The sequence below is a fragment of the Macrobrachium rosenbergii genome, chromosome 27 (genome assembly GCF_040412425.1).
Source record: "Macrobrachium rosenbergii isolate ZJJX-2024 chromosome 27, ASM4041242v1, whole genome shotgun sequence".
Lineage (NCBI taxonomy): Eukaryota > Metazoa > Arthropoda > Malacostraca > Decapoda > Palaemonidae > Macrobrachium > Macrobrachium rosenbergii.
Window position 1 is genome coordinate 16,811,985 of NC_089767.1, and position 72,089 is coordinate 16,884,073.

A 72,089-nucleotide genomic window follows, 5' to 3' on the forward strand; every position below is an offset into this window, starting at 1 on the left:
GTGCCGATCTTTTACCTGTTTCAACAATTACAAACAGTCACCAAAATATTACTGATTGAAATCCACAAAACATTCTCCAAAAATCTCTGTAACAGGTAAGCACTAACAAAATGCTAAGAAATCACCAGCAAAACACAGCAACAATAAAATCACAATAATATGATAGCAAAGACATATAAAAATGCGGTACACAAAAATGAAAACACCACAGTCACCAATAATGTGTTTAAAACCTACATCAATCTTTTATATAACTTTTCTTATAAAAGAAAAGTCAGACTCACGTCGTTCTAAGACGTATTCAAACACAACAATTCTCTTTTACCAAGAATATTAACAAAACTCAATATTCACCACATTACCTTTAGTAAACATTACACCAATATATATCTCCTCTTCAATACTTGTACAAAATATTCCTGAATATCTTTTAAAAATTAACACACTCCTGGGGTGAGTTTAACAGAGCTTTTCAATGAATATTTTCTTGTTATTCCAGTTATATATAACGAGAGAGAGAGAGAGAGAGAGAGAGAGAGAGAGAGAGAGAGAGAGAGAGAGAGAGAGAGAGAGAGAGAGAGAGAGGCAGATGTTCCTCTCAGAACCCTTTATACCAGACTGCCCTGCCTTTTACAAGACACTGGATTTTAAGTTTCGTAGGCTGAGAATACACATAGGGTGTTCACACAGAATACACATATATGAATACACATACACACATGTATACAGGGTATACACGATCGCTTCGAAGCGAACTGGCGTTATCGCTATGATTGACACTTCCTGGCCAGGGTTACAAAAATCTTTTGTCAACCTGGGCAGCTAGGCAAATATTAGACACAAAATGACAACACTTATTCGCTATTCTCTTTCATTCTTTCTTAAAATTACGAATAGAATAGGCATAGACAGAGGTAATAATGACGTAATAAGCACACAGTGATAAAAACATAACAGTTTAACTCTCCGACTGGGTGACAGTTTGTCAGATAACCAAAAGTGGATGTTTTTCCCCAAAGCACCTGAATCAAATACAAAAGCTAACCTCTTCTCTCGGCAAACAGGATGTAGGGACGATCTGATAAGCTTTCAAAATACAATTTCAAAAGATTAAACAAAAGGGGAAAATATCCCGCAGAATCATAAGTTTATATAACACACAACATATCTGTAAGAAAAGACATTTTAAAATCACGTCTTCACAACAAATGACGAATCTTGCAAGCAAAAAATCAAAATTTTTTACAGAGACATTACAAACAATTACAAAATGGTTATAAACATTATATCACATTACAATAATATATATATATATATATATATATATATATATATATATATATATATATATATATATATATATATACACATAATATATAAAGGAAATATATTATATATATATGATGACATTACAAGCAAAGGGATATGCTTCGGATGACCTAAAGGGATATACATCACTTATACCTCACTCACAAATATATTGGAGGGACATTCTCACAAACTAAATCAATACCTAAACAATGATTTAAGCAATTTATAACATTGATAACTGAAAAAAATTGCCAAGAAATTAGACTAATTCAACAAATTATATACATAATTAATCCGCAGTGATGAAACTCGATAGGGAAATAATGGCACGAAACTCGTTTTTACTGATAAAGTAAAATACAAAACAAAAGAGAGTTTAAAGGGAAATTTTATAAAATACTAACATTATCGATTGTTTTAAGCATAATAGTTTTCAAGAATTAGTACATTTCACTGAGAAACACTGTGCACATGAGCGTTTAAAATTCCTCTGACAATGCGACGTCTTGGGTTAGGAAGTTTATCAACAGTTTTTAGTTTCCTGTAAAAGAAAACTATTGTGAGGGTTATATGTCTGACCGTCTGCACTTTTTCTGTCCACCCTCAGATCTTAAAAACTACTGAGACTAGATGGCTGCAAATTGGTTTGTTGATCATCCACCCTCCAATCATCAAACATACCAAATTGCAACCCTCTAGCCTCAGTAGTTTTCATTTTATTTGATGTTAAAGTTAGCCATGATCGTGCATCTGGCACCGCAATAGGTGCTAACAACACAGGCCACCACCGGGCCGTAGTTGAGAGTTTCATACAGCATTATACGCTGTACAGAAAACTCGATTGCGCCGAAGGAACTTCGGCGCAGGGTTTACTTGTTTCTGTCTGTCATCATTCGTCCGTTCATGCAGCCTATTATCACTTTCCTTAAAATCTCAGTGAACAGAGCCATAAGCCCGGTACTTGTTCCCATGACGAGGATCATAAATATTCCCTGGAAATTAAATTGCTCAAGTAATATCGTACTAACTTCGGAAGAAATATTGCGTCTCATGTTTCCAAGCAAGAGCATACCTCTTATAGAATAGTATACTCCTGGAACTTTATGCCAGACTCAGATATTTTATGACTGTATTGTAAAGGTTATGCCAAGGAGATTATTTGGTTTGTTGCTACTCAACGTTCTTCATTCTCAATACCACAAAAAATGAGAACAGGTCTATTTTAAGTTACATTCATGTATGAAAACGTTTTACGTTGTCTTGAACAATTATGACGTATGTTTAAGTTGTAATAAATAGAGTGCAAGTACGATCTTTTGTCTATGCAGACTTTTACCAACAAATTCAAAGTTCAGTACTGACGTGTTGCAGATAATTTACCTGAATTTTGACAAGATATTAAAGCCTACAGAAATATAGGTCTACAATTTCTTTCAAATAAATGAACGCAGCATTATTATCAGCTTCCCTTACCCACAGGTTAGACATAGACAATGAGCTCCGGACAGTCACTGTCGTGGGAGCGTGAAGGCATCTGGTAGAATTGGGGATCGCCGATTTTATCAGTTGCATGTAGATTCCGCCCTCCACTACTGATCTTATTCTGGAGAGTAGAACTTTTTGTTGTAACGCATTCTGAGATACTGTTTTGTTTGTATATATTTAAAAAACTAAATCTACCAACGTTAGGAATAATCGAGTAAAAGATTACCTTTTGCCTATTTTATCAAATAATTTTAGAGATACTTTAGATTAAGGGAAGATTTGGACATATTGGCGCATTTTTGATGAATTATTTCTCACGCCCATTATCAAACTGAGCGTTAATTTGCATTGCGAATTTTAATCAACCAAGAAAATATGTTCTTTGTTGGGATTGAAATTCATATAAATCATGACCACTAAGTTCCAGCAGTAATGAGGGGAAAGAGTTTTAGAACCTGTTAAATTAATCTCCGAATCCCATTTTAAAATGGTGTGACTGCACCTAGGGACAGAACTATAAGAGAAAGGTATTTATTTTAAGACAGATACACTAAAAACAGCGAAATTGTCTTCAAGCAAATCGTGGTAATTACTGTCTGAGTTTCAATTTACTTTAGACCAGCTTTTATACTAAAATATTACTAAGCTTACTCTCATATCAAGCTCGTACTCGACTCAGCTCATTTATATTTAAAACGAGTGGTTCTCTGATATTTTAAAAGTCAGTTTCGATCAAAACCAGTGTTCCAGTAATCATCATCAAAGAAAATATTCTGTCTGACCTCAGATGAAAAACGACAACTACGTCACAACCCACAGATGATAAATCACCAGAGGCGAATTGTTTAAATGAACCGGAGTGAAAGACAACCGATTCGTTTCGAAAAATGATCGAGCATGATGTACCTTCGATTCAGATCGTCTTTGAGGGGACTGTTCTTCTGAGCTCCTATGGCAAACATGAATGGCATCAGACGTTCTTTTGCGATGTAGAAATAACAGTTACCTGCAAAGTGTTAATAAAGCAGTTGATAAAATCATAAATGAACAAAGCTTTTAATTGATGCGATGACTGAGTAAAGAGTAAGAAATATAGAAAGATAATCTATTCATATATTGTGCCAAAGTTTTTCTTTAGATTACACTAAGAATTAGTTGATTTTTACGAGAAGAATGAAACATTGTTAGGAGCAAGTTATCTTGATAAAGAAAATAATACTTATGAATTCAAGAAAAAGGTTCTAAGAAGGTCTAAAACAACAGTGAGAGTCCATCTGAATAAGATAAGGATGACCTTAGAAAAATAGGTTAAACAGTAACTTTACAACATGTAACATTAAAGCGATCCATTACTCCCACCCACCTGTCTTAGAAAAATGCTCTGCCAACATAATAGTGCAAGTAAGCACCTCGATATTCATTACGTAATCGCCTTTAAACACAGAGGTCGCAAGTTTCTCTGGAAGCATTTGAGCGTTGACATGCTGGATGCGTCCAGCTCTGTCAGCTGCTCCCAGTGCGGCCAGTTTGCCCGTTGTTGCGCTCTGGCGGAAAGTCAAGTCTTAGTATATAAAAGGGCACAGCAAAGAACTTAAAGTAGGGTCTGTGAAGAGTTGAAACAGTTAGGACTTATTATTATAGTCTGTTTACTAGGCTTAGTTTCTAACTTACTATTTAATTTACAGCATGGTCTGTAAAGGGCTAAAATAGTTAGACATCCGCAACTAGGTAACTGCAGGTTTTCGTTGGGTAGGCTCTCAGTACACTTAGCGTGGCGTGCCCCCACTTTTTAGTATTTTATTTTAACTCCATTTCTACTTCCTTTCTTCACTCTCACTGTCCAGCACCTCTAACTATTACCTCTAATTGCAAGTGAAGGGTTTCTCCCACCTCCACCTTTAGATCCTTCAAGTTTATTCGAATTTTCTAGAACTCTATATCTTGCTCCTGAAACACTCCAGCTCCCTCTTTTCAGTGCCTTAGGCGCTGAATGCCTCAGTGCTTGGGTTGACCGCTTAAATTCCAAAATCAACCGGCGTTCATAGTATAGTATATAATAACACACACATTCATATGAAAATGTACCAAGCTGATTGTACTATTTTGTCTTTAAACATAAGATGTGCTTGAGAAATAAGATTTGACCCGTATAAAATTACAACATAGTAGTTCTCTGTCAAAACCTCAGCAATTACTAAAATGGGCTTTTACTAACAAGAGTAGTGCGTAACTACTATTCCATGACCATACACCACCTCAGTGACGTTGAGCTATCAAATAAATCTGTCAGTGGTTAATACTCACCATGTAGGTCTGTATATAGGCAGTGTTGCTCTCCCAAATCATACCAATCTTGCGGTCTCTCAGAACATCTTCGATGACCTGGTAAGGCTGCGGTATGTACCGAACAGCAAGAAGCGACATGAGGTTCCCGCTATAAACTTGGGTGAGCACCCATATGATAATAATCCAGCTAAGTATTATATATTGTTCCCACCGTCGGTCAGCAGGTATGTTCATGTCTGTGAAAATGGGCAGGCGTTAAAATGGATGTTTTCTGTTTTAAGTGACTTTTAAGATTAATACTACAAGTTATACAAATTTAGATCTAATTCTCAGGGATTCACGAGAGCTCTAACCTATTTATTTATTTTTGTACAAGTCCCAAAATCATCTAACCTTCTTGCTTCAGTATGTTTCTTTAGTTCCTTTCTCATTCTGTCACGTGGTGTTTCTAACCAAAAGGTAATGTTTTTTCCTCAGTACTAAGATAATTAATGAGGAACAGAGGTTGACTGTGAGGTTTTATCCTTATTGTTAAGCGGGTGTTAAAAACTGTGAAAAATAGTTCTTGGTATCTTCAGCCGACTTAGAAAGATAGAGCAGCCGAAATAAAGATAATGAATGAATGAATTTAACAGACACCAATTACTGGATGTAGCTAAAGCTGTCATTGTAAATAAATTGTACTTCACAGCAGTGCCAGCAATTCGTTTAACTAAAAACTTTACCCTGTTATATTCTAATGATTCTTCTAAATATAGAAGCGATTAAAGCATATATATCGTAACTGACTTCCAGTCATTTACAGGCCGCCTTGATCTCTCAGTTGGTCCTCAAGTGGCAGGCAGCCTAGACATGAATCGAACCCAATTACGACTTCAAAGTGACCAAAAACTAATCAATAAGTCAGGTTCATAGTGGTTATATCAAATACTTTCAGCTGACTTTTTTTCTCCTCTTTGCAACTGAATATTTATATTAGTGATGAGTAAAATTACTACATGAGAATGGCAGCAAATATTTTCAAAAGGAGTTTTTTCATTTCCACGAGATATCTAGCATTCAAAATTCATCAACTCCAGTTCCGAAAACCCTACCGTAAAGCGCATCTTACCTTGCTGCAGCAATATCTTCAGATAACCGAAGTACTTGGTGTTTCTCTGGTCTCCGATGACAAGAGAGAGAGCCGTGACAACGAACAGGATCCCAAAGAATGTAATGACGATGGACACCCACACAGACGAATCCCATGGCATGACAAACCCCCACACGTCCACTTCGATATTCCCTAATCTTGCAATAATCGTTACATAGTCTACCAGCAAGATGATCGTATAGTCCATGACCGGAATTCTGTTTTCGGTGATTCCAAATGGACCGAGGGCAATGTCCACCTCCTGGAAAGAAGGAATCAGTCGACTGAGTCTGTATAACCCTTAAATAACTTGACCTTACTTAGATAATATTGATGATGTGTCAGTAAAATAGTTTCTCTTAAAAAGCTATGGACTGACGTCCATGCAGTCTTTTTTTATAAATATGTGAAATTTTGCCAAAGACTGAACATTAGTGCAGAGGTTTACGTGTAGATTTCCAGTATTTATTTTCTTAGTTAACAGTGTTCAACGTTGGGTTTCAGATTCTGCAGATTCAAAGACTGAATTAAATCAAAGTTACTCAACATATATTAAGCGTTAATGCAAATATAAAATGCACCGCAGTTTCTTCGGCGCAATCGAGTTTTCTGTGCAGCTTATAATGCTGTATGAAACACTCAGCCACGGCCCATGAAACTCTCAGCCGCGGCCCATGAAACTTTCAGCCACGGCCAGGTGTTGGCCTGTGTTGTTGGTACCTATAGCAGTGCCAGACGCACGATCACGGCTAACTTTAACATTAAATAAAATAAAAACTACTGAGGCTAGAGGGCTGCAATATGATATGTTTGATGATTGGAGGGTGGATGATCAACATACCAATTTGCAGCCCTCTAGCCTCAGTAGTTTTTAAGATCTGAGGGCGGACAGAAAAAGTGCAGATGGACAGGCAAATAGCCATCTCAATAGTTCTCTTTTAATGAAAACTGAAAATGAAAATTCTGTGGAAATTAATTCCCTAAAAAGGTATTTTTAATGTCTCTAGATTGCATGTAACTGAAGATAGGAAACGTTCAAAATGGTCTATGAGGAAGGTGGTATATTAAGTAAATAATGATTTATGTGCGGTAGTAGAGGTGAACATGAAGATATGAGAGGAAATAGAAAAATGTCTGCTTTTCCACATTTTTCTACTTCCTCTCATATCTTCGTGTTCACCTCTACTACTGTGCATAAATCACCATTTATTTATCATACCACCTTCCTCATAAACCATTTTGAATATTCCCTACCTTCAATTATATGCAATCTAGAGAAATTAAAAATACCTTTTTAGGGAAGTATTGGCCATTGCATTTCCTCCCCAAAAGATCCTTTATCCTCATTTAAGTTTTTTATTTTCATAGAATTTTCATTTTTAGATATTTTTCCTTATATGTACATTAACAATTATTATGTTGTTCTTGTCAATTTTTATCAAGGCGGAGAGAGAGAGAGGAATCGATTGGTTGATTAGCGTAGAGAGAAGTGATTGTTTAAGGAGAAAGTCTTTTCCAACTGGATGCGGGGAATGAAAGCTTAGAATTACAGGGAAATTAATTTGCTCAGAATAGGTAGAAACTTTTATAGAATAGTGTTGCCTGAGAAAAGTACTGCCCGAGTATTGTTTAAAAGAGAAGCGCTGTCGTAAGAGAAGAATATATCATAGTGCGGACGATATGCTATCAACATTTATTTATTAGTGTTATAACGAAAGTGGCCATGCGTGAGAAAATAGATACAGATTTGTGCAAGGCGTATATCGCAGAGCCTGACTAACGTGTTTATGGACTGAATGATGAAGAGAATTGTCTGAATAATGAAAAAGATGTGTGCGCATGCGTGAAACGGATGTTATGGTGAAAGGTTACATTGCTTAGTGTTTCCTGATGAAGCAGCATCAACTAAGGATAGTGGGTTATTCCAGAAGTAGATGGGAAAGTTTTAGAAGATATTTGAGAGCAAAGCTGAAAACAAATATACCAAAATAACGATTATCATTAGATTTAATCAGAGTTATAGAGTTGATGTGAACGAAGTTAGTAGACGTTATGGAAAGGAAGTGATTGACTTCCACAGGTAACTGGTGTTACACAATACAGACGAGCCAAAGATACGAGGCCGGAAAGCCAGGAAGACCTTGCAATAACTGTGGATTAAGAGAGTGGCTGGAGAAGTAAAAGCAAGAATAAACTGATGGATTATTGAACTGATTCTCTTTCATGGGAGTGACCTATGGTTGTTTCAAGTACGTGAAAGATAGCCGTTACAGAGGAATGACTGACAAGAGTGACAAGTATACGTGGCCTGTGTAGAGCCACAACTTGATGAATGAAAGCAAAACAATTAGCATTATCGAAAACTTGCATTAGATTAATTTGACTTTGTTGTGTCCCATGGAAAGAACTAGAAGAAATACTTTGATATTTAGTGAAAGAACTGGAAGAAATACTTTGATATATAGTGTTTATGTTTTGTTTGCTTGAAAGTAAAGACAGGACAGAGGAAAAGAAACACACTGAAGATGGTTTGAGTGTCAAGACCTTCTGCCAGTGTCCCAAAGCTGTAAAGACGTGAAAATAAGTAAAACTGGAAATTTTGGAAACGACCATTTGCTCTTGGTGAGACTACTTGGTAGCTTTATGAAGCGGTTTAAAGTTATGGTAATAACTTCAATTTGCAATAATACAGTAAATGGGCCACTAACTTCTTACTTTTCACCTGACACCATCCCTTTTCAGAGTAAAGAAGAATTTTTTGTTCAAGTTTATGTGTGACTATACTATTTTCCGTGAAGTTTAGAATGGGAGGAGGGGAAGTTCTTTGTTATAATTATTTAGCGTTCAGCTCCGACTGACTGTCCAAAAATGAACCAGTCAGGCTTCTCTCATACATACCTTTCTGGCGAGTTGACCAACCATTCCAGTTGCTGTCATATTAGGAAGAACATAACCCCAAGAGCCACCTGGTGGCCTCCTGATGGTATAACTGGAAAGATAATGGACATCATCAGAATAAATCACATTTACAGTGTTTCCTTTTTATTAGTAAGTGAGGATGACAGTACTTGCAAATGTAAAAAATGAACACCATTTTGTTATCGATAGGTATAACCTTTTTGTTTTTCAGTAGTACTAGACCTAGTACATGCTCTGAAATGTTTCTAGCAACCTACACAAAACTGAAGCCCAGGTTTAGCTCTCTCAAGAGTGAAATTCTTACCACTATCCATTTCAGGGACCGAGAGTCATTGTTTTTCTCAAATATCTTTCAAACTAATTATTTGATCGAAATGGTACTTTGACACAGTGTACAAGACAGCTCCCGCTAATTTTTGGTAATCTAGTGCATTGTCAGATGGTGTTAGTTAAGGCGTTTACTCTTGACTTACATGGTGTTGCCAAGCATCGCCAAACTATGCATTCGATCGTCCTTTATTCCTATTCCGTCCCTCCCTCTCCCTTCCCCGCCTCATCCCTCCCTCAACCAACTTTCCTGGTCTCCCCATCTCAGGCCCCCCCTTTCCTGTCTATGAGGGATATCGGACGTTCGATTGCGTGGTTTAAGCCTGCTGATTCATGCGACTTTGCCTTTAAAAGTCATGAGTAAACGCCTTAACGAACACCATTTGACAATGCACTATATTACCAAAAATTAGCAGGAGCTGTCTTGTAACTGCGTCAAAGTACCATTTTAATCAAATAATTAGTTTGAAAGATATTTGAGAAAAACGATGACTCGCCGTCCCAGAAATGGATAGTAGTGTACAACAATACAAGTCACACCCCCTTTGTTAAGGACAGCTGCCTCTTAAAACACTTGAATCACAGAAGAAAATGAGAAGCCAGATGTTTCCACACAAATTCATACCTTCCAGGGTATAAAGTTTCCTCATTTTGCAGAACAGGGACAAACCTACCGGTAAGTTAAGTTACTTTTTGACCTAAGGAAAAACTCAATGTGTCTAATAAGTACTGTTCATCTTCAGAATTATGATTTATGATTGATGGAACTGGTCTGATAAGGTTAAAGAACGGAATGAGGAATCCGGCTGTAAAGAAATTAACCTAAGTAGACACTACCAGACTATAACAAGACTTTAGTCAGATGAGCTTAAAGGCGATGATAATTATACAGTTTAAGCAGTTCCCGAGACTGAAATGAGGGAAACGGTCAGTAGCACTGGATTTTTTAAAAATAGAAGTTTAATGTCTAATGATCTTCCCAGTCACTGAAATTAAAATGAAACTAGGAGGTTTCAAGGTACAGGATAAATCCCGGAAGAGCTGAACAATGCACAATGCACATTGAAATCCCACGATAAAGGATCACTACGCACAGAGATAGAGACTGCGCGACCTCATGGCAGCAAGGAAAGTATTAAAAAAGGAGGTATCTCATTATGTTATTAGATAGCTAAATAAGCAATGAAATAGTTTTAAATAAATAAGGGGTACCAACAAACATAGGGCAATGATAAAAGGAAATTATATAAGAAAAATATTAAGGTACCTTTCGTAACTATGTAGAAAACATCATTGGCAATGAGAGTGAGTGCAAGTAGTGAAAAGAGTGAAAAGTTATTTACAAAATTGAAGATCTGTCTTTTCTACTGAATGTTATGGTAAAGTACTTTTGAAGTTGAAAATAAAACACTGGCAAATTAATAATTTCGCAACGAATGCAGTGAGATCTTCCGTGAAACATTATCAAAACACGCAAAACTCAGTGAGACAAAGGCACGCCCTTACCATCGGACGAAGAAAATAATCGACACTATTAAAGAGGAAAATGTTAGAACAAAAGACAAAACTATCAAATTTATAAGAATTCTCCGCCTTACTTGAAGTTCATGGTCGAAGCGAAATACTCCAGGAGAGTTATCATGGGCCCTGAAATCGTGAATACCTCATCTTCTTCTTTTGCTGATTCTTGCAGAATTTCGATATTGACATGAGGCAAGTAATGTCCACTCGCCACTCTTAGTTCGGCTCTGTCTACTAATCTGCCAGTAACAGAACTTTAATACTGTTTATTCTTGTGTTTTTTTTCTTTTAGATCCATTGCTATGATAACTGGGATATGTTTCATTAGTAATAAAACCAGGAATTCCTTCATCTTTTGTATTCTTCCGGTGGCTTGGGAAGATTTGCATATCAAACAGTGCTATTATGTACTATTGATTAAATATTTTGTAAATTAACATTATTATCAAATAAATCAGATTTTTATTTCATGAACATCTGAGGACTATTTGTCATAAGACGCAACAACTATAATTTCCGTGCGGAATCAAATCAAGTTACGCAAGTCATTCAACATAATCAATCAATAACAAGCAAGTTACGCAGATAAAAACTGCGATATCCTTTTTTCATTATCACGGGAAATAAAGTTATATCTGTATTTGCCAGGTTTTTCAGGAACGGATCTATAAAGTCTATTTATTTCTCCTAAACCTCTTACCAGAAAAGGGATCCACATATCCATGCATGAATAACGTAAAACGTTTTCAGTTTTGGACGAATGACGTCCTCCCGTGACAACGCCTTACCTGTCAAATTTATTCGGGAAGAGACGACGATAATCATCGTAGAAAGCGAAGCCGGCGTTTGGTTTCCAAGACGCGACTTTCAACACGCGGTGGCTATATGGCACCAGTACATATAAGAGGCATCTGCGGAGGTGAATTCCATAAGAATATAATCATTTCCTCGAGTTCTTTGCAAAATCAAACCCATCCTGCCCTCCCTCCCTCTCTCTCTCTCTCTCTCTCTCTCTCTCTCTCTCTCTCTCTCTCTCTCTCTCTCTCTCTCACACACACATACACAGCTCTTCCGTCTGATTTCCTTTGGGTCTGCTAGATGAGTAAATGAAATTGCCAATCCCGTAGGCCTTCGCATAAAATATCGTCAATATAATGAAAAGAACCGATAAATTAATGGACATGGTGCAGAAACCACTATCAAGCAACCTTGCTGCTTAGAGATAATTAATTCTGGGACTAGTCTTTAAAGAACTCAAATGTAGCTAGGGAGTATTAACATCTTGCTGAATTGTGGAACATTTTGATAACAATATTCGACCACGTTTGTGAAGATTCGGAGCCAGCAGAATTTAGCAGAGAAGAAAATCACTATGTTCATTATTTACTGTACCGAATGGGAAAGAAGTATCAATTTTAATGCTGGAACAATAATCACTGTTCGATTATTTAATAAGGATCATGAATTAGTGTTCCACAAAATATCTCGACATAAATAAAGGCAGTTCAATTTAATGGATCATGAAGACAACTAAAACTAGTTAAAAAATGCGAAAAAGTTTCTTCGGCGCAATCGAGTTTTCTGTACAGCAGCTACTACGTATAATCAAGGCCACCGAAAATAGATCTATCTTTTCGGTGGTCTCGGTATAATGCTGTATGAGCAGTGGCCCACGAATCTTTAACCACGGCCCAGTGGTGGCCTGGCCTATATCGTTGCCAAAAGCATGATTATGGCTAAATTGAACCTCAAATAAAATAAAAAAAACTACTAAGGCTAGAGGGCTGCAATTTGGTATGTTTGATGACTGGAGGGTGGATGATCAACCATACCAATTTGCAGCCCTCTAGCCTCAGTAGTTTTTAAGATCTGAGGGCGGACAGAAAAAGTGCGGACGGACAGACAAAGCCGGCACAATAGTTTTCTTTTCAGAAAATTAAAACACCAGTGCTTCAAGATATAAGAGGATATAAGTAATAGCACAGGAAATTCTCTGAAGATCAAAAACAGTCACGCAAAAAAAATTTTTTTCTTCAAGACTAAAGTACCTAAGAAACCTCTCCTCATACCTTCCAGCGCCTCCAGTCCCGCTAGGAGATACGATCACAGAATTCGAATTGGACAGCGGCTCCTTTACAAAAGCGAGACCAGTCACGGGGATACCCGTCACGACGAGGAGTTTCCTAGGCCACGCAATCCTCCCTTTCCTGAAGAGCTCCTGCAGGATGAGGCCCAAGAGCTCTTTGTCGTCAGTCGATATCAGGATTGTTGTACACCCGGTAAGTTCTTGTAGCTGCACTCACAGAGATTTAGAGGAGATTAATGCATTTTCCAAACAGCTTGTGAACGGTAGATTTGATTATTATATAAATCTATTTGCTGGTAACAAATGATATCAGTATGAGATTCATATATACCCTTGGTGTTAAACGTGGTACTAATGATATAACTATGAATATAACTATGATATAACTATGATCGAGTGTGCTCAGCGTTTTCACGATTTATTTCTGATATGTAACGGTTTAAGAAATCGCTGTGTGGTTTAAAGGAGTTGTGCTTAACATGATGTTCTTTTATTAATAATGATTTGATTAGGGACACACACACACACACAAACAACGACGGCCAGTATATCTCCTTGTTGATATTTAACATCATGCTTGTGCTTCTGTCATGGGAAAATATCGCTAGTTACTTTAACTAACCTTCTTGCGATTGTGTGTGTGTGTGTGTGTGTGTGTGTGTGTGAGAGAGAGAGAGAGAGAGAGAGAGAGAGAGAGAGAGAGAGAGAGAGAGAGAAGGGGAAGATGATTAATTGCATATTGCATTACCAAGGTTTTGGAAAGAAATTCCGTGAATTAAAACGTGAATTATTACCTTCTTGAGGTGCTCGATCAAGCGCTCGAACTGAGCAGAAATAGTTTTCTCCTCATTATTTCTTGATACTTCCAACACGCCAATGGCGACGGAACCTCCGAAGTTCTTCGAGAACTGAATAAAAGAAAAGAAAATGCAAACCTAATTGCAATGAATTCCAAGATCATGTCTGCACGTTAACTGGAAGATAAGGAAACACAGTTGGCTGGCATTTGTATTAATAATTAAATGACCTACGATACCTGCATTAGGAAGACATTCACTAAATAATTAGTCACCTTGCGCTAGTCCTTATGCTGCCAGCATATTCATAATCTAGGTGGTTGATAAAACATAGCTATATTCCGGTGAATTTACACATGGAACTTGAATTTCAGGTCCTAGATTATAATATGCTTGCATAGTCAGATACACTCATATACACATTATATATATATATATATATATATATATATATATATATATATATATATATATATATACATATACATGTATATATTTGTGTATACATATAATATATATATATAAATATAAATATATATATATATATATATATATATATATATATATATATATATATATATATATATATATATATATATATCATATATATAATATGCTAGTCAGGCACACTTATAATATATATATATATAGGCACATATATATATATATATATATATATAGAAACACACACATAGCATATAATACCTTTACCAATGAAATTATAATGATTAGCATTCCCCTGTTCATCACAACGTGAAAGCACTGAAAAACAGTTCTAGGTTGTTACAATAAAATTTGATCATCTTTACTTAGTGACTGATTAATTTAATGTTAAAAGCGGGCACAGCAACTACTGAGTTACTAGACACTTATCCCTGCCTTTTTAATAATGCTTTCATGAGTTGCCTAACTTATCGTAATCTTATCATTACTAATCCATTATTTCATATAAATAAATAAATTAATATTAGTTATTAAATCAGAAGATGAACAATGACGCTTAATAAACGTGATTTCAAAGGTAGTTTTCTGAATTTATCATAAAGAATGTAAAACTGCTACCGTTGAATTTACAGCAATATGTAGCGGATTGCTGCAGAAATTTTTCTACTTGTAACTATCATAAGTATTTGTTCATAAAAAACTTGATTGTAATAATATTTAAACTCTACCACTGCTCAGTTGGGTACCAAGCAATGTATTTTGGTTACTAACAAATCAATTCTTGATGAGGCAATTCCGCTTAGACTTTTTGTTAGCATGTTTTCCTCCACATCACCGCACAAGGAAGACCAAATTACCCCTACGCATATATAACATTCACGGTCACGTAATTATCTGGCGTTTGTTTGGACAGAAATCACATGGAATGCGGGTTGGCTTTCTATGGCGCGTTCTAAGTGTTGAGAAAAGTGATTGTGAATATCACGATATTTGTTTTATCGATATCAACCTTTATTCATCCTCGGAACCTTATTACACGACTTGGAAAAGAGAGAGCCAACGAATAGGTTAATTGTTATTGTCGTTTTATCGCGTTTAGTATATATTTTCCTGTGACTCTTTATGCTTAATGTCTTATGGAAATGATTACTATCACATGATCATTTGAGTCCTCTAAAACTATGTGCCTTTGAGGGACTGATATCAGGTCACAAAACGAAAAACATTATATTTCTCTCGATAATACTGTATTTCAGACAAACAAAAGACAGTCGGAAAAGCCATGATTCATAGTACCATTTCATTAATTGTTTTCATTTTTGGTTTTTCTAATCCACATCAATAAATTAAGCCAAAAAATTGCGGCCGTGAAATTGCCGACCATTCCACGAATGTATCAAACCTCTCAGCCGCGGTGTTCACTTTGGCTGATATATATATATATATATATATATATATATATATATATATATATATATATATATATATATATATATATTATATATACATATATACATACATATATATATATATGTATATATATATATGTCTCACATTACCATAGGTGAAAAATAAGAGACAGGGTGTAGGTCTGACCGGTTTCGACTTTATTTCCTTCGTCAATGGCTTGGAAATAAAGTCGAAACCGGCCAGGACCTACACCCTGTCTCTTATTTTTCACTTGTGGTAAAGTGTGATAAATGAATCACGTACAAAAAGTGACTATAATCATATATATATATATATATATATATATATATATATATATATATATATATATATATATATATATATTTATATATTACATATATATATAATACATACATATATATATAAATATATATATATATATATATATATATATATATATATATATATATATATATATATATATATAACATATATGTAATTTTTACAAACAAAAATTTGGCTGTAGCATGGGAAGTCCCCTATCACCCCTTCTAGCAAACTTGTACATGGAATATTTCGAAACAGAACTTTTGTCGTCTATCAAACCCCATAATATGATCTGGCTTAGATACGTAGATGATATCTTTACTTTCTGGGACAATAGCTGGGGGGACTTTAAAGAATTTTTTAATAGGCTAAATTCGCTAGTTCCGACCATAAAATTTAAAACAGAATGGGAAAAGGACGGAAAACTGCCGTTCCTAGATGTACTGATCATAAGAAAACAGAACAGGTATGCATTTACAGTATATAGAAAACCCACCTTCGCTGTCTCCTACATTCATTTCTTAAGCTACCACGACGTCTCCGTAAAAATCATGGTAGGGTGCAACCTATTCCTCAGAGGACTTAGGATATGTTCAAATGAGTACCTGGATCAAGAATTTAACACGATCCGCCAACACCTAACGCAACTGCTCTATCCACCACACATTATCGAGAGGGCTATTAATAAAGCAAATAAAATATACTACAGAGGTCCCACTCACAACAGACAAATAGATTTCAACAACAAAATAAAGCTTCCATACGATGAAAACATCCAAAAGGCCACCGAGCAACTCAGTTCTAATAATCCTTTCATTTTCCATTATCCCAAATCCATCGGGAGTTCGCTCGTTAACGTATACTTAAATAACAAAAAAGGGAAGAAGCCGGAGTTTACAAGATACCGTGTAGTAATTGTCATGACATCTATGTAGGCGAGACAGGTAGATCGCTCTCGCAAAGAATAACAGAGCACAAAAGATCAGTACGTTACGCTTCGGAGAGTTCGGGAATTTTCCTACATATTAGAAATACAGGGCATGTCATTAACTGGAGTGGGGCGGAGTTGGTTTTCAAGAGTAGCTGTCCGTACAAAAGAAAGATGCTGGAATCTGCTATCATCAATCAAACCAACAATATGAACCTGTCAGGAGGACATTGGAAATCGGACGCCATTGACACCTTAATCCTCGGACCCCTTTTGAAGAAGATGACCCAAGAAACGCGACCGCCAGATCCATCGCCAAACGGGAGCTAATGAGGCCAAAAACCACTAGGGAATTTGGTCAATCTCCTCCTTCTTAAGAAACGCCACCTCCTTAACATCGGAGGCCTAAGGCCACACCTTCATGTTTTTGTATATATACCATTGTAACTTTCCACCTGTCCATATTCTACCAGTGAACAGGGGCACAGAAACAAGTGCCCGAAATATATGGTTTCAACGTTTAAATAGTGTTTTATGGGCCTTCTTATTTTCATATTACACTGTAGTATTACAGGAAAAGACATTCATGTATATATATGTATAATGTATATATTTATATGTATATACAGCGTATATATTACTTTAATCCATTTCCCTTGACAGTGATGACTTCAGAAACAAGTAAAAAATGAGGCAAAGTTTCTCTGGCCCAGTCGAGTTTTCTGTACAGCTTATAATGCTGTATGAAACTTTCAGCCATGGCCGAGAAACTCTTAGCCGCAGCCCATGAAACTCAGCCACGGTCTGGTGGTGGCCTGTGTTGCAGGTACCTATAATGGTGCCAGAAGTATGATTATGGCTAACTTTAACCTTAAATAAAATAAAAACTACTGAGTCTTGAGGGCTGCAGTTTGTTATGTTTGATGATTGGAGGGTGGATGATCAACATACATATTTGCAGCCCTCTAGCCTCTAAATTTTAAGATCTGAGGGCGGACAGAAAGTGCAGATGGACAGACAAAGCCAACACAAAAGTTTTCTTTTCCAGAAAACCAAAAGCAATGCAAAGGTCACCGCTTCATTCACATGAATGAGTAGCTTTTGTGCGGGTAGGATATGCCTGTGAAGTGCTCTGTGAAAAGCGTCTAACTTGCGCGATGTTCAAAGTGAATATGAAGAAGAGGAAGGAAAAAGAGAAAATAAATACTGTAGGAATTAAATTAAGTAAAGGGAAGATCAAACTATCATACGAACATTAACTCATAATTATCGAAGCAGCATGTAAAGGTGGAACACTAAAGAAAATACTGGAGAAGGATGAGTCAACCCAAATGGAGAGAGAGTCAGCAACCTGCGGACATTGCTCTGGGGAAGTTGTTGAGGAAGGAGCTTGCTGTGAAATGTGTGATGTATGGTTCCATTATGAATGTTCAGGTATCGAGGTCAGATACACACCCATACTTCGTAGTGATAACATATTGCACATCTGTAATAATTGCAAGCGGCCTGAACAAAAACACACAAAAAACTCTTTGAAGATGAACTTGAAAAAATAAAAGAAAACACAGCGGTATTAACAAAGTTGATTCAGGATTCGGCTCAGAAAACTAGTGACGTAATGATCAACATAGATGAAATCCAGAACAAAATCGATAATGTTGATAAAGATATAAAGACCATGACAAACATGGACAAAACTTATGCTGGATCACTAAAGACAAAAAAAGTGCTTCTGATCAAATCTACAAACGAAGAGAGCACAGCAGCTAATGAAAAGAGACAAATTATGCACACCACAAATACGAAAAGGCTATCTATGGTAGAGGTGACATTGTGTACACTGCATAGCCATTGCAAAGTACACGACTGTTACATGCCCTATCAATGCTATAAGTGTCAGGAATTTGGTCACAGAGCGACAAATTGTAGAAGTGACCAAGCTTGCCCTAGATTTGGTGAAAATCACAAATCAAATGAATGTGCTAGCGACATCTTCAAGTGTAAAAATTGTGTAAAGAAAGGTCATAGTGATACTAAACATAAAACATATGATGGCAATAAGTGCACAGTACAGTATATAAAGAATATGTGTCAAAGGTGAAAAATAATACGGATCATGGCTTTGAATAATAATCTTCTATGCAATTTCATACAAGAAGAAAGCAAATTTAAAAAAGAACTAAAGACTCTCCTATTCTGCAGGAGCTACGATACTGACAAGAAAACACTGAAAGACAATTATAAAATAAGAAGCACCTTATTTTGAAAACGTACAAGGGCCCGCCAGAGAGGGAATTATCCCTGTGGAGGGCTGTACATAAAATCAAACAAAGTGGAACAAATTGAAACGTCAGATCTGAACCGCGTTCATACAAGATTCAGCAGTTAAAGTATGAATCTGTCAGTGTTCGCTGCGTTGATTTTCTGTAAAAGAATACAAACATTCATATATGCATACATTCATACACAAACACACACATGTATATATATGTGTGTGTATGTATATACATACATATATACATACATACATCTTCACACACACACACACATATTAGTTTTACAGCCTGCTGTAAACTAGGACCCTTGGCAACAATAACACAGTAAATAGTGTGAAAAACACTTCGACAGAATAAGCATGAGGAGTTAGTTTAATATCAACTAAGAAACCTTATTTACTTTGTAAATAAAACGAACAATGCAGAAAATCCTGTTTTGGCAAGAATTCCCAATTATCTGTACTTATTTATTACTTAATAATAATAATAATAATAATAATAATAATAATAATAAATATTATTATTATTATTATTATTATTATCATTATTTTTATTACTATTATTATTATTATTATTATTATTATTATTATTATTATTACTATTATTATTATTATTATTATTATTATTATTATTATTACTTATTTTTTTGCCTTGTTCAGACATTCCCTGCACTTATAGGAAGCGCGTGGGTGAGTGTACGCGCGCGTGAATTTCGCTTCGTGCCGAAAGATATGAGAACGAAGTCACCTATTTTTAAAGGATCGCTTCCTTTTAGTTATTATCTTAATGATAATTTTATTCTCTCTCTCTCTCTCTCTCTCTCTCTCTCTCTCTCTCTCTCTCTCTCTCTCTCTCTCTCTCTCTCTGTTATGACGGACGGAATATTATCTGATTTATGAGTTGCAATGTTAGCATTTCTGAGTGCACTGTGCATAGCAAGACTAGCATAACTCTTCTCTAATGCATGATCTCGTTATGCTGCTATCTTTAAGCAAAGAAAAATGTGGCTAAGTATACCTCTCAAAAGGAACCCCCCCCCAAAAAAAGGAAGAGAAATTATTAATTGTTTGGGAATGGAGGATATCTGCTCGTGGAAAACAGGACGCCCTAACTTTTTAGCCAGTTTTATAACTTATTTCTCAAATTTTCTTCATTTTTCATTTAATTTTCATCGTATGTTTCACTTTTTCATCTGAATTTTGATCGTTTTGCCATCCCATAGTCTTTTGTCCTTGTTTTTCGTCTATAGATATTCAGCACAGTGAAATAGGCCTAACATATTGACGGTGGTTTCGCTCGTTCCCAAAGAATGTGCAACAATATTGATAGTGATAGCCTACCTGGCTTACTAACTGGTGGGGAGTTCGTTCTTTGCCTATTCTTACTTACTAGCTTTCTGAAAAGGTACTCAGTTGATAACGCCTTAAACAAATATAATTTCTAAAAAAACTGTGACTATATAAAACCTGTATCTAGAGTTAATATATCTTTTGTTTTGCCACTATTTAGAGACATAAAAAAAGAGCATATTATTCATCAGTTTCTTGCTCTGTCCTTATCTGAGCGCGAAGCCCTGTCAGAACTGTTGAACAACTCTTAGTTAAATAAGATCAGTTGCCATACTTTTATTAAAATATCTAACGCAAAAGTTGATTGTTAAAAGTGCTGTAGGCAAATTTATTTGAATAACATCTACGTCACTTTATTTTCATTAGGATTTAAAACCTAATAGATTATTCCATATCCCGAGGAAAATACTAGGTTCGTTGCCCGCTCATTTTTGCAGGAATAAAAAGAACAATCTAATAGGAGACGAAAGCAATTTCATGGAGTTCGATAAGCAAAAAGGAATGAAAGACGGGACGCTATATCAAATATGAGTGGAGACAACCGCAAATCGATCGAATCATTAAGCAAATGCATACATATGCACCTTAAAGTACAATTTATTTTTATTGGCACAGTGTAGTCACAACGATTATCCTTGAATTGAACAACGACGGACCAAGAACGGGGACCGCAATGCTTCCAAGAACTTCCTCTTATTACGTACGAAAGGTGGTGCCATTCTACTTTAATTGTAAAACAGAAATCGCATGAGTTTTGTCGAAGTACAAGTCTAAATGGCGAGATATGGTAAGAGATGTATCAAGTAACTGTCAATTACCATTCATTTTTTTATGAACAAAGGTCGAAGGAGCAGGCTACCTGTTACCCTTTTCTTGCCCAGGGCAGATGAAAATAAGAAGAGGGAAAATATAGGAAAATTGTAAGAATCAGGAAAAACAGAAGCAGGAAGGGAAGTCCAAAGATTCGGTGAGAGAACCGAGTAATATGATCTTCACCGATATCCACAGAATAAACGTGGGAAGAGGTGGTCAAACGTGTGTTACTAATCTGCCTAAAAGGAGGAGGAATTCTTTCATGTAGTCCCACAGAATGATGACTCAAATGGTACCCGAGAAAGAGAAGAGAGAGAGAGAGAGAGAGAGAGAGAGAGAGAAAAGCAGAAAGAAAAAAAGGATAGGATCACTGATCAAACGAATTTCCCTTGATTTAATCTGTTGAAAAGGGAGACAAGAGAAGAAGCACCGCCAGTCTAAGAGCACTGGTCCAGGCAGATAAAAATAAGTGTAATATATAGCAAAGGTAACTGAAAAGAAAAAACAATAAACCCGATTTTTTTGCAGGCAGATTTAGCAGTTTGAGCAAAGTGATATCAATCAAGAGAGAAAGTGAGAAACAACCAAGAAATCCGAATTACTGAAGAAATGTGGTAACATGATAGCGAAGAATCATGATAAAAGATAAGATAAATCAAGGAAGACGCAAAGTTCGTCGGACTTGGGGAATAATATTGAAAACAGAGAATCATTGTAGAGGTTGCAAGAATAGTTTTCAACTAGATGTTATCGCTGAGAGGCAATAACATCTAGGATGTTGATGTTACAGTAAGCATAGAAACCACCTTTGAAGAGGAAACATGAGTTACAGCGAGAGATTTGAAGAATATAGGGGAAACACCTCTAAACAGCTGGGTTTCAGAAGAGAAAAAAGGGGGCACAGTTGAAGCTAAGCGGTGTTCTACAGAAGACAAATTAGAAGCCAGACCCCTAAACAGGAGAGTGAATAAAGAGACCCACCCTGTGTATAGCCAAAGGAACTCCCCCACTCCTCTAGTTCCTCTGTGGACGGATCGGTATCGTTCTCGGCTAGCACTCTGCTGGGCCCGCGTTCGATTCTCCGACCGGCCAATGAAGAATTAGAGGAATTTATTTCTGGTAATAGAAATTCATTCCTCATTATAATGTGGTTCGGATTCCACAATAAGCTCTAGGTCCCGTTGTTAGGTAACCAAGTGGTTCTTAGCCACGTAAAATAAGTCTAATCCTTCAGGCCAGCCCTAGGAGGGCTGTGAATCATCTCAGTGGTCTGTTTAAACTAAGGTATACTTAACTTTTCCAGCAACCCCTCTATTATATCTGTCACCTGACACTAGGTACTGGGTCCCATGTCTTTGTACTCCTCATTATAACGTGCAAATGAAAGGCATTATGATTAGGAGGAAGCGATGTAATAGGTTAAGGTTGTCGGATGCCCCAAGAAAGAATAGAATGAATAATGAGTACACCTGACTACTCAATTTATAAGTAAAGGAAAAAGGGCGTACCTACTGCGGGATTGGACATCAGATAGTCTGGGCAGCACTAGAAGGGTTCTGCTTCTCTTTATATTTCAACAGATGACTGGTACTTTGGACAATTTGCTGCCCACTTCCAAGGAATCAATGGGGCTTCGAAGCCACATTGGAAATATATCTACAATGCATAATTATATGCTTTTGGCCTCAGTGAAATAACAATGATTATTATGTGATTAAAAAAATAAAGGCAGATAGTAAGAGAAATGGCAGGACTGGGTAATTTTCCATAGAAAATATCGCACTTCAAAGAAAGTCGAGTCTTAGAAAAGTCTCTGAAAACTGAAGATTTCATCGGTGTACATACTACAGATTAATTTTTCATTAAAGCATATTCTACCCCTTACTGTTTCAGACTAAAGAATACGATTTCCAGCTTCATATATATATTTCATATATATTTATATATATATATATATATATATATATATATATATATATATATATATATATATATATATTTATATATATATGTATATATATATATATATATATATATATATGTGTATATATATATATATATATATATATATATATATATATATATATATATATATATATATATATATATATATATATATATATATATATTTATATATATGTATATTATATATATATATATATATATATATATATATATATATATATATATATATATATATATATATATACATATATATAAATATATAACCAGAGAATTAAAGAATGAGGTAAATGCTTGACGAAAGTTTCCTACTGGCGAATACAAATCTAGAAACCATTAGTAACCATATAGCTTTACTGAGAAAGAATATAACATAGCTGAGCCCGAAACCATTCAAAAGAAGTGGAATGAAACACAGCTCTGGAATATCTCTCTAGAACGGAAGCAGTCTTAAACGCAGAACGAGATTTACGTCAAATGTTTTCGTGCACAAGAATTTCTTAACTTTTCAGCAGCCACCTAAAAAAATGTTTGGATGCCGTTGAAATCAAGTTAGAGGGATTTCTTATTCATTTCTTTTGTTTAAAGCAAAATAAAAGCAAAGACTAAAAGTTATCAAAGTTACAAAGAGTCATAATATGTAATTCTACTATATAATATTCTTTTTCCGGAAGACATACGACGAAGTTCAATGGTGTCAATACGGTGAAATATAGACACTGTCAAGTAATAAAAAAAGTTTTCATATCCTTAAAAAAAAGTGTAAAATAACTGAATAAATAAACGGATCTACGCCATAAGATTTCACGAGACTATTTACACGACAAACAACACTAAAACTGGGTAATATGTCGTTTTGATCTAATGTTGAAGGATCGTAACAAATTATGACACAGTCTTCCACACAAACGAAGCAAATCGTGATGCTTGAAAAAGCATATTAGACTAAATAAAGCAATATTTTCGTTGAATTTAAAATTGCCAACAACCGAAGACTAAATAACTGCTGTCAGTGACTCGTTGAAATGGGATTCTTCAGCTTCTTATTTGAAAAGTTTTATGAAAAATGTCCTTGATATCGTCCATGAATTTTAAATGTCCATTTTTTTTATTTGTTACGGCCTTATTTGCATTCTTTTTAATAATTCAGGGATATGTTTATATTATTTTTCTGTAAAAGAAAATTATTGGCAGGCTTTGTCGGTCCGCCCGCACTTTTTCTGTCCGCCCTCGGATCTTAAAAGCTACTGAGGCTAGGGGGCTGCAAATTGGCATGCTGATCATCCACCCTCCAATCATCGAACAAAATCGCAGCCCTCTAGCCTAAGTAGTTTTTATTTCATTTAAGGTTAAAGTTAGCCATAATGGTGCATCTGGCCACGATATAAGAGAGGCCACCACCGGACGGTGGTTAAAGTTTCATGGGGCGCGGCTCATACAGCGTTATACCGAGACCACCGAAAGGTATATCTATTTTTGATGGCCTTGATTATACGCTGTAGCGGCTGTACAGAAAACTCGATTGCGCCGAAGATTTACTTGTTTTATGTATGTAAACTGTAACCAACAAAATATACATTATATATATATATATATATATATATATATATATATATGTATATGTGTGTGTGTGTGTGTGTGTGTATATATATATATATATATGTATATATATATATATATATATATATATATATATATATATATATATATAAATATAAAATCCACAAAGGAAACAGAAACACTGGAGTGCTGCGAGGCCTTTCGACACTACGTCCTTTACTTAGCAGACTGAAGAAATATAAAAGTAAGTTTACAAAGAAAGCTCATATAAATGACAGATGGGGATTATAAAGGAAACATATGTACCTGGAATCCAACACAATTGAAGAATTAGTAGAACTGCCAAAACAGGGTTAAATATTTAAGAGGTTTTTACAAAGGATTAGGATCAACCGTTCAGAAGCAGGGACAGGACAATTAAAAGATTATACAGGGTCGTGACTGACCACCTAAAAAATTTTAGTACAACAAAATAATTCTCTTTTTTGTAAACAATAATAACTTTTTGCAAGATGAACATTTTTAAAAATAAAAAAAAATTATATTAAACATACGGATCCATGGAAAGTATATATCAAGTAACTAACTTGTAATTAAGTCAGTGATTTTATCTTTTAGGTCATTCTTGAACATTTTTCTAATACAGGGGTCCAAATAATACATGCCAGTGCCAAGATTAAAATTACAACTGGAAGTAAGCTGGATAATAGCGGACTCCAATAGATTTCTTGAAGAGAAATCTTTCGATCTGGCAATCACTGAACTTTCAGTCCAATTTATCCTGTGAAAGTTTTCACTTAAATGAATGAATATAGCATTGAATGCTTGTCCAGTTTTGACAGAATACTTATGTTGCTTAATACGTACATCTAAATCTTTGATAGATTGGCCAATATAAAAAGAGGGGCAGTCTAAACATGGAATTTTATATATTGTGTTGTTTATTAACATTCTTTTGAGTTTGTTATTATAAGAAAAAACGAGGTTTACATTAAAAAGTTTTAACAATGATTTTATGTTTTCAAAACCATTAAAATAAGGCAAGCTAAGAATGTTCTTAGGGGCTTCTTTCTTCATGTTACTTTCACTGTAAAAGTTTTTGTGGGCTTTGTTATAACAAAAATCTAGTATATGTGAAGGATAACATAATTCCGTCCCTATTTTTCTTATGTATTCAATTTCTTGATCCAAATACTGGGGACTGGCAATACGCAAGGCTCGTAAAAACATAGAAGAAAAAATTGATATTTTGATGTTAAGGTGATGGCCTGAATAAAAATGGACATAAGTTAAGTTAAGTTGGTTGGTTTTCTATAAATACTGAATTTACATTGAAATGGCTCTTTATGTATTAAAACATCTAAGAAAGGGAGGCAATTGTATTTTTCTAATTCTAACGTAAACTTAATGGATGGTACCTGGTTATTCAAATTAGAGAGTAAATCATTTACATCAATACCAGCAGACAAAACAGCTAAAATATCGTCAACATACCTGTACCACTTTAAAGAAGTATAAATGATATTAGGTATATATCATTTTTCAAAGAATTCCATGTACAAGTTTGAGAAGAGTGGGGATAAAGGGTTGCCCATTGCCATACCAAATATTTGTTGGTAAAATGCTCCATTGACTATAAACTTACAATCATAAATGCACAACCTAGTGAGAGAAATGATATGACTTACAGGTAGCGGTAATTCGTGATGGATTAATTCATTACTAAGATACACTAAAATAGAATCCATAGGGACTTTAGTAAAAAGAGAACAAACATCAACACTAACGAATCTATCAGTGGGGCAAAAAGTGATTTTGTTTAATTTATCAACTAAATCTAGACAATTATATACGTGAGAATCTGAGATAGTTCCAAGTAACGGAGACAAGAGCTTGGTAATATATATCGAAAGTTTATATGATATTGAGCCAACAGTACTGATAATAAGCCGCATAGGATTGTTTTCTTTGTGTGTTTTTACTAATCCGTACAAGTAAGGTAACGAGGGAAATTTTACCGACAACAGACCTATCAGTTCTTTTTTATCTTTAAGGATTTTCTTTCACTGTGCAGTTGAAACTTTTTATGACTTGATCAAGGGGATTTTTTTTTAGTTTTTTGTATGTCGTATCATCATCCAGTAGGGCTTGTATACGTGATGTGTAGTCAACTTTATCTAAAATTACAATGCTATTCGATTTATCAGCTTTTGTGATGTGGAGTGTGTTGTCTTTTTTCAGGTCGGTCAAGCTTTTCTTATAGCGAGCAGGGAAATTACTTTCATGCCTAACATTCGCAGCTCCATAAATGATACCTTTAACTATATCAATATGATTTTGAGGAATATCACAATGTTTTTCAAATATACATAGGGACGACGCAATCGTTAAAGCAGAGGGTCTGTTAGATACAAAGAAGGATAAACCATATCCGAGCGCACTCACATTTTCACTTATTTGTTTACTTGATAAATTTATAGCACAATCATTACGTGCACTATTAGTCCAGTCACTGCTATCAATAAGATTTTTGTTTTGTTTTGTTTTCTCTAGGGCTATTTTTTATTAACATTCTTTTGAGTGTGTTATTATAAGGAAAAACGAGGTTTACATTAAAAAGTTTTAACAATGATTTTATGTTTTCAAACCCACTAAAATAAGGCAAGCTAAGAATATTCTTAGGGGTTTCTTTCTTCATGTTACGTTCACTGTAAAACTTTTTGTGGGCTTTGTTATAACAAATATCTAGTATATGTGAAGGATAACATAATTCCGCCCCTATTTTTCTTATGTATTCAGTTTCTTGATCCAAATACTGGGGACTGACAATACGCAAGGCTCGTAAAAACATAGAGGAAAAAATTGATATTTTGGTGTTAAGGTGATGACTTGAATAAAAATGGACATAAGTTAAGTTGTTGGTTGGTTTCCTATAAATACTGAATTTACATTGAAATGGTTCTCTATGTATTAAAACATCTAAGAAAGGGAGGCAATTGTATTTTTCTAATTGTAACGTAAACTTAATGGATGGTGCCTGGTTATTCAAATTAGAGAGTAAATCATTTACATCAATACCAGCAGGCAAAACAGCTAAAATATCGTCAACATACCTATACCACTTTAAAGAAGTATAAATGATATTAAGTATATATCGTTTTCCAAAGAATTCCATGTACAAGTTTGAGAGGAGTGGGGATAAAGGGTTGCCCATTGCTATACCAAATAATAATAACACACTCAAAAGAATGTTAATAAAAAATAGCCCTAAAGAAAACAACAACATAATATATAAAATTCCATGTTTGGACTGCCCCTCTTTTTATATTGGCCAATCTATCAAAGATTTAGATGTACGTATTAAGCAACATAAGTATTCAGTCAAAACTGGACAAGCATCCAATGCTATATTCAATCATTTAAGTGAAAACTCTCACAGGATAAATTGGACTGAAAGTTCAGTGATTGCCACATCGAAAGATTTCTCTTCAAGAAATCTATTGGAGTCCGCTATTATCCAGCTTACTTCCAGTTGTAATTTTAATCTTGGCCCTGGCATGTATTATTTGGACCCCTGTATTATAAAAATATTCAAGAATGACCTAAAAGATAAAATCACTGACTTAATTACAAGTTAGTTACTTGATATATATTTTCTATGTATCCGTATGTTTAAGATAATTTTTTATTTGTAAAAATGTTCATCTTGCAAAAAGTTATTATTGTTTATAAAAAAGAGAATTATTGTTGTACTTTAATTTTTTAGGTGGTCAGTCACGACCCTGTATAATCTTTTAATTGTCCTGTCCCTGCTTCTGAACGGTTGATCCTAATCCTTTGTAAAACCTCTTATATATTTAACCCTGTTTTGGCAGTTCTACTAATTCTTCAATTGTGTTGGATTCCAGGTACATATGTTTCCTTTATAATCCCCATCTGTCATTTATATGAGCTTTCTTTGTAAACTTACTTTTATATTTCTTCAGTCTGCTAAGTAAAGGACGTAGTGTCGAAAGGCCTCGCAGCACTCCAGTGTTTCCGCTTCCTTCATTCATTTTATCTTTAATTATATATTCATCACGTTCCATATTTTCGTGATTCAGTTATACATATATATATATATATATATATATATATATATATATATATATATATATATATAAAGTATAAAGTTTATGCACTTCAAACAGTGTAAGCGTCATAGAATGAAAAAGAATCAGTTGGGTAATATGAACTTGAAGCCTTATGAAAAATTTTCCAACGGCAGATACAGTGGCTAAAAACCACTAATAATATTCTTCCACCAATCAGATAACCTTACTGAGGAGGCATATCACCAAAAAAAAAAAAAAAACTCCAACTGAAACCGAAATAATCCAAAAGAATTGGATGAAACACAACACTGGAATACGTTTTTAGTAGGCAAGAAGAAATGAACGCAGAACGATTATATTTGTACACCAGAGTTGCTCAACTTTGTAAATTCACTGATGCCGTAGAAATCAAGTTTTGTAGGAGTTCGTATTCTCTGCCACTGCTTAAAACAAAATAAGGCCAAGGATGAATATGTAAATGTGCTCTGAAATATTCACTTTCTGGAATTCCTACGACTAAGTTCAGGGGTGTGAATAAGGCGAGATACAGACACTGTCAAGTAACAAAAAAAGTGTTCATGTTCTTAAAAATGTGTAAGACAACCGAATAATAAGTAGATCTACGCTATATGATTTCACGAGACTATTTACACGACACAGAACAACATTAAAACTGGGTGATGTGTCATTTTGATCTAATGTTGAAGGATCGTAACAAATTATGAAAAAGTCTTCCACATAGACGAAGTAAATGCGATGCTTGAAAAAGCATATGGAACTAAATAAAGCAATATTTTCGTTGAATTTAAAACTTGCTAACAACCGAAGGCTAAAGAACTGCTGTCGATGACTCGTTCAAATGGGATTCTTCAGTTTCTTATTCGAAAAGTTTTAAAATAAATGCCGTGTGATATCGGCCATAAATTCTTAAATGTTAATTTTTTCGTTATTTGTTTCGGACTTTTTGCATTCTTCTGAATTATTCAGTCTTATTTTTATCCATAAATTGCGGAATATTTTACGTATGCAAACCAAACAAATATATATATATATATATATATATATATATATATATATATATATATATATATATATATATATATATATATATATATATATATATATATATATATATATATATATATATATATATATATATATATATATATATATATATATATATGTTGTGAATTCCTATATATATACATCATGAAGGAAGTAATAGGGAAAGGCATCCTCATCCTTCAACAGTTTATTTTCAATGCCGACGTATCGCGACGAATTCCAAGTCGCATTTTCACGGCTATAAAATATAATTTGCTAACATTAATAACTCAAATAAATTCATGGTGATATGCAATGGCAACAGCTCTTAATGAGGTAAAAACATTTAAAACTAAACAACACATTAATCTGAGTTATTAATGTTTGCAAATTATACTATTTTATAGCCTTGAAAATGCGACTTGGAATTCGTCGCTAAACGTCGGCATTGAAAATAAACTGTTAAAGGATGAGGATGCCTTTCCCTATTACTTCCTTCGTGATGTATACTTCAAGCCTCAGCTCCGGCCTAAGCTTATGTGTATAAATACATATATATACATACATATATATATATATATATATATATATATATATATATATATATATGTATATATATATATATATATGTGTGTATATATATATATATATATATATATATATATATATATATATATATATATATATTTATAAAGCAGTTAACAATCAAAGTAAAAAAAACCTATTTTTTTGTAACACCAAAGTCATTCTTGCTAGATCAGAAAACTTCAAGCATAAGATACCAGTTGGCATTTTGCTATTCAAAGGTTTCAGTAAGGAAAGTTCGTTATGCTGTTACTTATATTTGCAGGTAAGCCAAATTCCAAAAGGAAAATAATCGAAAGAAACCGGAATTCTTATCTCAAAACTTTAACTGCAGGATCCGTAAAATCCTTTTGACTGGAAAAGAGAATGAAATTTAGCTCTCACTTCCATAATTAATGGGATATTTTGCTCCAGTGCTGTTTTAGCAGCCTAAATTCCATCAATTAAATATAAATCAATTACTGGAATACTGATAGCACCCTTCTTTATGGAAACTCTTAGTCAGTTTTATTCATTTTCATATATTCTCAAAGTGCACTGTTGATTAGGTGACAAATTTTTTATTATGGATCTTCTATACTTTTTCCGTAAGTTTGCCTTTACTTCTCTATGACAGTTCCTCATTGGACGGGTGGGTACTCTGCTGGCCCCGCGTTCGATTCTCCGACCGGCCAATGAAGAATTAGAAGAATTTATTTTCGGTGATAGAAATTCATTTCTTGCTATAATGTGTTTCGGATTCCACAACAAGCTGCAGGTCCCGTTGCTAGGTAACCAATTGGTTCTTAGCCACGTAAAATAAATCTAATCCTTCTGGCCAGCCCTGGGAGAGCTGTTAATCAAATCAGTGGTCTGGTTAAACTAAGGTATACTTAACTTAACTTCTCTATGACACAACATCTATTTTTTCTTTAAAACCTAGTTCATTTTTTCCACGAGCTAAATACCAATATTCTACACCCTCTATTGGAGGCAGATGATCCTCATCTGCATATTTAATGAGCAATGGCCAGGGTTGCGCTGAAAAGAGGAACTATCAACTTTAAAGGGCCTTACCTTCTGTATTGTCATATAATGCGAAGAGTCATCAGTAATGAAGATCACGGAACATCCAGGGGCCAAAGTCACTCGTAATATATCTTCGATTGCTTCTCGGGCTACAGATAACGTGTCAGGTGTCCTTAATACTGGAAGATTTCGTAAAAAAAAAAATTGCTTTGACTCTATGCGAGTACTCAAATTTGAATAGTTTACATGTATCGAAATTGCTTTTTGGTTTCTGCTTATGCATGAGTAATATGATTTAAATATGCGTCATGTGCATACGCTTGACAAGTATTTTATGTGCATACAGTACATATAATCATGTATAATTAGGCAAGCTACAATGTCACTACTCTTTCCGTAAAGTTCAAAAGCATTTTCTTGAGTTCAATATTGTTGGAGTATCTATTTGCCACCCACTTTGTTTTTTCGCTTGATAAGAAATGGCTCTTTTAATATATATTATTTATTATATAGTTCAGACTAATATATAAGTTTAAACTAATTAAGAAAATAATCTCAGATTCAGCTTCATTTCTTAAAATAACAGAAAGCGGATGAAAGAGTCTAGAAAAATACAAAATAAATAACAGAACTTCTCAATTTAGATGCTCAAAACAAGGAACTTACTTTTGTGGGAGTAACATTACATGACCCTTGATTGTGCTACATATGAATGTCGGGAAGAAGCATTAGGGTGGATGGAATCAAGTAATGAAAGGACACGAAAACGAATAATCAAAGAGTAAGTGAAGATTATTCAGAGCATTTTGAGTTATTTAATTTTATCAAGCCTAATGGGTGTCTCTTGAACTTTTTTTTAACTGTAGTCTTCAATGACGCACCAGTAACAAGGGACTCCGAAGGTGGAATACCTATGAATATTGAGGTTCCCTCGTCGTTTCTACCAAACAGAAAGGTCAATTTGAAACATAAATGCCCTTTTTCTCGCCACACTTCTTTATGTCTTTACCTATATACCCACGTTCGATTCTCCGACCGGCCAATGAAGAATTAGAAGAATTTATTTCTGGTGATAGAAATTCATTTCTCGCTTTAATGTGGTTTGGATTCCACAATAAGCTGTAGGTCCCGTTGCTAGGTAACCAATTGGTTCTTAGCCACTTGAAATAAGTCTAATCCTTCGGGCCAGCCCTAGGAGAGCCGTTAATCAGCTCAGTGGTCTGGTTAAACTAATGTATACTTTTACCTATATGCCACTTTACTTACTTGGAAGCCGGTGACTGATGCCCAGGGCGCCGAAGATCATGGCGACCAGCCCGAGGGAAGTTTGAGCATTCATCACTTCTGATGACCTGAAATTTGCGAAACGTACAAATATTTTAGTTGGGTGATATCTTTCTTAATCATCTTATCTAAGGTTAATTAGAAGATATGTTGATTAAACTTATCAAAATTTTTATAATACACTGCATATTGATATTGATAATATTGATGATACACTGCACAATTAGGTTGATATATTCAGTATTAAAATTTATTGTGATTAGAAAAATTAAGCATTAGTTATAAAAGCCATTTAAACATCTTTGTTTGAATGGCATTTTCTGTAAAAGCAAACTATTAAGATGGCTTTTTCTGTCCGCCTTAAGATCTTAAAAACTACTGAGGCTAGAGGGCTGCAAATTGGTCTGTTGATCATCCACCCTGCAGTCATCAAACATACCAAATTGCAGTCCTCTAGCCTCAGTAGTTTTTATTTGATTAAAGGTCAAGTTAGTCATGATCGTACGTCTGGCACCGCTATAGGTTCAGACAATACAGGCCACCACCGGGCCGTGGCTGAAAGTTTCATGGGCTGCGGCTGAGAGTTTCATATAGCATTATACGCTGTACAGAAAACTCGATTGCCCGAAGAAACTTCGTCGCACTTTAACTTGTTCTTTCTTTGGCTTGAGAAATTGTTTTGCTTTCCCACTCTCTCTCTCTCTCTCTCTCTCTCTCTCTCTCTCTCTCTCTCTCTCTCTCTCTCTCTCTCAGTAATACCAAACTCTTCAGTATTTTGCTTTCTTCATTAAGAACTATTCATTTCCCTTTTGCGATGGTTTATATATATATCTATTGTTCAATTAAGACTTGTATCCCTTCCGTAAAGTTCTCGGCAAAAATTCAAATTAGGGAAGTGAGTGGCTACACTTAAATGTTCTTATATATAAATCTTCTCTATCTTGGCTTAAGTGTTTTAATCAGCCGAAGACGGGAGAAGCTGCTACAAAAGCAAAGTTGTATTTGGATGTTAAGAACAGTGTCAGAGGTAAAATTATCAAGATTTATTTAAAGAATAAATTGAAACACAACGAATGATAAAGTCATAATGAACATATAGAACAGACTTCTTTAAAGAATAAAGCAAAACATAAATAATAAAGCCATGATGCGCGTATAAAAAATAAGGATAATGTTGTGAACAAATAAATAAAAACAGAGAATTAATGATAATATCAAATCTTCAACGAACAACCACAAAAAGGGAGGTATTCCATTGTAGATCTGTTTCTAAGTAAAAAAAAATAGTCAAAATACAAGTAACAAACAGATTCTATTCAAAATACAAGTAACAAACAGATTCTATATACGTACGATGCTGAGAAAGAAGTTCCTGCACTAAGTTACCTTCGTATCAGCAGGAGGCCCCGAATAAGACTGACTAGTGACTCCCGAGAAATGTCTTTCATAAGTTAGGTCACTCCTAACGTATGGGCTAGTTGGTGACGTCATACTCTCCCATTGATTACCTAAGAAGTGCGATAGCAAAATGATGTACCCTTTAATTTTGTGTCAAGACGTTTGCATGTTGGAAGTAACAAGAGTCATGCACGCAAACTTTAATATTAAGTACTGTATCCATGAATCCCACCGCTGCCAGGATGGTTTCGGGTAAATATCCAAGATATTAACTAAGTGTATTTGATTTTCTGAATAATTGTTTGTCCTTACAAGGAAAACTTAGCCAAGTACCTATACACACACGCACGTACATACAGTACATACATTTTTATGTATATACAGTATATACATACACACACACACACACACACACACACACACACATATATATATATATATATATATATATATATATATATATATATATATATATATATATATATATATATATATATATGGTGAAACACGAGTCTATGCAAATATTTTGGGAAATGAAGAATGTGTCATTCTGAGAGGAAAATGTTCTATAAAGATACGCATTTTACGGCTTCGTCTGTCTGTGAGGTGAATTTTTAATGCAACCGTTTATCATTAACGCTACTCTCTGGCAAGTTAAATGATTTTAAAGGACGTCGGAATAGTCTGGGAAGGGTTGATTAAGAGCATTAGGCAACTGGATTGCTAGTCTTTTAATTATGATTTTTTTCTTGCAGGTTATTGAAAAATGTAACATTACAACCCCTTCAATTAGTAATCACCTGTGAGCAGACTTCTTGTAATCTAATTTCAATGATTAGCCTCAAGTATCAAGAGGGTAGGATGAGTGTTGCTTGGCAACATTTATAAGTGATTGATGAATTCTATCCAGCACCCTGTCCCGCCGTCTCGTCATGGAATTGCTGACAGAGTGATAGTGACAGTAGTTATGATGACTAGGGAATGCTGCTGGGGAGGATACTGCACTTTGAATAATGTCAGCTTTTTTACCTCTTCCAATTACTGTATGAATAGGCTATCTCTGACAAGAATGAAAGAAGAAAGGGAAATATCAGTAATTCTCCCATTCTTTTTCATCTGACAGAGACTCAAGCTTTTTCACTGGTGCGTTTTTTCCTTTGACGGTGTGTGGTGAACACTTTTGATGGAGAAGGAGAGATTTTTGATTATACATTTTAAATCTTCGATTGGTATGTAATGAATAGGCCTATCAGTGATGGAGGGAAGATTCCATCAGGCTTGTTTTCTTTTCTTTATAAGAATCCAGTGAATACTAATTATGGAGAGGGGAAAAGGTTTCAATGATGCATGCATTTTTCCCCTTTGTTCTGTATCTAAAGACTACATTTGATCTGCAGGTATTTTATTCACATCTGCCTAATCGCCGATTTCCTTGTTTTTCCAGCCCTAGGAGAGCTGTTAATCAGCTCAGTGGTCTGGTAAAACTAAGGTATACTTACTTTTTTGTAAGAGTGGAGTACACAACCCTGTAATCTAGAAATTGAACTGTTGCAAAACCCATAAACAAGCATCATATCTGCATGTTCCACATTACTAGAACGGCAAGGCATTGTCTGCAGTCTCTTGCTCTCGAGATGAATCAGGAATTTGACATTGTAACCCGGACACTCACTTATCTTGGTGGAAAAGCAAGACTGTTCAGAGTAACAAGTGAACTGAGCAGCTCCATCCCTCTCCCCATATCCCTGACTACTCCGAGATCCCATGCACCATCTTACTTGCCTGATAGCAATGATAGATAAATGGTTGTTTTAAAAATTCACCTCACCAACAAACGAAGCCTTAAAATGCATATCTACATAGGACGTTTTCTGCTCAGAGTGAATTTCCTTTCATTTCCCAAAATATTTGCACACACACACACACACACACACACACACACACACACACACACATATATATATATATATATATATATATTATGTGTGTATGTGTATATAGATTTTTTATCACACTAGCATGATGTGTTTATATTCACAAACATAAGCTACAATATCTTTTAATATCCAGTTCACTCTGTATGTATGCATATATATATATATATATATATATATATATATATATATATATATATATATATATATATATATATATATGTTATGCACCCTTTCTTTCCTTTAGAGGGGTGGTGTCATAAGTGTTAGCCTCCCGGTTCTCATTAGGTTTTCTGGGATGAAGTTGCCGACCCCATGCTCTTTCTTTAGACTCTCAGCTAATGTTGGTACCTATTTTGAATGCAGAATATCAAGCAAAATCATTTCAGTCAGTGTAATGTGGTTTAGGTATAATGACGATGTATGTATCTGGTCAGGGAACGAAAATGGAAATACTCTCTTTGATAAGTTACGGCGACTCTGAGGAGAACCCTTCCAGCAAGGGTGTCACTAATGGTTAGTCTTCCTTAAGGCACGTTGGACCTCAGACTTGTGATTAGGCCCTCCTCAGACCTGGTTCCTGGCCTGTCAGGAGACCTGTTTCCCTCCTAGGAAGCAGCCTCTGAAGAGAACCTTCTCAGTAAGGCTGCCCTTTAGGGTTAATCTTCCCACGGGCACCTTGGACCCTCAACATTGTGGTTAGGCCCTCCTCATACCCGCTTCCCTGGCCTGGCAGGAAACCTGCCTCCTTCCTAGGAAGCAGCCTCTGGGGAGAACCATCCCAGTAAAGCTGCCCTTAAGGGTTGGTCTTCCCTTGGGAGCATTGGGCCCTAAGCCTTGAAGTTAGGTACTCCTCAGACTAGCTTTCCTGGCCAGGCAGGAGATCTGCTGCCCTCCTAGGAAGTAGCCTCTGAGAAGAACCCTCCCAGTAAGGCTGCCCTTTAGGGTTAGCCTTCTCTCAGGCACCTTAGGCCCTCAGCCTTGAGGTTAGGCCCTCCTCAGGCCTGGCAGGAGACCTGCCTCCTTCCTAGGAAGCAGCCTCTTAGGAGAACCCTCCTAGTAAGGCTGCCCTTTAGGGTTAGCCTCCCCTCGGGCACCTTAGTCCCTCAGCCTTGTGGTTAAGCCCTCCTCATACCCCCTTCCCTGGCCTGGCAGGATACTTGCTCTCCTCCTAGGAAGCAGTCTCTGAGGAGAACCCTCCCAGTAACGCTGCCCTTAAAGGTTGGCCTTCCCTCAGAAGCATTGGGCTCTAAGCCTTGATGGTTAGGCCCTCCTCAGGCTAGCTTTCCTGGCCCGGCAGGAGACCTGCTTCCCTCCTAGGAAGCAGCCTCTGAGGAGAACCCTCCCAGTAAGGCTGCCCTTAAGGTTGGCCTTCCCTTTGGCGCCTTGGGCCCTCAGCCTTGTGGGTAAGCCCTCCTCAGGCCCGATTCCCTGGCCTGGCAGGAGACCTGCCTCCCTCCTGGGAAGCAACCTCTGAGGAGAACCCTCCCAGTAGGACTGCCATTAAGGGTTGGCCTTCCCTCAGGTGCCTTAGGTCCTCAGTCTTGTGGTTAGGCCGTCCTCAGGCCCAAGAGAGAGAGAGAGAGAGAGAGAGAGAGAGAGAGAGAGAGAGAGAGCTTTTCCTCTGTAATAGTAGTTTTATGTGACTTAGGCTCATTCACTTGACCTACAATTATTCTTATTTTCGTGGGTGCTTTTGTGCCCCATTTGTAATAAAGTAAAATATCAGGCACTATCATTTCGATAATATCGTTTTGGTATAATGCTATGCTTTTTTCCTAATGAAAGTAGTAAGGTCATATGAACTGGTTAGTAAATCTTTAGAAAGGAGGAACCTGGATAAGAAGAATTGCTAATATATATATATATATATATATAATATATATATATATATATATATATATTATATATATATATATAATATATATATATATATATATATATATATATATATATATATATATATATATATATATATATATATACATATACATATGTATATATCAATAAATATGCATATATATATATATATATATATATATATATATATATATATATGTGTGTGTGTGTGTATGTGTGTGTGTGTTAATAAGTACAAATGCACATGTGCATGGTCATGCAGAAGCACAGTCACATGTATGTGTTTGGGACACTGTTGAGAATAATTCCTCACATTTTGACCTCTATTTTTTCCCCTTTATTTTACCTTCCGTTTCTACAATTTTTTATTTATTAACTGGTCTTATGTTTTTCATGCACTCACTGATATCTAAATAAACTATTTATGTGTGTGTTAGACATCAAATGAGAATGGTCTCCATAGAAAATCTGAAAATTAGTTCTCATTACACCAGCCAATGGGAGATTATTTACAATGTGGCTTTGACAAAAGACAAAGCTTTCAACCAATGAAAGAGGGTGACAGAAACTTTGTGTTTGGTAGAAGTCTCTGATTGGCCAAAGCAATTCCTACCCTGACAATCGGAAGCGGCAGGCCCAGTGTAGTTCCAAACACGAAGAGAGAAGGTGGTTGCTTCGTAAGCAAGGTATTTCAAATTAATTTTTCTTACACTTCTGGAAGATGTTTTTGGCTATGCAGGGCCTGGAAGTTCCAATAACCATTAGCTATCTGGAAAAGGTTCATATAAAGAAGTATTGTGGCCACGGAATTAAGAAATTTATCACTTTTTAAAGGTTTTGGTAAACTGTGAAATCCATCGAAGCGGAGAGGCCATTTTATACCTTTTTAAAACCGTAACTTTCCAAATTTCTGCGAAAATTTTGAGGCTCTTGAACGTATTTAGGGCCCGGGGTCCTTGGCAGAACTTTCGGTAATTCTAAGTATTAGCTCCGCGCCTGTTTTTACCTTGTTAACTGGTTTTTACTACACTTTTAGGGCTTCTGATACTGGCGGTGCATTTGTTTGTTGTCGGCCAAATGGAATGTCCCTTCGCCGTGTTTAGTACTGGGCCGGGGGCCTGGTGGGCGGCACCGGTTCCCATACGTTAACAAGTCATTGCACTTGCCGGACGGGATATGAACCATTCGAAACCGACGTACCCGTGGCCTGTCTCGTGAAGACCGCGTATGGAAACCCCTTGTTGGATGGACTTCAGGGCTTAATTACAGGTTAATTACATTCGTGCGACAAAAATTGAAGGCAAATCTATAATTAGCAAACAAAAAAAACTATAAAACGTCAAGTTAGAAGGAAATCGCCGCCGCGGAGCTACTACTTAGATCTACCAACTGGTTTTTTCTACACTTTCAGGGCTTCTGATATTGGCGGTGCATTTGTTTGTTGTCGGCCAAATGGAATGTCCCTTCGCCGTGCTTAGTACTGGCCCGGGGCGTGGGGGCGGTACCCCTACGTTAACAAGTTATTGCACTTGCCGGACGGGATATGAACCGTTCCAAACAGACGTAGCCGTACTCTGTCTTGTGAAGATCGCGTATGGAAACCCCTTGTTGGGTGGACTTCAGGGGTTAATTACAGGTTAATTACATTCGACCCCAAAAATAACGTTAAATTGTAAATAAGCAACCAAAATACTATAAGAAACTGCCATTTCTCGCTAAATACCCGCCGTGTATCTATTACTTAGATCTATCTTTGTCCCCTTATATTGTGCGCTAAGTACCTAAGGCAGCAGAGGGTAATAAGGGCAGTCTGAAATAAGCGTTATATAAGAATGAAACAAAATTAAGTGACGGAAATCGGGTGGCTAGACCCGACGTGACAGGGCCCTTGAATGTCATCATCGATGTCAAAAAATCCCTGAAAAAAATCGGTGTTTATTTAATTTTGATCAAAGGCCAAGGACTTCCCGATCAGATAGCTTTATTCGCAACGTAAGTCATATAATAATCTGTGAGGTACCGATGACTTGAGCACCTGCTGAATAATTATCACAAATCGGCACCTTACAGCTTGAATTTAAGAGGACAACCATTTCACAGGCACATTGCCTGTTTACTGAATGGTGAACGATGGCATTTAGTGAGACCCAGCTTTCGTTTGTCAAATCATTTAAGGGTATGGCCATTAATTCAGGTTCGGGTCAGGTTTTAATTGATTAATTTGAGGTTTTTGTAATAACGTTATATTTTTCAAACCTGGCCATCAAAAGCATGGAAGACACTTTCATAGTTTGAACTTTTGCTCTATTACCTCTGTGGGTAGTCAATAGATGCAATTACCTCTGTGGGCAGTCAATAGATGCTAATTGACAGGTGTTGGAAGTTTACACACAGGCGCGAGTACACGTTAAACGTACGCGTTCAGTATCTAAAATTAGAATATTTTTCAACTAGTCTTCATCAGCCGTTTGCAACCTCGTTTCAGATTCTCAGCCTGAGCTACGCCCACCAGGCATTTCATTAGCCGAGGATTTAAAAAAAATATCCGGGATTCTCTTGATTGTAACTGAGAACAGATTAGGATTTGGTCTCTCTCTCTCTCTCTCTCTCTCTCTCTCTCTCTCTCTCTCTCTCTCTCTCTCTCTCTCTCTCTCTCTCTCTCGTGTGTGTGTGTGTGTGTGTGTTCTTTGACCAGCTGCCGTCGAATGACCTCCAGTGACCCAATTTATTACACTGGTTGTCATTGAGACAATAGAATAGGTTTCTGGGGGAAATGCTGCTCAGTCTTCTCCTGAAATAGAACCTGGGCCCCTTAACTAAAGTGATGCATTGCGGTACGACTTACACACACACACACACACACACACACACACACACACACACACACACACACACACACACACACACACATGTCTAGTTTCACTCCAGTTTTGCTGGTATACTTTCTAGTTTCACTCCAGTTTTGGTGGTATACTTTTGACAGAATATTAAACAACTACGCCTTTCTCTCGCACGTCAATAAAATTCAAGGAAAAATGTTATGGGACGCTTTTCGATTTGCCAAAATTTTTAGACTGTTTTAGGGCAATATATATAAGGCCTTTTATGTGCGTCAGTTTGATTGCATTCATGAATATATTAAAAAAACTAACGGTAGTGACGTAAGTTCAACTACCAACTAAGTTCACGACATAATTTCGTAATGACTTATGGGTGGTTGTGGGCCCATCAGGCTGGGGCCCGGCAAGTTAGTCACTTGTCTTGTGCGAGACGAACAGAATCTGTGTTAATGACTGGACTATTGGGAAGCCATCGAAAAAATTGTACCAATCTGGTATTATTGGTGTTCCTGGATAGCAGAGTTATTTGGCTTTAACTTTGTATTAATTTCGTATTGACATAGTTGATGTTAAGCATTCAAATAATAAAATTTTAAGTAACGTCGAATGGATATATACGTCATTGCAGGTGACAGTTACTGTGGGTATGGATTAGGTAAGTAAATATTGTTCCTTGAATATTATTGTGAGAAGACACAGGAAACGATATAGTCTGTGACTGATGTTAGTTCGTAAGGAATCCCATTGCCAATTTCGACAAGTAAATTATGCTGTTTTAACCATCGGTATGTTGTATTCTACGTGGGCCTACAAGGTGAGGTGCTACCTGAGAGCGAGTGAAAATAAAAGTATTTTTGTTTATCTGAGGTTACGAGCAGGTTTGGTTAAGTGACGTGAATAATGGTAAAAAGCTTAATTATTCGTTAATTCCATCCATATTCTTTTCATTCTAGAAATTGAAGTCGTCTCTCTGGAAGACAGAATATAGAATTTAGGCCAAAGGACAAGCGCTGGAACCTATGAAGTCATTCAGCGCTGAAACGGAAAATGACAGGTTTAATAGTAAAACCTCGCAGTTACAATACGAAACAATTGCTTGCCTTTGAGAAGGTGGAAAGTAAAATGGAAGAAAGAAAATGAACGGAGGCGCAGTAAAAGGAACGAAAGGGGTTGCAGCTAGGGGCCGAAGGGACGCAGCAAAGAACCGTAAGTAATGCCTACAGTCCACCGCATAAGGTGCACTGACGGCTCTTCCTTCCTACGGGGGTCACCCTATTAGGGATGCCGCTGGGATAGGGGCCTATAATCTATTAAACATTTTAAGATCTTTCCCTTAACGTTAATCCCTCGTTTGTGGCTTGCCAGAGTCCTGTCATTTGTTCCATTATTTCTGGTTCGTCTTTCCAAACTATCCTATCACTATGGCAGCTTGAGCCCGATTGATCCTTAAGTATTTTTTTTTTTTTTTTTGCTTAAGATTAAGCCAGTGAAGTGGCCACTGACCTAAATGCTCAATGCCGATTATGTGTCACGGAAACTGAGGTTTGTCATCACAGGTAAAAAAAATATGCCACACCTGTTTGTTTTTATAAAAAAAAAAATAGGTTCCCAGTGAAAATAACTAAGCCAAAAGTGTTTTTGATATCAATTTTTTTTACTCATGGCAATGCATGGGAACACTTTCACACGAGTAGGCTCTGCTAAGCCCATCCTCTTATAACAATGAGACATTTTTCAACACAAGGATCCCTTATTCCCGCCACACCAGCGATCTTAGAGTTTTTGACAGGCTGTAGGTTACGTTAGTTCATGTTCCAGGCTAGGCAGTCGATCCAGGCTAGGTATTCTGCAAATCCTTTATTACTGCAAGCACTCCCAAGAGCGCCGTGTTTGCTACCAGCCTCGTGGAAATGAATGTTAAAAGTATAAACATAACATGGTCAGTATCTTCGTAACAGTAAATTTGCGAAAGATATATAGTATTTTGTATCAAGCACAACATACAAACTCCGGTATCGAGTTGTGGTATTTGAATACAAGAGCAAGTTTTCAATCCAGGCTTGGATCTCCATCCGGGCTTGCCAGGCTATCAATGAGCTGTTGATCGAGGCAGGTTATTTGTCTAAGCTATCCATCCAGGCTAGATGTTACTCCCTAGGTAGCATCTCTGTGCAGGCTAGGCTATCTGTGAGCTGTCGATCCTGGTCAAGGTTATCTATGAAGCTGCCCACCTAGGGCAGGCTTTCCATCCAGGCTAGGGAAAAATAGTGTACCTAACTCTCTTGCACTGTTACCAAAGGCATTTTGTAAACTTAGATTGTTCCTGTGAGAATGCAAACCATTATCTTTTATAGTACAGTGTATACATTTTAGCTCGAGCCGGTTTGGACTACACTCGTTGTAACAAGGAAGCCAACTAGCAGGGATCACTAAGAAAATCAAACCAGCCTCAAAAATAAGCTGAAATGATTAGGTTTATTTAATCTCATACACGATTTAGCAAATATATAATTATATTTTCCATTACTTGGATTCAAGTTTTCTGGTACAGTTTTAGGAAAATGTGATTTTCACACCGTTTTTAATGTCAGATTTGGAGCTAAACTGACGATGGCTTTACACAGTTTGTTAAAACTTCAGTCAGTACTAACTAGGCATATGTCAACATGTGACATATATATCATAAAAACATTCGGAAAAGTAAATGGTAAGTGGAAAAACAAAATCTTAAGTCATCCATTTTAGCTTCTCTTTGTCTTCACCATTGATGGTCAAAACAAGAATAATAATGATAATTATAAGCTATTATATCTTACAAATGAGATATTCTGTGGTGTAGTGATGATACTGATGAAAAGTAAAGGTAATGATGCTGTGAGAGAGGTGCGAAATAATGAGCAGGAAGACAAGTACTGCTGGTTTATTGATGAAGTGAGCCACTTGTAAAGTGGCGTGCAGAAGTCTGCTTATTTTGCAGAGACCACGCTGGTACAAAGATTTACAGGTGACCTGAGGTCAAACTATTTCTATACAAAAACAGGACAAGTTCATAAAGAAACCATAGTGATTGATAATGTCTTACGTGTTACAAAAATACTTCGTTAAATGTACATAAAGCATGATCATTCGGAAAGACAATAAAATATATAATTTACAAATGGTGGTAAATATGTGATTTTGCCCACCCCAGATCGATGTGAAGGCACCGCAGAAAACGGGATGTTCATTATAGAGAACGCGTTGAGCGGGGACTTTACAACACTCCCCCCCAAGACGGAGGTAACGTCTGATCAAAGCAGATATCTGCTGGGGCGACGAAGGGGGCCTCACTTCCTGGATGTCAACTGGAGAGGGTTGCCTTCCTTGGCACCCTCTGGAGCTGTTTGTTGGTGTCCCTTCCTGTCTGGTTTCTGGGCTTTTCGGGGACACCCACGCCTCTTTCCTGCTCACGGGGGTGTCCGAGGGGGTACAACCCCCTGCAGGAGGCTTTGGGAACCACCTCCGACGTTCTCCTCCAGGAATGCGGGTTTGAGACGATCTACGGATATCCAGTCTTCCCCCTGTGGACAGCTACTCGGAATGCCTTGTTGTTTCTGTCCAGTACCAGGAAAGGTCCTCTGTAGGGCCTGGTTAAGGGTGGATGTATGGCATCATCCCTGATGAAGAGGTGGGTGGCGGAGGATAGCCCGGGGGGCATGAAGGGGGACGTCCTGTCAGTGAATGTCTTTTGGCAGGGGACGAACTTTCCAATCCTGTCACGGAGCCTCTGCGTGCCTATGTTGTCCCTGTCCCCTGCGATGAGTTCCCCCAGGACTACCAGGGTCTCCCTGTAGACTTTTCCGCTGAGGAGGGGTCACCGTTGGCTCTGGGCGTGGTTCTTAACCTGAGGAGGACCCAGGGCAGCTAGTACAGTATTTCCAATTCTCAGAGGAGCAACGAGCCATGAGGGACACCTTTAGAGACCTGTGGAACCTTTCCACCATTCTGTTGGCTGTGGATTGTAGGTGGTGGTGCTGTGGTGAGTGGTCCCCAACAGGCGTGCTAGGGCGGACCACAGCTCAGACAGGAAAGCGGGTCCTCTGTCTGTTATATGGTCTGGGACACCGAACCGGCTGATCCAGCTGGAGAGGAGGGCTTCTGCTCACGCACTGGAGGTGGCTTCTTCCATGGGTGTAGCTTTGGGCCACCTGGTGGAGTGGTCTATGACTGTTAGAATGTATCTGGCTCCACCTGATGGGGAAGAGGAGCCACTACGTCGACGTGGATGTGCCCGAAGCATCTCTTTAGCTGGGGAAACTAGCCCACACCGGATTCGGTGTTCCGTCCTGCTTTGCTGGCTTGACACTGCATACACTGTCTTGCCCAGGCCGTTGTGTCCTTCCGTATGCTGTGCCAGACGAACTTCTCCATCAGCAGTCTGGCTGTTGTCCTTCTGGAGGGGTGGGATAGGCAGTAGTGGATGACGTCGAAGACCAGCTGACATCTGGAGGCAGGCACCAGGGGGCGGGGGCATCCAGTGCTAATGTTGCTCAGTAATGTCGACCCTCCTGAGCTAAAGTGCACGTCCTTCCACTTCAGCGACGTGACGGCTGTATGGTAGGCGGGGGTCTCAGGGTCAGCAGCCTGCTCATGGGCGAGGTCCCAGTAATCGATCCCTAGCTGTACTGAGTCTATCTCATCCTCGAGAGGGTGTCAGCTACTGGGTTCTTCCTGCCAGGGAGGTATTTGATGGTACAGGTAAACTTCTCGACGGCTTTGACCTTCCGATGACATTGGGCGGATGCCTTCGGGGGATATCACATGGCCCAGGAATTCCACCTTTTTGACGCTGAAGGTACATTTGTCGAACCTGATGAAGAGGCCATTTTCCTGCAGGTGCTGCAGGACCTTCTGGATGTGCCGCAGGAAGATCTCCCTCGACAGGCTGATTTCTTTGTGCTTGCTGTTGCTGTCAGTCTTGGGGAGGAGGAGGAAGTCCTGGAGGGCATGTCTCGTTTCCAAGAGGTTTCCCTCCTGCCGGGGGTTGAGGGCGAGGTCGAGAACGCGGGTAGCTCTCTCGGAGACCGGCAGGGAGCAGGTCTCAAAGACAGTGAATTTTAGTTCTTGGAAGGTGGCGGGGACCAACGTTGTCAATAACCACGGAGCAACCTTCCTGTATATCTCCTCTGGGAGGGTGTTGATGGTGATGTCGGCCTTCAAAACCTTGTCCATTAGGCCTGCTACCCTGAACTGCCCCTCGACCCTGTAGAACCAGGACGCTGTGTTTTCCCTGGTAAATGGGGCTGCCTTATGTTAAGGGCTGTCTTTGGTTGGTCTGTCCGGGGGGTCATTGTGTGGGGTGCATGTACTGGCATGGGGGTGCGTGCAGGAGGGGGTTGCGAGAAGGTGGTGTCTGCCTCTGAGAGGTTAGCGGTAATTTGTACATGGTTGGGAATGTCCATGTCCATGCTCGTTTCATGCTCTCACTAGGAGTGTGAGGGAGTGCTCACGTCAAAACATGCTGGGGGAGAGTGCCGTGTGGGTCCACTAATGGCGCTGGCGACTGCTAATGAGGGTCGGTAAATGCCTGAACGCTTTGTTAGGGCGCCTAGTTAGTCTGTTAGGGGTGTGGGTGAGGTTCATCGGGCCGAGACTTAGTCTCCATTTGGGTCCATTAATGGCCTCCTGGAACCACTCAGGGGCTCACCACTGTGAGAGAGGTGTGAAATAATGAGCAGGAAGACAAGTACTGCTGGTTTATTGATGAAGTGAGCCACTTATAAAGTGGCGTGCGGATGTCTGCGTACCTCGCAGAGACCACAGGTACAAAGATTTACAGGTGACCTGAGGTCAAACTATTCCTGTACAAAAACAGGATGAGTTCATATAGAAAGCATAGTGATTAATAATGTCTGACGTGTTACAAAAATACCTCATTACATGTACATAAAGCATGATCATTCAGAAAGACAATAAAATATATAATTTACAAATATGGTGGTAAATGTGTGATTTTGCCGACCCCAGGTCGATGTGAAGGCACCACAGAAAACGGGATGCTCATTATAGAGAATGCGTTGAGTGGGGATTTTACAGTGCATTTATAAAGACCAAATTTCACTGCAGAACATCTTGTCAGAAGACAAGCAACTGAGTATCTGAAGTGATGTGAAAAGTAGATTCAGAATTGTAGCAGAAGTCATTTGGTGATGAATTTCTTATGGGTGAAACAGTTTTGGTTTATTTTTAAAGCCATTTTGGTTTTCATGTGAACTCTTATTCTTATGAGAATACAAATTTTTTTTTGTATATGACCATACCTTTCAGTGCAATCATGTATGGTCATTGAAACTTTGTAAAAAAGCAGTAAAAGATTTCAGGTAAATAAGATGGTGGTGTACTACCCAGTCAGCTGACTATAGGTGTTCATGTTTTCTTTGGCTGTGGCAGAGGAAAGTTTTCTCTGCACTGCTAGACATTTTTTGCTGTGGAATCTTTAACACCTAAATTTTCATGGTATTAACTTAGTTTTGAGTGTGGTAAGAATAAGTGCTAGCTCTGCCTATGAGAAGAATGAACATTAAAGGTATCCTTGGTGAGACCATGTGTGGTGGACACTTTGTCACCCCTTGAAAACTAAACCTATTTCTACTTAAGAAGGAAATCCAAGAATACTTCGATGGTGTTGTGTACTGGGTAATATGCTATTCCTCTTTTCAAACCAGCATCCCTTCTTAGATCAGGCGACCTTGACTTGCCTGCCAAGAACAGGCCCAGATGAGGCTTGCTCAAATCATAGGGGGAGGTTGGGGTGGTAGCAGAGGCAGTTACGATGACCAACAAATGAACTGTCCGCCTTGCTGAGAGGCCAGTTGCATCCCTGTACAGTCTGAGACTCTTGCCCCTGTCCTCCTGCTTCTGGTTACTTTGCTTTTGGTTTCTTTGAGGGGTTCTTACTTATGACACTCATCTGAAGGCTTGCTATCTTTTGCAAAAAAGAGCTGTTTGCTGCCCCATTCTTGTTGCAATATGCTTTGGCCTTCCTGCTAATATTGAGGCTACTGGTATTGCTGGTAATGTTGTGTCCCTGTTACTGACATGCCTGTTTTGGTGAGGGAGAAGATGACATCATCTCTTGCTCATTTGCAGCTGTTTTTGCAACTCCTGGGCCTTCCCCAAAGAGGGTGAATTGGAACATGGTCGAGAAATGCTATCATGTTTCTCCCTAGTCCTGTTCTTCCTCAAGCCTGTCGTCTGTCTTCCTCCTCCACCTCCCCACCCTCTCCAGCTCCTCTTCAGATCCAGCTCATAAAAGGGGTAGGAAGAGTGCTCGGAAGTTTTACCCCATGAGAAATCCTGAAAGACTTAAAGTGGTTACCACTTTTTCTAGAAGAGGGATGACATTTATGAGAATAATCATCTGGGAGGAGGATGGATGATGGGGTTTACAATTTTGCCTCTCTGGATCCAACCTGTCCCTTGTCAAGGGCTCTCATCAGTCACTGGCTGAGATCTTGTCTGTGATATTTATGAAGGATTATGGGAAAGATTGCTTTGAAGAGACTAGTATGTCCTCGAAAACTAAAGGCAAAACTAGTCAGGTTTTATACCTAGTGCGTCCTTTTTCAATGTGGTACATCTGTATATACCAGTATACTTCAAATGTTCTGGTGACTTTAAACAGAGTCAGGTCAGCAATGTGACTTTATTCTGATGCTCTGGATGCAGAATGGACATCAGAATTACTTCATTTTCTTGCATTTTGATCAAACGCCTTCTAGTGACAAGCGTATCCAAAAAGTGTGAAGAATTCAAGCTTATAGGGCATTTGCACTTGCTGTTCTAGATAATACTGTAGAGTACCTCTATGAAATGCAGGATGTATAAAATATTTTCTTTCTTTTAGCTTGAGTGGGTCAGCATGAGGAGAGGCAAAAACTACAGCTTTATCCTAGAAAATTATAGTGTTGAATATTGTATAACCTCTACACATTACAGTATAGTAGTAATACACTGTACACACACGTGAGAAGGACTTCAGTACAATGCTTGTACAGTTTTTATAATGAAAATCTGTTGTACCGAACATGTGCATTAATACCATCATGTGTTCAGTACACTGGAACAGTACATGTTTTCATTGTTGTTAGGTCTATTGCAAGTGTTAGCAAATGTTACCCTAGGGGCACTACTACACAAAGTATACTGTTTACTGTGGGTTTATTTTCTTAAATGACAATGTGTTTATGACAGTATTTATTGATCTTTGATTCATCTCATTGTTGAGCAATCAACCATATAAAATAGTTTTGTGACAGCCATGCATAAGTTGTTTCACTTCTGTATTCTTCTTGGAAGTGTAATGAGTAATGTTTCCAGTGCTGTTTGCTTCTACAGAACTGCTTAGTGCATGCTTCCATACTGTTTTATTGATTTTAAGATGGTACAATATTAATACTTTTCAAGGTTACACCAAAGAGTGGAGTAGACTGCCAGAGTCTAGCAGTGTGCCACATGCAGCACAGAATACGTACTGTTCATTTTAGTTCCCCAGAATTAATATGTCTGATGTTGGAATACCCACACCTTAAGCATCCTTGGAATGCAAGTTTTCAATTTCCCAGTAGTTTTTGAAGTTTGTTTGACCATCTTATTAGGAGGGTAGCTTCCTTACTGGAATTCCTTATAGGTATAGTCAGTCAGTTATACATAGAAAACTTGAACTTTGTTTCTTATCTTCAGATAAGACTAGTATTTTCCATGCAGTTTTTTGTTTTCATTTTCCGAGTCTGTATAATGTTCTACTGTGTTTGCTGACAAGTTGTGCATAGTAATGTTGAAGTTAATTGAATAGTAATTTAATTATTGTTACAACCATTCTATCTCGAACATTTGCTTACTACTGTATTGCTGTATTTTAAGAAAATGTCTGCAAGGCTGCATGTAATACTAGTGTTGTAACCTATAGTGCTTGCTTCTTTATATGAATATTTTGTGGTTTTTTGGCTTTCAAAATGTTTGCAAAGGGTGGTTTATGAAGGTAATGTGGTTAGTTTGCAGAGGGTGGTTTATGAAGGTAATGTGGTTAAGCTAAGGTTTGGTGCAGATTAGCTTAAGTTATGATGTTGGTATTATGCATTACATGACAGTATATGATTTTTTTACACTAGCTGATTGCTCAACAGTTGGATAAGAGATAGGTTACTGTATTCACAGAGATGTATTTGTCTGTTGTGTATGTGGCTGCATAACCCTCACCTTGTACACAGCATGGTGAAGATCTTATCTCTCTCACTCACCACCAGTCAGTATCCACCTCACCCACATTCTCGCTTCACCAATTAGCTTCTACCCACATCATGGCTCACTCAGATAGCATTAATCTACACCTATTCATGTCCTTTTCAGCCAGTGTGGTGGTCTTGAGAAGTTTCATACCACACAAAGGTTTGGCCAACAGCAGATAGCATTCATCATGTACCAGAATTCAATTACTGAATGTGAAATTCTGTATAAATTGATTAGGCGTGGCCCTGGCATTAGTACTCTGTTTTGATTTAGTTCTTGACTTGAATAATAGCGAGTAATTTTTCTGCAGCTAGATAATCATGACAGAGGATTATAATGTGAAGGGATCGTTGTTACAAACTATTTCTGGTACTAGTATTCTGAGAAGCATTATAATTTTTGGTTAGTAACCATATCAGTTACTGAGGGTGGTGAAGAGGAGCTTTTATGGTGCCCCCAGGTATCCTAAAGCAATGGATTCTTTGTGGCTGGTAAAATGCCAATCATAACCTTAGTATAGAGGAGAAGGACCTCTCCGGGAAGATGCCATACTTTAGTATATGTTCTTATCTAGGAAGAGAGGACTACTTCAGTGTTCAAGGCACCCAAGAATGGTACGACCTTCGTTATTGTTACCAATTTAGTTGGTGATATTAAACTTATACCCTTTAATCTGTCAGAGAATTCCAGTGTACTGAAGGTATTTGCCAGCGAGCAGCTTTGTGCGATCAGGAAATAAACTCAAAGGATGGATGACTGCTGTTATTAACCATTGCTGTATGGCTGGCTGTGTTTACTAGTCCTTGAGTAATATATTTTGGAATAACCATGATTCATTTGTCTTATAATGTTCCTAGGTATCCAAAGGCTAAGTAGGGATAAGTTCTTTACCTCCTAACACCATATCTTTTGCCCTCGCCAGGGGCTAAAGCATTACCATCATATGCAAGGCGAAAGATTAAGATGATGGTCCAGTTTCTTTGACCATGAAATGGGGGTCAGAATGAACATTGGTATTAAGGATACAATAATTACATTGCAGATGCTTAGAATGAGTTGCTGTACAATGGAAGATATGACCTGAATGCATACACAGTACTTAGGGTTTCACCTGAGAGCATCCATAAGTTCCTTGTCAGGTTGTTGCATAAGGCCAGGTTCTAGGAGGTTGACAAAGAGGATATTGCCACTCTACCTGAGAGCCTCATTGAGGCTCTGAGCAACACAGACTAGATGGCAATTGACAAGCATGCAAGGTAATAAGAAGTGATGGGAGAAGAGGAGGAAGCAGAAATTCCATAATGATTATCTATCAGGTCTTTTTGGGGTATTGTGGACAGTTCAAGAATGCCTCTGATTATATGAAAGTTGAATCCTGACTATGTTGATGGAAATAAAGGTTCCTTCCACTGGTTCTTTAACTTGCACTTGCATTGCCTTCTGCCTTTTATTCTTCAGTCTCTTTTTCTCGTTTTTCTGTGCTTGGCTGCCAAACTCCTAGTCATTTGTTTGACTTGTCACCTCATTTGAGAATAAGTCCTTTGTACCTTGGTAGTCTCAATAAACTCATTTGTAATGAAAATACTAATAATTTATGTCTGATAGGTCTAGATGACAGTTATTAGTAAGTCCGTATAAAATTTGATTTGTCACTGTTTTATTGCATCTAAATACTGTAGTTAATGGCCATTTTACAACTGCATCTGTAAACTAAAATCGGTCCATCTTTTATTAGTAACCTTTTTGTCATAAAACTTAAAACTAGTCTTATATTACTGATGATTCATTAAAGCTTAACAAGTGGAATAGAGACTCTTGTAGTTTTAATTCAATAGTTATTATTTCATTTCAGAATGTCATGAAACTGAGAAGAACCATCTCAGCTTCTAGATTAATACAACAAAACAGAGGACATGTTCTTCATACTAAGAAATGCTGGTAAGGAAACAGGGTTAATTTGCTGTTTGACATTTTTTCATCTGCTTTCAATGGTAAGGTGTTCATACATGTATTTCACACACACACACACACACACACAAATCCTCTTTACAAAATCACCAAGAGAATTGGCAATGACCACTCTCATTCACTCCATTTCTAGTCCTCAGTACTTACCATAATGCATACACCCAAACCCAGTCAGATGTGAAGTGATCACGGATCATAGAAACGTTGCAATGCACTCATTTTTTTTCTATCCTGAATACCAATACAGCATTAAGAAGTTCAGTATTGAGATGCTAGTTGACTCTTAATCCCTGACCCCAGTAACATCTCTCAATGATGAGTAGTGCCACAGATAACAGTATGTCAAATGATTGTATCTGTTAGGGACTTGGGTTGCGTACTTGTGTGTAGAAGAAAGTCGTATGTTGCAGAATGACAAGGAATTACAGAGAAATCATACCATAGGTTGAAAAAGTAGAAATGACCTCTCTGACTTTAGGGAATTTGAGAATTTGCAGCAGCCTTTGACATTATGGAATATTTTGGTGACATAAGTTAACCTTTAAGCACTACTATTCGTTAATCTGTTTCTTAGATTTTGTTGGTGTCTCCAGCAATACTAACACAAGGAGAATTCTTCATGGGTCTGTGGAAGGCACTGAATTTTTGTTGCCCGTAAATCTTACCTTAACAGTTCAACTGTAATAGAATGAGGTTCTGTATCATATAGAGATGAAAGCACGTGGTTATTCTTGCAACTATCAGAAATGTGATGGCTTTCATAGAAATTTCCTCAAAGGAAAAAAATTAACCAATATCGTGAAACATAGGCTCCTTGAGTAATACATAGTTGGAGTAACCCTGATTCATTTGATTGATAGATTATGTTCCTAGGTATCCCAAGGTGAAGTGGGACTAGGCTCTTTCCTCCTAGCACGACCTCTTTTGCCCTAGCCGGTGGACTAAAGCATTAGTACTATGATGTGCAGGGTGAAAGACGAGGATCATGGTCCAGTTTCTTTGACCATTACAGAGGCTTAGAATGAGTTGGTGTACAATGGAAGGTATGACCGAAATGCATGCACAGTACTTATTGCTTCACCTGAGATCATCTGCAAGTTCATTGTCAGGTTGTCAAAAAAGGTCAGGTTGTGGTAGGTAGACAAAGAGGATGTTGGCCTTCTAAGTGAGAACCTCATCAGGCTTTTTGGGGTATCATTGGACAGTTCAAGAATGCCTCTGATTATATGAAAGTTGAATCCTGACTATGTTGATGGAAGTAAATATTCCTTTCACTGTTTCTTTAACTCGCACCTGCATTGCCTTCTGCCTTTTATTCTTCAGCCTTTCCTTCTCGTTTTTCTGTGCTTGGCTGCCAAACTCCTTTCATTTGTTTGACTTGTCATTTAAGAATAAGTCCTTTGTACCTTGGTAGTCTCAATAAACACATTTGTAATGAAAATTCTAATAATTTTGTTATGTCTGAGAGGTCTAGATGACAGGTATCAGCAAGTTCCTATAAAATTTGATTTGTCACTATTTTATTGCATCTTAATAGATAATGGCCATTTTACAACTGCATCCTTAAACTGAAATCGGTCCATCTTTTATTAGTAACCTTTTTGTCATAAAACTTAAAACTAGTCTTATATTACTGATGATTCATTAAAGCTTAACTAGTGGAATAGAGACTCTTGTAGTTTTAATTTAATAATTATTATTTCATTTCAGAATGTCATGAAACTGAGAAGAACCATCTCAGTTTCTAGATTAATACAACAAAACAGAGGACATGTTCTTCGTACTAAGAAAAGCTGGCAAGGAAACAGGATTGATTTGCTGTTTGACATTTTTTCATCTGCTTTTAAAGGTAAGGTGTTCATACATATATTTCACACACACACACACACACACACACACACACACACACACAATCCTCTTTACAAAATCACCAAGAGAATCGGCAATGACCACTCTCATTCACCCCTATTTCTAGTCCTCAGTACTTACCATAATACAAACACCCAAACCCAGTCAGATGTGAAGTGATCACGGATCATAAAAACGTTGCAGTGCACTCATATTTTTTTTTTTTTATCCTGAATACCAATACAGCATTAAGAAGTTCAGTATTGAGATGCTAGTTGACTCTTAATCCCTGACCCCAATAATATCTCTCAATGATGAGTAGTGTCACAGATAACAGTATGTCAAATGATTGTATCTGTTAGAGACTTGGGTTGCTTACCGATGTGTAGAAGAAAGTCGTATGTTGCAGAATGACAAGGAATTACAGAGAAATCATACCATAAAAGCACTTTATCCCAAGACCTCAGTTAGGTTGAAAAAGTAGAAATGACCTTTCTGACTTTAGAGAATTTGAGAATTTGCAGCAGCCTTTGACATTATGGAATATTTTGGTGACATAAGTTAACCTTTAAGCACTACTATTCGTTAATCTGTTTCTTAGATTTTGTTGGTGTCTCCAGCAATACTAACACAAGGAGAACTCTTCTTCATGGGTCTGTGGAAGGCACTGAATTTTTGTTGCCCGTAAATCTTACCTTAACAGTTCATCTGTAATAGAATGAGGTTCTGTATCATATAGAGATGAAAGAACGTGGTTATTCTTGTAACTATCAGAAATGTGACGCCTTTCATAGAAATTTCCTCAAAGGAAAAAAATTAACCAATATCATGAAACATTGGCTTCTTAGGTAATACATAGTTGGAGTAACCCTGATTCATTTGATTGATAGATTATATTCCTAGGTATCCCAAGGTGAAGTAGGACTAGGCTCTTTCTTCCTAGCACGACCTCTTTTGCCTAGCCGGTGGACTAAAGCATTAGTACTATGATGTGCAGGGTGAAAGACGAGGATGATGGTCCAGTTTCTTTGACCATTACTGAGGCTTAGAATGAGTTGCTGTACAATGGAAGGTATGACCGAAATGTATGCACAGTACTCATTGCTTCACCTGAGATCATCTGCAAGTTCATTGTCAGGCTGTCAAAAAAGGTCAGGTTGTGGGAGGTAGACGAAGAGGATGTTGGCTTTCTATGTGAGAACCTCATCAGGCTTTTTGGGGTATCATTGGATAGTTCAAGAATGCCTCTGATTATATGAAAGTTGAATCCTGACTATGTTGATGGAAGTAAAGGTTCCATGCACTTTTTCTTTAACTCTCACCTGCATTGCCTTCTGCCTTTTACTCTTCAGCCTTTCCTTCTCGTTTTTCTGTGCTTGGCTGCCAAACTCCTTTCATTTGTTTGACTTGTCACCTCATTTGAGAAGAAGTCCTTTGTGACTTGGTAGACTCAATAAACTCATTTGTAATGAAAATACTAATAATTTTTTTATGTCTGAGAGGTCTAGATGACAGATATCAGTAAGTCCCTGTAAAATTTGATTTGTCACCGTTTTACTGCATCTTAATAGATAATGACCATTTTACAACAACATCCTTAAACTGAAATCGGTTCATCTTTCATTAGTAACCTTTTTGTTATTAAACTTAAAACTAGCTGTCTATTACTGATGATTCATTAAAGCTTGACTAATGGAATAGACTTTTGTAGTTTTAAATTAATAGCTTTTATTTCATTTCACGATTTCATGAAACTGAGAAGAACAATCTCAGTTTCTAGATGAATACTACAAAAGAGATGACATGTTCTTCATACTAAGAAAATCTGATAGAGAAACAGGATTGATTTGCTGTTTGACAGTTTTTCATCTGCTTTTAATGGTGAGGTGTTCATACATATATTTCACACACATAACACACTCACTTCCTCTTTACAAAATCACCAAGAGAATTGACAGTGACCACTCTCATTCACTCCTATTTTTAGTCCTCAATATTTACCATAATATGCACCCAAACCCAGTCAGATGTGAAGTGATCACTGATCATAGAAACTGCAATGCACTCATCTTTTTTAAAATGTAGAATACCAATACAGCACAAAGAAGTTCAGTATTGAAATGCTAGTTGACCTTAATCCCTGACCCCAATAACATCTCTCAATAATGTGTAGTGCCATAAATACTGCAACAGTACCTCAAATGATTGTATCTGTAAGGGACTTCGGTAGCTTGCTGCTGTGTAGAAGAAGGTCGTATGTTGCAGAGTAACAGTGATTTACAGAGAAAACGTACCATAAAAACTCTGTAGGCCAAGACCTCAGTTAGGTTGAAAAAGTAGAAATCGCCTTTCCTAACTTTTAGAGAATTTGAGAATTTGCAGCAGCCTTTGACATTATGGAATATTTTGGTGACATAAGTTAATCTTTAAGTGCTACTGTTCATTAATCTGTTTCTTAGATTTTGTTGGTGTCTCCAGCATTGCTAACACAAGGAAAACTTCTTCATGGGTCTATGAAAGGCACTGATTTTTTATTGCTCATAAATCTTGCCTTGATAGTTCATATGTAAAAGAGTGAGGTTCTGTATCAAATAGAGATGAAAGAACGTGATTTAATGTCTGTGTATATTCTTGTAACGATTAGAAATGTGATTCCTTCCATAGAAATTTCCTCCAAGGAAGAAAATTAAGCAATATCATGAAACAATAGGCCCAAAAACCATGCAGGTAAGTCAACCAACCTGAGAATGAGATTACTAATGAAGGCTCCTCTCACAGTGGGTAAATTATGCTCACTCATTTGAGAAAACACCTGTACAGTACACACTTCAGTCTTCCTTCGAAGCACTCGGCTAACTGCTTTTTTGGGGGTTTAGGTAGAGAGGAAAAAAAGGTTTGTGAATGGACATAGGAACTTATTCATTTCTGGTAAAGGACTTTATACCATTTCATGTACCTGTATATGTAAAATCTAATTCAAAAAGTTAACAGAAAATTAAAAATTTCTGGTCAGAAAAGATCTATTAAGGCAAGACTAATTTTTTTGGGTGATTGCTTCATTTTGTTGTATCAAAAAATATCCAAATTACAATACTGAATTTATAGTTTTAATTTCTTTTATTGCAGGTCACTGCCCTATCCTTAACCAGCCAGTGACCATCAAGTTCATGAGTTTCAAGTGGGATTATCTGGTTTATGCATGCCAAGAACAAAAACTGATTGAAATATTACTTGTCCTTAGACTACAGGTCGAATTTTGCTGTGTCTTCTAATGCGGTGAACTATGGAAATAACCAAAGGTCTTAGCAATTAGGAGAAGTTGAGCAGCTGAGAGAAGAGACCAAAGTGAACTAATGAAAACTTCAAGACTGGGAGCAATGCTGAAGAGACATCAAAGACATCTTAGAAACTATCTATATGTTTTTCTCTGGCCCAGTTTATACCTCCAGCGTGGACTTACTCTAGGTCAATCTTTAGGTCATCATCTGTGTAACACATAAATAATTACTTTGGAATAATTCCCATGTCGTCATTTATGTTTTTACATTATCTGCTCATGAGGTTAGATGTCTGAAAAATTTCCACCATTGTGTTATACCTAGCGTACTTTCAGCCTGAATTCTTGTGTGGTTTCAGATAATGTCTTGCTCTCATCTCCATCACCATAAACTTAGTTTTGCTTACTTTGGTTCTCAGCCCTCAACTCACCATGCAAGTCTCTCATCTTTTTAGCAGTGTTTTAAGACCTTTTCTGATTCAGCTTAACACCAAGTGATCTCGACACAGAAACTCTTGGTGGCCTCCCTCTCTTCATTTCTCTGTAATTTCTTCTACATGGAATTAGCGGTGTTGGCTCAATGCTGATCCGTGATGGACACCAACGTTTCTCAAATTCTCTGGGTGTGTCTGGCACTATATTCAGTCAAGTTCTCATATTTTAATAAAGCATCAACACTTAGTATGTCCTTCTTGTCTCCTTTGCCTTCATAATGCCCCATCTAATTGCTTGTCTGGGTATTATGTTCAGTAGTTTGAGATAAACTAACACAACTTTCTTTTATTTGCATAATTCTTCTTGTACAGTTATTAATTTTAGACTGCTTTTTTAAATTTTCTTCTACCACCAACACCATCCATACTTGAGTATGCCATGTCTCGACAGTCTTCTCCTCTGTGTTTTGCTCATTGTAATAAGTTGCCCTGACCTTTAAATATAATTCATGTGATACCCTCGCTCTCATTCTTCTGGTCCAATCTCCTCTGTAATGCTGTTTTCAAGTGCCTAGCCCCATTTTCTTCCTGTGTCTATCCTGTTTACATTTATATACAGTACTTTTATATTTTTGTTAATGTGTATCCATTATTGATTTTTTTTTTATACACCTCAAATTCCATATTGGGGTTTCTTTCCTGTTAGTCAGTGGCCTAAAAGAATGTTCTTAATTGCCAAGAATGGATCAAGGCATATCCAAGTATTCTGTGTGAGATTTTAAGATTTCCTCCTCTTCCCTCTGTTAGTGTTTGTCTAAGTAATATGCTTTAGTGTTTTTGTCTAATAGGCCATATGCTTTTGTTTATTCATGATTTATCCTTATTTGTGTGTTGCGTGACTTTTTAGACACCATGATCCACTGTACAAGAAAAAAGGAGAATACCAGGCTTGTGTGCAAGGTCCCACAGGGTTATAGATCATTATGATAAACATTTTTACGTCTGAGTGTGGCTTTGTTTCAAGTGACTGGTGATTGCTCTGCAGTCTTGACTGGAACATACGGACATACGTTACTAGGTGGGTAGTGGGTGTCATGACTCAAGGAGATACAATTACCAGGTTTCCATAAGGCTAACTTCCGATTTCACTTTCCAGGACTCATTTCAAGCTTGTGGCTATTCAGTCACTTAGAACAGAGCCAACTTCCTTCCAATTAGTATAACAGTTTCTTCCTAGAATGGGCTTCTGGTATGTAGTCCTCACTGGGAAGGATCTATGCTTTTTCTTACCTTACCAAGATTTGTTGCTCAAAGTAGACACTGTGGCTGCAGTCTGAAATTTGGGAGTGTTGATCCGATCATGAAATTTTTAAGGAATTACAAGAGCTAACATAAGAATAAATTCTTTAGGCCAGCCATATGAAAATTATTAATATTAACTCACTGTTCTGATTAAACTCTCCTGTCTGTATTTCCCTTTATCTCGTCTTACTTTTCCTAATGAACACCATATTCTTGGGAAGCTTGAATTTCAAGTCAGTGGCCCCTGTGGGCTTGTTCCATATGAATAGGTTTCATCCATCTTCTGAGTATTAGGTTTCATTGTCTGAATAATAATGATAATAATAATAATAATAACAACTGTTTATTACAGTAATAAGAAGAATAATGCATGACTTCCTCCAGTGGTTCTCAGGCTCATTCCTGCCTGCAGACTTATCTGACGGACTGATTTGTTTAAACCTTTCTTCAACAGGGTTCTCCAGGTTTTGGTCTTTGTTTTGGGAATTGGTTGAAAGTCCAGCGTTTCAAGCAGTTAAGCTCTCTGCTGCTGCCTCTGGTCAGTCAAGAAAGAAAATTTTCTTGGTTCAGTTCTAACTTTGGGTTTTTTGCTGAGTTGTGCTTCCCATAGAGATGTTTCATTCAGCTCTGATATCTCAGGCCCAGCAGCTGCAGCAGAAGTAGTCTCTGTGTAAGCTATCTTTTTCATCTTCATTTCCCATGCAACTTGCCTATCTACAAGACACTTCTAGGGTTTCTGTCCATCACGCCTTTCATTCTAGCTCTTGACTCCTTTTGCTCTTGGTGTTGTATTTTAGTGTGCTTATCCCTCCTTCGAATTGTTAATGCTCATCTGATCAATGGCTATTTGATGAATAACCAATATGACTCAGTCCATGACTGAAGAGAATGGAGATTAACACTTACATTCCAAATATCTATAGCGATTGTACAACTTTCAATCAGCAAGCTGCATCAGTTCTTGGAAACAAATCTCAGAAAGAAATTTTGCCCGAATCTATGACTTTTTCATTTATCTAATTATCAAGTGCAGTAAACCAGATCTATTGTAGTTCATCAAGAGCAAATCTTTCAGGCCAGAAAAATGAGGTTGAGATGGTTAACTTGGCGGTCTATTTAAAGTACTGTATTTGTCAGTAAGATAGCTGCCAGTAACCCTGTAGACCCTTGTTGGCATTTACTGACTTACTGGATCAAACTCCTCTTGACGACAGTGGAATGTGGTGTCTGGGACTTTGCGCAATTCATGAATTAGTCCAGGTTAAGGTTTTGGGTTAGTAATGGGGAAAGTAATTTAGTTTTTAAGAGAAGAATATTTTTACAATTGCATGGGCTTTGATGAAATACTTAGTAATATCCCAGTGTTTTTAGTCTCTCTCTCTCTCTCTCTCTCTCTCTCTCTCTCTCTCTCTCTCTCTCTCTCTCTCTCTCTCTCTCTCATATAGTGAGTTATTTGTGCATGCCTTGCTTTTTATGTGTTTTTTAGTAGTTCATCTTATTTACTAAAATTTTCAACTCTAATCTTATGAAAGGGACATTGTAACTCAAGAGACCCTGTTAACTGCATTATAAAATTTCTCTCTCTCTCTCTCTCTCTCTCTCTCTCTCTCTCTCTCTCTCTCTCTCTCTCTCTCTCTCTCTCTCTCTCTCTCTCTCTCTCTATCAGAAATAGTTAAAGTCAACCTTAAACAAGTTACTGTCATCATGATCTTTCCACACTGTATGTATTAAGGATAAGAGCCTTAATGCTTCCTACAGTAAAAAAAAAAGTTTGATGCTCTTTATGGAAAAAAATACAGAATTTACATACATTCAAAGAATATGGTAAAATAATTCGAGTCTTGTTTAGTACTTTTAAGGTTATGTGACCGAAAATTCTTTTGGGTCAGTAATTTTGAATACATTATGTTGATATTTTTTAAAAATAAAATGTGTCGTGTGTTTTACTGATAGGCAGTAAATACATTTTCTCTCTCTCTCTCTCTCTCTCTCTCTCTCTCTCTCTCTCTCTCTCTCTCTCTCTCTCTCTCTCTCTCTCTCTCTCTCTCTCTCTCTCAGTAAACCTGGTATTTTACGACAAAGGCTTTATTATTTTTAAGCAGACTAAATTGTCTTTCACTTTGTCCACTTTCATTTTTTGTATGGACCGGTACATACCATCTTGAGCACATCATTAGTGCGCTATGAGAACGGACAAACCATGAAGAAAATCTAGTCTCCCAGATGTGAGTGGTGTCCTATGAAGGAGGTATGACTCCCTCTCCTTTTCCTTTCACATTGTTTTCAGTCGTCTGTCGAACTAACACACTTTTGTGTTTTGCTCATTATCTTCCATTTTTCATTCCCATTTTATCCATACTTGTTTTCCATGACTGCTTTCCAATGAACAGTCATTGGTAATCCGTTGTATTCACTCATAATGTCTCCTTTTGCGTTTGTAGTATATTTTCAACCGCGGGTGGTCTTTGTGATTTTCGTTCTAGAAATTCCGTTTTTTAGTAACCAGCTGTTTTCCTTTTCTGTTCCTCACCAGTTCTGTTTGAAGTCCTGTGGTGGAGCAGGTAACAGGTCAAACTTCTCACGTGTTTAAATCTCGGTTGATATATAATTACTGATAAATGTTCGAGTCATTTGTTAACGTTACTAATCCTGAGTTAATCGGAATTTCTTTCCAATTCCTATTCCTTTTCTCCCTGTTCTTGGAAAAGACTTTATTTTTTTTTTAGCTTATAGAAATAAGAGTGTCACTCAAGTCTACCTTAGTGAAACCCATTAAAAATTTTGGAGGACTTTTGTTCCTGTTTTCTCTCCTATGGTGATGATGTTTTAATAATTTGCAACTTAAGCTCTCATATGATAGCAAGCTTTGTTATAGGATGTGTTTTGTGTTCCTGCTCTCAAGAAACAACAAAAGAATGGATTTTCAAACAGACATGAATGTTTATAGAGGTTGTAATAAAGCAGTAGCAGTCCGTATCTCTTGCAAGAAAAGTCTACAGTATCTGTGGTCAAGGGGCCATTTCAACCCCACCTTGTTGGGAATCTTCATTCTCTCAAAGGCATACGAACTCAGTGATCGAGTTGGACGACTTTTCTAGACTACTAGAACTTTGATTTCTCTCCCACAATTTCAAGGAGGACCTGACTGGATCGTATCTAAAACTATGGCGTCATAATGGCCTTTATACCGTTAATAAGAGCTGCTGTATGGTACCATTGGCTGTCTTTTTTTTCTGCTTAGGGATTCAAGGGAAATACATTGACTTAGATACGTCGTCCAGTCCAAGCCCTCTAGTGCTGTTGGAGGAGCGTAAGTTGGAATAAATAATTTTCACACTGGTGTTGCACAAGCGTCCCAACAAAATCACCAGCTGTTCTATCTTTTGTTAAGAATCTGCTTCATGACAAGGTTGTCTCAGGGTAAAACTTACTCCTGCAGTATTGTTTGAAACATTACATAATTTAGGTGATGGCGGTGGGGCCACTATGTTGAACTCTGGTCTTTTTGCATAGGTCATTATACATTACCCACTCGAACCTTGTTCGTATGCTCTTTTTAGAAGATTTTGCCTGGCAGGTATCAAAGTTTTCTGCCTATAGGCTATTTGTTTCTGTGGCTTTTGTTGTTGCAGTCTTATCTTCACTATTGTTCTTGGCTGTTAGTGTGATTTGGTCCTTTCCATGATCCAACTGACGGGAATGAAGCTTATAAAGAATTGCGTGGTACGACCATTGATACCCAGATTCAGTACTTCGTAAGAGGATTACATGAACAGTGGAATGCAAAAATTGGCATGCTTCAGATATTCTTGCTGACAGCTGCTGTCCCTAGTTTGTTGTCCCTAGTTCGTTTTGTCTCAAGGCTAACCACTGGTGAAACCACGCCTCTAGTCACCTCTGGCATTAATAACCATTCTTCTTGAACTGTAAGAACAGTGCCTAGGTTGCCATTCGAAGAACTTGCTTCCCTATTGCTGTTTGGCTCGAGAACGTCGGCTTTAGTTGCAGGTGCTAGCAGCAATGAGGGTAGGTCTCTTTGGCAGAGGTTTGGAGTCTGCTAATCTTGAGGTTATTTGGAAATCGGGAGTTTATTCGATTTGCTTATAATATCGGCAAAAAAAGTAATCCACAAAGCTATTAGGCTTATGCAGTTTTGTACCATGGTTAGTTCGAAATCTCTCTCTCTCTCTCTCTCTCTCTCTCTCTCTCTCTCTCTCTCTCTCTCTCTCTCTCTCTCTCTCTCTCTCTCTCTTTTGTCCAGTGTTTCACGGTAGCATGTGCTAACATAAGCTGAAAAGTTGCTCTGCGATAGAGAATTGGAAGTCATTTAGAAATTTAAATGTGAAAGGATTTAAAAAAAAGAAGAATACCAGGCTCAGAGCGGTAAGTTAGCATATAAAATATACTAAAAGATATTGGTGTCATATAGATAAGGTATGTAAAAGTATTTAAATTATAGGTGAAAAAAAACGTAGATGAATTAAGAAAGCAATGCCTATATTATGGCTTATGTGGAATGAGTCTCGACCAATATTGAGAAATAGAGCTAGAATCGTATTTGCTTAAAACAGACCTTTGTAAGCCAGACGAAAGATTTGAGAGTACCAGAATGAGGGTAGACTAAGCTGAAGTAAATTCGGTCTATATCGTGTGGAACCGTTGAAAGAAAATGGCCCACTAGAACGACGAAAATGTTAAGCATAAGCTTGGAATGTGGAGTTAAAAGAAAATCTTGCACCTGCAGAAAGGCATAAAGGTTTTTTTAATTCCCGTATATTGTAAAACTCCAGCACTTCAAGGTCGTGATGTAATAGTATCTTGATGCAAGCAAGTTTTTGTATATAGTAAAGTTTAGCATGTTCGCATGATTTCATAGGTGAAGTAATTTTTATAAAACTATAGCAAGGAAATAAAAACAATAGATTAACCGGACGCTCTTTTATTTAAATCCAAGAAACAATATTAATATTATGGGTGGTTACCCGTAACTACGAAAAAAAAGGCAAATTTTTTTTTCACCCCTTGGAGCCAGCATTGCAATGCCCCAAGGGAGGGAGTGACCTCAGCAAGAGGTATAAGCAGCCAATTATCAACTTTGAAACCAACCCAAAGGACTTTTCTGAACTGACAGCTGATTGCCGTGATGGAAATAGCCTTAACTACTACCCTTGTGCTTTCCCAGACGTGTTCAAATTTTCTATGTCACTATTAAAGAACGTTAGACCCTTCAAATGTAATGGAAAACTATAATGTCCAGAAAGCCCGAGAGGGGTTAAGGCTTCTACTGGGACGAGCCTTGGCTTACGTTCACTCATATGGCTGTGATTTCGTACTGAGGTAAAGGTTTGGCTGACTTGAAACTTGGTGTGAAAACCTGTAGACATTTACAACCAGAATTTCGTTCCGAAGCAAAATGGTCCAAAAAATATCCCAAGTCCAGTTACTCTATGAATAACTTGTCAGAAAATCTACGGTTGTAAACCCACATTTCAACATTGCTTTCCATTTTCGTTGAGATTTCGGAACCACACGAGTCTCTCGCATTTATTTTATAGAAAATGGGTCTTATTTCACCCCATAGAAAACCAGGGAACAATACGCAAAGGACTAAATGAAATGTATGCATATTTTGAGCATATTATCCATTTGACATTGACGTTTTACCTGACAGAATTTTTGCCTTAGAGCTGTAAAGGATAATTTACTCTCACATATTTGATACGGCTACCTCATTCTTATTTTCGAAGATATAACGAAAACTGATTTCTTTTCATTTTGGAGATGACTGAATAACTCGGTGGCCTATACAACCGAGGGGCTCCGCACAGCTTGTTCCCTAGCATCTTCCAGCATTTTGCGTCAAATTTTATATCATGCCTTAATACTGATGGCCAGTTGGACCTGTGCCTTGTTCGTAATCGTGTTAAAAACACGAGACTTCAGTTTCGCCACAACCCCAAGTTAGTTGATAAATCATTTGACGGCAAAATGCTAAAATATGTCAGAAAATAAGCTCATGTGGCAACATCGAATGTAGAAATGCTCTATAGGAGTGACTGCAAATTCTTCGATAGTTTCAAATCAGTCCCATTTAGCCGAAATTTTTAAAACCGAAATGATAAACTTTCACTTATGTCATTTGATAGCGCTCCTTTAGATAGCTTTGCCTGGCCAACTTTTCCATGTTAATTTGATAAGGCGTTTAATAATAACTTATAAAACACCAAATTTCTCGATGAGATGGCATTATTTTGACCATTGTAAGACTTCACTTGAAAATAACTCGTAAAATTGGCAATATTACTGTTATGTATACACATAGTTTGATTTTTTTTTTTTACAGCATCTTCTGCTGATTAATTTCAATTTTACTGCAAAATCACAATTCTGCTACACTCCCGCATTTCAGTTATATACTTGCTTATTTACATTTTACTTATATATTAAAATTTTAGCGGCATTTTAAATTATTTTCATTGCAGTTTAAAGCCTGAGCCTATTAACATTATGTGCACCGAAATATTTATTCAGAGCCAAATTTCTGTAACTTTAATTCAATTCATTAATTAAAAACTTTTAAATTATGTGCTTAATTTGGTGCTATTTTCAGTTTACATGTTTTCGTCTACAAGATTCTGCAAAGCATGGAATATTCATTTATACTTTCATATGTCTTTCTGAACAAGGGAATTACAGGAATTTCACCAGTAAAAAAAAAACCGATAACTTCAGTTTATTTCAAATTACAAGTCATCCAGTAGTCTTTGTTACAACAAAAACAATTAATTACACCAAGACACATACAGTTCACCCAAAAGCAGACATGTGACCCAAATGCCTAACGAATCGTTTTAAGGACCGACATCATTCAATGTAAGTGATTGAGTCAGGTAAATGGTCGGAGACGTGCAAAGCTACTGTCCTCCTGCCCTGTTCTTCCTCCCCCAGCAGGGCAGCAGGTCGGACTAACGTCAACCTTCGCCGTACACGTGGACCACCAGGCCAGTTTAGGTTCTGTGTGATATAGCTTAACAAAATTCATAGCATTGGCGGGTAATTAGGGAGAAATGTCTAGAACACGACTGGAACATTATTTCGGGCGTTTTGAAGCTAGGATGTCTTCTCAAATCTGTCAGCTACCAGTTTTTTACAAGACTATGACAAGCAGTTTTGTTCTGATCAACAGAAAACACGACCAGAAGACTGAAAAATACAAATTTCTATTTGTCTTGCTTATCAGAATAGGGGTCATGTGACTTAAATTTGCCTAAAATAAAAATTACTGTTTAATACTGTTCAAAACAATTACTGTTTCACAAACTAGAGTAGGCACACAAGACACCAAGAACTCAGGTTTTGTATTCATCATAAATACAGTTACAGAATAATGACCATTAACTTTTATAAGGACCATTACGACGTGGCTACCTTTGCTACAGTCACTAGCAATTAATGAATGCTGATTAGGAAAAATGTCATGGAAAGTTTACCATTTTTAATTTAGACATACCTCAAGACTTGCCTTCAAAATGCTAATAGTAAACTACTGACAAACTAAGTTTCAACGAATTCAATTTTTTTGCCAACTTTTAGGATAGTTTAAATCTTGACCTTTCACGCTATTCTTGACGATGCAGTCAGCTTTTTTTATCTAAAATTTCCAAGAGAATACTAAGCCTCTATCCTTGTGAGTTCTCTAAGGCAAAAGTCACTCCGGAAATGACAAAATTTCTAGACAAGAAATTAATATACCTTCTATGTTAAAAAACACACTTCCTATAACTCTCACTCTCTGGGCAACAAACTCTCCCTGCACGATACACGGACTCTTCCTGTGCCAAAAAAAAAAAACAAAACTTTCATAGGGTTTAAAGTAACTAGCCTACACTTTTCAGTAAAAAAAAAGGAAAAATCACTAACAATTTCTGGGCAAAACCTGCTCTCCAAAACTTAAAAAACTTGCAGCAAATAAACTTTCTGGGTAAAACAAAGTATCTCCCATACTAACAAACTCTGTGGGCCAATAACGAGAATTTCCATACAGAAATACTGTATAAAAGACTAACAAACCAAACGGAAATAAGAGTAAATTGACACTTTCTGGGTAGAAGACTTACAAACCCACAGATTTTGTAACTGAAAATATCACAGACAATTAATTTCATGGCAAAACTAAACCCTCCTCTGAATCAACAGATTCTCTTCACAAAAACTTCACTCAAACTAATACACTTGCGAGGGAAAATCTTACCAAACTCAGACGCATTCTAGGAGAAAAACTCTACCAAACTGACAATCTTTCTAAGCAAGAATCACTCATAAACAAACACAACAGGCCAAAAACACTTCTAGCTGACGCAAAAATCTTTCCTAAAAAAAAATTATGTAAAAGCCTCGCTGAAACTCAGACACCCATTATGCCAAATACTCTCTGAAAGATACACGCTGTTCAGGCAAAACTTCTCCTAATCGAGCACCTTTTCTAGGCAAAAAAGAAAGAAAAAATAAAAAAGACAAACTCTTTCAAATGAACACACTTTTAGGCAAATCCATTACACTCTTACCGACTTTTTAGCCGAAAAACTCATGATTCCACGAGATTAAAGACATTTTAAGCCAGTAACTCACGAAACTCAGACTATTAGACATTGCAAATATTCTCCTAAACTGGATGATTTCTTAGGAACAAAAATAAACACTCAAATTTTCCAGGCAAAAAACATACAAAATAACTGACCATCTAACAAGAAAGAAATCATGATCCAGCAGGATCTAGTCAATCATGAACTAACAGATTTTCAAGCCAAAAAATTCCAAACAAACAGATTTTCTAGACTAAAAATACCAAACAAACAAACTTTTTAACCTAAAAATTCCAAAAAAAGAAGACTTTCTAACCTGATAATTTCCTAACAAACAGACTTTCTAGCGAAAAAATTCCAAACAAACTTCCTTACCAAAAAAATTTAAAACAAACTGACTTTCGAACCTAAAAATTCCAAACAGACTATCTAACCAAAACAATTCCAAACATACACACATTCTAACCTAAAAACTTGAAACAAACAGACTTTCAAGTCTAAAAATTCCAAACGAAAAGACTTTCTAACCAAAAAAAATTCCAAACAAAAAGGCTTCCTAACTAAAAAAAATTCCAAACAAACAGACTTTCAAACCAAAAAATTCCAAACAGATTTTCTAACCAAAAATTCCAAACAGATTTTCTAACCAAAAAATTCCTAACAGACTATCTAACTAAAAAAAATTCCTAACAGACTATCTAACTAAAAAAAAATTTCAAACAAAAAACTTTCAAACCTAAAAATTCCAAACAAAGAGATTTTCCAGCCAAAAGATTCCAAACAGACTTTCTAATCAAACAATTCCAAACAAACAAACTTTCCAACCCAAAGAATTCCAAACAAACTTTCCAACCAAAAAAATTCCAAACAAACAAACATTCTACATCTAAAATTACAAACTCACAAGACTCCCCAAGCAAAAAACAAACTAATAGTTTCAAGCAATATTACTGACTAAACAACTTCCATAAAAAATCACATAACAGATTTTCAAGCAAAAAATATGACGAACAGACTTTTCAAGCAACAGCTCACCAACCCAACAAATCTTGAAAGCTAGTAGACTTTTGCAGGGCAAAAACACTGCAAACTAAATACTACATTGAGGTAAAAGCATCATACAAAGGCCGTAAATGAGAATATACCACAAACTATACACTAAAGTATACTTTCTAAACTCAAAACTATAACGACTCAACACCCCTTATAAATGCAAAAATGTAAAAAGCAGACTTCCTAAAGGCAAAGTATCACGAAGAATCATTTCCTCAGATTAAATTTCACAAATTAACGGACTTTATAAAAGTAAAAGTACAAGTATCGACGATAACCAACTTCCAAAGAAAAAAAGTGTAATAAAAACCTTCCTGAAAGCACACTTTCAAAAGAAACTTCCCAGAACCATTAACTGAGAAAGGTGAAAGTATCAAAGACTAACAGACTTTCTAAAACAGAAACTATCATAAACCAATATGCTTTCTAAACCCTATTCTAGCAAGAATAAAGGAACAAATACTTCCTGAATCCGAAATTACAGTCAGCCAATTTTTTTTCTTCAATCCGAGACATGTTTCAAACACCAGCAAGAACCCAGATAATATTAATAAAGATGAATCCTGATTCTACCATCGTTCACCAAAACGACAGTCCAAATTATCACGAGCAAAGCCTAAAGTCTAAACTTAACTTTCATTAAGAAATTTCTGAATACCAAGCTCAGCTGTCACCAACACATTGCTGAATACCAAAGTCACTATCACCAACGAATTGCCGAGCATCATATTCACCATCAACATTTAGGATATAAACCACGTCATCACCATATAACATCTGCATACCAGACTGTCACAAAAAACTGTAATTAAATGTCCAACGCCACTACCACGAACTAATTGTGATAGTACTCTATGCTCCACTGCCACAAACCAGACTTTTTCTTAGTCCAAACTTAGACCATCACAGCCTACTGTAAATCCCGCATACTAACTGAATAAAAAAAAATGCGATCATGGTTTAGCATTAGTAATCGCAAGCTAGACATTATCATGGTTTCCCATACACCAAAATTTACCAAAGCAAACTAAACAGAAGCACAACTCTTAACATTTGCCAAATTTATTTTCAACAACGCTCTATAAACTCCAAGCTTCAGTCTTCAACATATTCCAGAACTTTACTATCTTCAACTAATTTCAAAGTATCACTAGCCAGAACTTGATTAAAATACAAACCACCATTATGAAAAAATACCTCTTTAAACCCAAACTACATATCTCAAGTAGGCTCCTTGAATTAAATTACTATGTACAGTTAACTTCAACTTTTGTAATAAAATTTCAGAAGATCAGAACTCAGGAAACATCTAAACAAATCCATTGACATCTGAAAAGGTAAATTGCAAGTCAAAGTAAAACCAGGAAAATTACTAACCCACATCATGACCAGTGTCTTAAGATCAGGGACATCTCATGTTACCATGACTAGTTGCTCCTGCTAAAACCATTTTAGAGCAACGAAAAAGCTACACCGGTTATACATCGAAATGTACACAGTGCAATAAAATCAGGTCTCTTAAGACTCATTCACTCAGGGGCATGCATTTCCAATTCTAAGAGCCAACACACAGCTCAGTAAACCAATACATCTCTTTCATAGTCTACAAACTTCAGAGGTAACCTATGAACACCTAAATTAACTATCATAAACTGACTTTAAAAATTTTTTAAATTGACGTTAAGGTTTCTGTAACTTCTGTAAGGAAAGGGCAGCTAGCTTCTCTGCTGCACCTAATTTATCTAAATCTTACCAAGCTTTCGTTTGGAACATTTTCATATCAATTAAGACTTCCATTAGAAAGATAACCTTAAAACGAGGACAGTTTCCTCATCCCATCAATGACAGGGAAAACCACTGCACTTGGATTCATATTCTACGTTCAGTGAAGCCTGGATATGACCTCAAAGAGCCCAGCCTCAATATCATAGCATGCCTGTTGTTTAGGCATTTGGTGAGGGTATAATAATCTTTTCAGTGTATCATAGGCCACATTATTACACGTTACACTTGTCCAGTTGCTTCATTCTGTCAATTTTAGGCTAAAGACTTAGATCAAAAATTCTCGCAGGATTAATTACTGCCGATGTCATGAACTTGCAAGATTTCTCACACAGACTTCTAAAACTGGCCATCGCGGTATTTATCCCTTCTTTATTTCAAATACACGAATGAAACGGCCCAAGACGAGAAGGTGTTTAAGCCCCAAGCTGGTACCCCCTTTTGAAATGACGGCATGTGCCCGAAATTTAACTAAAAGTATTGTCATTTACTTGACCAAAAGGATGACTTTCAACTTTTCAGATGTTCTAATAGACTTACTTTACATATTTTTAAGACATCTGGCAGGATATAAATGATATTCAGTACTTGAAAATAACCTTGTCAAACATTTTCATGTAAACTACCTTCCCAAACAAACAAGCTTTCTAATCTTGGTAAATGATGCTTTATAAGTTAGCATTTATCATATTATATCGCCAAATTTACGTGAGCTTGGCCAGGGAACAGTATTTTAAACAAGAGAATCTATTGATTAAATTATAGATAAAATATGACAATTGACAAAAAAATTTCCCCCATAAGTCATACATACAGAGTATTTTTGCACCCAACTATACTAAGTAATTTTAGTTAATTATCCTTTATGAAAATGAGTAAATCTTATATATAGATATCTCTGAAGCAGACCAAATAATCCTATCAACAATTTGTTACAAGTAAATTTATACACAGCTCTAAGGCAAGAATTATATCGGATACAAAGCCATTCAGTGGCTAACACATTCGAAAATATATATATCATAATCACATGTCTATTGCTTATCTCTCGTTAACTACGAGATTAAATAAAAAAAACTCAAATTCTGTAATAATACATGGGAGAAAATCCTATACAAAATCTCAAAGCAAGGTGAAGACAAAATGTCGAAATGTAAAATCCATAGATATTCTGACATGTTATTCATAGAAAAATGAACTAAGGGTTGTTTTGGATATTTTACATCGTTGGATAAAACATTCTGGCAGTAAAATCTCCAGATCTTTAGATGCTACATGTCAAGTAAACATTTACCAAACTACGAAATCAGCGCCATAAGACAGAACCTCAGCAAGGCTTGTCTCAGCAGCAGCCTTACCAAACCCTCCCTGGACTACCTGCTCATAATAGTATTGACATTTGAAAGAGCCAAACTTTCTTCACTAGTGACAAAGAAAATCGGAATACACCTGGGAAAGCACAGGAGGGATGTATGTAAGACTATATCACCATCTCCGCAATCAGCCGTCAGCTCAGAAAACAGCCCCTGAGTCGGCTCCAAAGTTGATAACTGACTGCTTATACCTCTTGCTGAGATCACTCCCTCCCAGGGGCAC

General features: G+C 37.0%; 1 protein-coding gene and 1 long non-coding RNA gene across 2 annotated transcripts; one reads left to right on the top strand and one right to left on the bottom strand.

Annotated features, from left to right (window-relative positions):
- Positions 1-2,180: 2,180 nt before the first annotated feature.
- On the bottom strand, positions 2,181-36,112 carry LOC136853288 (uncharacterized). Its single transcript, XM_067128650.1, has 15 exons — positions 35,846-36,112; positions 32,931-33,016; positions 32,546-32,604; positions 31,713-31,843; positions 13,862-13,975; positions 13,051-13,274; positions 11,770-11,892; positions 11,059-11,220; positions 9,113-9,203; positions 6,194-6,476; positions 5,101-5,237; positions 4,160-4,340; positions 3,703-3,802; positions 2,785-2,914; positions 2,181-2,303 (listed from the first exon to the last, which is right to left on the bottom strand). Exons 1-15 carry the CDS (start codon positions 36,110-36,112, stop codon positions 2,181-2,183), a joined length of 2,211 nt encoding a protein of 736 aa, XP_066984751.1.
- A 2,666-nt stretch (positions 36,113-38,778) lies between these two features.
- LOC136853444 (uncharacterized) lies at positions 38,779-59,345 on the top strand. Its single transcript, XR_010857458.1, has 5 exons — positions 38,779-38,826; positions 41,934-42,186; positions 52,100-52,185; positions 53,926-54,064; positions 57,190-59,345. It is a non-coding gene; the product is annotated as an uncharacterized lncRNA (long non-coding RNA).
- The last annotated feature ends 12,744 nt before the right edge of the window (positions 59,346-72,089 follow it).

Bases quoted from the DNA above. Each gene is read 5' to 3' on its own strand.
- LOC136853288 (XM_067128650.1), bottom strand. From the start codon at position 36,112: ATGGGATCTCGGAGTAGTCAGGGATATGGGGAGAGGGATGGAGCTGCT. The intron at 33,017-35,845 runs GTAAGTATACCT...CGCAAATTTCAG, and splicing joins TACTCCACTCTTACAAAAAA to GTCATCAGAAGTGATGAATG. The intron at 2,915-3,702 runs GTACATCATGCT...TCTACTCTCCAG, and splicing joins AAAGACGATCTGAATCGAAG to AATAAGATCAGTAGTGGAGG.